Here is a 70,750-nt window from a genome sequence, read left to right on the forward strand (position 1 = left end):
GCCAGCCTTGGAAGGCAGGAGGAAGTCACCCGATGCTTCGTGACAGCTCAGCGCAAACAAGAGGATGCCCGGCCGCTTCTCCTTCCCTGGGGGGCTCCTGGTGTTGGGGCGGCGGGGTTGGGCAAGGAGGGGTGGGTTTATGGGGGCAATGCCCGTGGCAGGGTGGGCAGCCGCCTCTCCCTACACCCATCTGTGTCCCAGCTGCGCCCTGCCTCTGGAGCTCACACTACATCTGTCCTAACCTGCTCTAGCAAGCCTCCGGTGCAAATGTTTCATTTCCCATGGCAGTGAGCACCTTCATAGCCTCTCAAGTAACACAGAGCTTGCTGGCCACGGGATGAGGAGCTCTGCACAGTAGGACGCTGGGCTTTGCACCAGTCCTGGGCACCCAGGGTGATGCAGGTGCTGTGGCACGTGCGCCAGCTCGAGTCTGCAAGTGCCACAAGTACAGTTGCACAGCACCAGACCCTGCTGAATTCGCCTTGTCTCCTTGCACAGAGCCAGCACAGGTGTGCCTGCACCAATGCATGGAGAAATCCTTTCTGCTCTCCGGTATGATGACAAAAATACCGTGTTTGTGTGGCAAGTGGCCCCTGCTGTTACCTCAACCGTGCGCAGGGCGTTTCAGGAGGGCAATGCTCCATCTCCTCCACACCCAGATGGCTGGAAATAGCTGCTGTGAGTGGAGGACTGCAAAGATGTGATGTGAGACTTGGGGTAAACTCTGAGGAAACGTGCAGAGATTTGCAAAGGCAAATAATTTCTGATTTAGCAAAAGAGAGTTGGTCAAGGCGCTGCTGCCAGTAGCTGGCTTCTCTGCTGTTTTGTCTGGTTTGGTGGTCGACGAGGCAGCCAACAGATGAAGTGGGGCCCTTCTTTTCCATCTGCAGCTCTGCTGGCAGCACAGCTAGCCGGGATGGAAGATGCATCGTCGAGCTGTGCTTTGGGAAATCACAAATTTTGTGTTCAAGCCAAAAGAGCGGGGCACTCAAAGCCAGCGCTGCAGCAGCGGGCACTGCCATCCAAGCCGTGCACCTCACGTGCTGCCTTGGCCCTACACTTACACCCCAGCTGCAGGGGGCTAGAGAACTGTCCCAGAGGAAACGTGCCCCCACGCCTGGTTTGGGACCGGGGCAGACATCTGGTGAGCAGCGCAGGCTCAGGAAGGATTACTCAGCGCTTCCACCCTGACTCAGCCAGGGTTTTCCTGTAGGGCTCCTCTCGTTAAAGCAACAGAGCATTCTAGCAAAAACTGGCAGCTCCTCTCCTACTCCCAGGCCCTCTCACATGACTTGCTGCTGGCCTGCTTATTTTCCTATAAAATAAACGTATCGGGATGTCCGAAGCTTCGAAGCAAGTGTGACAAAGCCCCAGAGGTCTGCTGGCAGAGCGGGGAGCACAGGGCAGCATGGCCAGTACTGCCTGAAGATGTTGATGCTTTTTTTGTCACTGGACTGGCCCCAAAATGAGATTTTTTCCACTGACATCACTCTCTAGAAGCTCATGTGCTGTTTTCAGTGAGTCCTGTTTTGACACAAAACAGCTCCTGAGCTGGAGCGCAGACTGAGCCTGCAGTTCTGGTGGAGGGAAGAAGGAAATATGTGAAAATGAACAATAATATTAATTTTATGAATAAGAAATAATATAGGGAAGAAAAAAATAGAAACAAACAAAGCAAAACACCTCCAAGCCCTATTCCTCCTTACACCTCTGTCCTGCAGCTCTGGTAGTGTACCCTATTCCTCCCCAAGGGCTTTCCAGTTGCATTTAAGGGAGTGCTTTTGTCCCCTGCCCCTGCCTCCTCTCCAAAAGTTGTGTGCTTAGAAGCACTTAAGGGACGCATCCAAGAGGTCCTCCTCCTTCCCTGTCTTCCAGAGTTGATGTAGCTGTGCATGTGAGACACTGGGGGGAAGAGAGAGGGTACCCAGCCATGTCACTGCCATTCCAGGTAGGGTACTTCTTCCCAGGAAGAAGTCCTGGTTCACAGTCACGCAGTCCCAGGACATGGGGCCTCAGCTTTTTGCTCTGAGTTGCCCCAAGTGTATCTCCCGAATCTGGGGGCTTCACCTTCTCCTGGGCTGGTCACAGGAGACAAGGTCCCTCCTGCAGCTCACCTCTGCTGTGAGCTTTTCCAGAGGTGCAGGGCAGCAAGCTGCGCCCCAGAATCAGGGGTTATTTGGGATCAGGGTTATTCGGGATGAAGGGGCTGTGAAACTGGGCCCCGCTCTCCGGAAAGGCCCAGAGGCCCTGGAGCAGGATGGAAGGAGAACTGAAAGTGGGCTGTCATCAATTTGCAGCCACTCGCCTCGGGCTTTTCTGGCCCCATCCAGTGCTCTGCAGCGCAGACTTGTGTTGCTTCCCCTCTGCTGTTGCTGTGCAGCGTAGGGAAGCTTAAGGGCACTGTGTGTGCCCGTGTGCTGGCAGAGGTTTGCTCTTCCTAGAAGAAAACCTCAGAAATGGACACTTAAGAATGATGGATGAGGAAGAAGCTGCATGCTTTTCGTGGAAAAGAGCAAACCAGCCCCTGGAGCAGCTCACCTGGGGTACAGTGAGCCACTGGAAAGCAGAAGCCAGTCCTCATCCAGGGCACTAGTGCATTTTTCTTGTACATAGTGGCAGTGCCTGACCTGTGGTGTCCCCCACGGCTGCCAGAAGTCCCATCCATCATCTCCTACCCTGCCACCGAGCAGTGGTTGGGTGGTGCCAGGGCTGCCTGCCGTGGAGGTGATGTGCCTGGGCACCGCTGAGATTGCCCTGGAGGTTTGTGGCAAAGATGAATCGAGTAGCCCAAGGCAGGTATTTGTAATAGCTCCTGCTGGGCTTTAAAGCCTCCGTCTGCCTGTCCCAGCCTCTGAGAAAATATTTAAGTCAGGAGATCAGTTAGATGAATAGTTAACAACAACAAGTCGTTGAGGAATCAGTGTTTTCTTCAGGGGTAGGGAAGTGGGGGAGATTTTCCTTGTGGATTTTGCAGTCAGAAACTTCACTTGCACTATCAGTCACAGAGAGCAGAGCTCTCCCAGCCCTGCGTGGGAAGCCCTGAGCCGCGCTTGGCTCTGGCCCCTGGTCCCCAGGGGGACGAGGAGGCACCGGCTGGTGACAGCCAGGCTCGGCTGGCGAAGGGGGGGCCGTGAGCACCCTGAGACCGTGACACAGCAAAAGGCTGCAGCAATGCCTGGCTAGGAAGGGGAGGCTGACTCAGCAACCACGACTTGCTGTGCAATGGGGAAAGGAACGACAAAAAAACACAACACGTGAAGTTGCAATATCCGCTTAAAGTGGCTTCCTGAAGCGGGGAGTCGCTGCTGGAGAGTATGGGACGTGCTGTGGGTTAGTTTGTGTTTACTAAAGGGAGGCTGCCCAGCCCTGGCAGAACTGATTGTGCTCGCTGCCGTCAGCACAGAACAATCCGAGCCGAGATCAAAGATACAGGTGGAAACACGGAGGTTGTGAGCCCAAGGCACTGAAAATCCCCAGGGGCTCCCGCGGGCTGTGGTGGTGAGGGTGCCTTGGGGAGGGTCCTGCAGACGGACAGTGCGGTTCTGCACCGACCCCTCAGGGGAACCCCAGAGACAGACGTGGAGGGAGACGGATGTGCACGTGCATGTCTCAGGCATAAATGAACCAGCTTGGTGGAAACAGGAAGCACAGATTACAATACATATTTTTTCTAGATGCACAGATGCGCGCATGCCACAGCACACGGATAAAGAGCCGCCTCCATCGTGTCCGTGCTACAGCCCTGCATAAAGCAAAGCACGCCCTGATTGGGACGGGACAAACGGTGAGGAGCTGGGTTTGAAAAAACCGCACGTAGGCACCAGGCAGGACTTTGCACCGCAGCTCGCACGCCTTTCTCAGGGGAGGGGAGGAGGTGAACCAGAACCCAAGTCCTGCAAAGGCAGTGGGAACCCCCCTTGCCCCATGGGCTTCCATCCCCCTGCCCCGGGGTACGGGAGCTGCACGTCCTCCGCCGTGGCCAGCCGGGGGTTTCTTTCTGGAGACTTCTCCAGGCGTCCCGAGGAACGGGCGCGGGGCCAGGAACAGCAGCTGCAACCTCAGCACGTCGGCCTGAAGCTGCCCTCCCGACATCCGGCCTCACGTGGCCCCCGCTGCGCCGTGACTCAGCAAAAACAGCCCCTCCGCCGCAGCCCGAAAGCATTACTCAGCGATAGAGTGGCCTGGTGTGACCCTGACTCAGCAGAACACCCATACCAGGGAAAGGGCGAGTCGGCATTTGTGGGGGCCCCCACCCTGGCTGCCCGGGGGTTTGGAGGCTGACCCAGGGCAAGGGGGATGCTGCAGCCCCTGGGACCAGGACAGATCCTGCTCCTTACGGGGGAAATCGAGGCACGGGTGGGGTGCGGGATGAGCGCCCCGCTTCACCTTTGCTGGTGTTTTTTTTTTAGAAAATACTGGGGGTAGGAAGGAGCTTATTGTAGAGGCTAGCCAAGGCACAGCCTGTGTCCTTGCTTCCTCCTCCCTTTTTCTTCATTCCGTACAAAAAAATCACCCCAGGGCAGGCAGGCAAGGCTGTTTACCAGCCCAAGCTGCTGTTTGCGAGAGATTTGGTTTATGAGCAGGAGGCTAGATGCTAATGGGGAGGAATGAGCCCCAGAGGGGTTGCCCAGGCGAGAAGGCAGCTGGTGCATATGCCTGTAATTATGGAGCAGGGAAGGCACCGAGCACACATTTGAGTCCCAGTTTCCTTCAAAGCCCTTTATTTAGGGGCAGGGTGTGTTCAGCTTCAGAGAGCCCCGTGCACTGCGGTGCTTAGGGAGCACGAGTACAAAGGAGCAAGAACATCCCTGTTTTGGGGAAAAGGGGGAATTTCCCATGGCCTTCCCAGTCACCAGAGGCAGAGAGCATCCTTGCCCTTGTGCACACAGTGTTTGGCGTGGCGAGCCCTCAGGACTATGGCCATGGCTCTTGAGCTAAATAATAATTAACAGCAACACCTGGGCAACGTGAGTGTGCTGCGGGATTCAAATTAAAGACTGAGCTGCCAGGTGTGGTCTGGCAGAGGTGAGAGGGACCAGAGGTGCTCAGCCTGGGGTGGGCTCCCCTGGTGCAGCTGGTGGTTGATGGGGAGAGCGATTGCACAAAAAGTGTCCTTGTGGGAGCCACAGGAAATCCGTATCCTTGCCTCACCCCTCCATCAAATCCACCTTGTGCCTCAGCAATGATTTTCTTTCTGCAGACTACAGCCCAAAATCAAGCACCTGGAGACTGGCACATGTGGCTTTTTGTTGGTTCAGGGAGTTACTCGTCCCCCCCAAGAAACTTCTGCTCCTGGGGCCGGATCCCTGCAGCAGGCAGCTGGAGTAGGGAGGGATGGTGAAACACTGCTGGAACCCACACTGCCGAAAACTTCCCTTACCCATAGTGCCAGATCCTGCCCCTCTCCCTGTTCCCAGCTCCGTGACCTCTCCCAACCCTGCCAGGAGGGGGAAGCGAGCCCACTGCTGCCACAGGCTGAGTCAGCTGCGGTTCCTGCACACACAAGGTTTTGCAAGGATGATGGCAGAGAGAAAAAGGAAGCTGTTTGCCTGCAAATGCATGCTCCTAAATCCCTTCTCCCTCACTCAGGTTTCACTGCCACTGCCACACCCCTCCTCTTTGTGACCACTGCCTTGCTCCCGAGTGTTGGGGCACCAATTTTTCCTCCTCTATTTTTGCACATTTTCCCATCCTTCTTCCCTTTTTGCATCTTTCCTCACTTCTTGCGCTTCCACTTGCTCGTACCCCTCTCCAGGTAAAAAGGAGCTCCCTACAGAGATGTTTTCCTTCCTCATAACCCCCCCTCTTTGCTGCCCACAGGGTCCCCACCACACATCGTCCCAGCATCTCCACCTGCCCTGAGCAGCAAGGGTGGATGAAATACAACCCATGAAGCAGCATCACGCTCGTCTGGGGGGCTGGTCCAGCCCAGCAGCATGCCCGGCACCCCTTCGGCTCACCTGGGGGGTTTGCTCCAGCTGAAAGCAGGGAGCATGGAGAGTCTGAGGTAGGATTTTCCCCTGTTGGGATGATCTAAAGATGCCCCATGCCTGTCAGTGTTCAAGAGGCATTTGGGTAATGCCCTCGAAAATATGCTTGAACTTTTGGTTACCTGAAGAGGTCAGGCTGTTGGACTTGACGGTCTTTGTACATCCCTTCCAACTGAACTATCTATCTTCTATCCTGTTCTGAAGAGAAATGGAAGTGGCCTTATTCTCATTTTGAAGGGAAAGGGGAATCTTTTTATCCCAAATAAGCTTTGAGGAAGTTTTGGCATGGTAGAGCAACATGAAAGTCCTGTGGGATGGCGAACAGCTTTCCCAGCGTACCAGCACGGAGAACTTCTGCTCCGTTGTGCGATGATGTTGTGGGAAATCAGGAGACTTATTTGTTAGCTGTTCTTTAAAAATAAATTTCATATACTATTTGGAGGTCCGTACTAGATGAAAGGGAAGCCTGTGGTTTTTTGCTGCTAGGAATGTGATGCTGGTATGCCAAGAACTGCACGGCCCTAACATCACGGACATTCTCATGAACTTTTAATACGTGCTTAACTTTCAGTGATATGGAGCAGATCTGATCCGGAGCAAGGAAGTTATGCCTTCCTTCCTTCAGCTTACACAGAAACAACCACCCAGGGTCATGCAAAAGACCCGTGCAGGCCAGGATCCCGTTCCCAGCATGGTTATTAACGGATGCTTCAGCACGGTGCAAGCGTCCGTGTTCCTGTTCGGGGCTGCCACCGGTGCGTCCGTGCCAGAAGGGCTGCAGTATAATACCTAGAATAAGGCAAAACTTGGGCTTGTTTGGTTTCCTGTGTGCACAGCCTGCTGAGCAGGTCACTGCAAAGCCATAGGGTTTCCTCTGCAGTTTGCAGAGCTCAGGCTGAGAGCGGGCAGGGGACGACAGCCATCTGGTGGGCAGGAACGAGCATTATTTTTGAGAACAGCAACGCTAGGAAAGAGTTTAGAAAAGGGGAAACATATTTCAAAGAATTCTTTATGATGCTGTCATTTTCGTTTTGCATAAAGCAGTCTTTGCCAATGCAAAACGCGTGATCTGTACTTGCACCTGACAGGTGTTTCTTCAAGTTTCTCCTCAAAAGGAACCTTGCAGAATTATTTAAGGTACTACTGGTATAATCTGTAACAAGTATGGAAATATTAATGTGGGCACGGAAAGATTTCCCTCCTTTCACCCCCGTTTTCTCTTGTTATTCAGTTGAAGAAAAGCCACAGATACCCTCCGGGACAAGTCTTTGCCTCAGTGGTGAGGAGGTGGGGAGGAGACACACTGGCCACAAGCGACACTCCGAATTTTCACCTGTTGGCCACCATCACGTCAAACCCAGTCAGCTTGGCAGCCACCAAGCCGCACTCCCACCTGTCCGCCCCCCGACAGAAATAGCAGTAAGCCAATTCCCCCGCGCTCCGGAGGGAGAAAACAGGGTGAGGGTGAAGGGTCCTCGCCCTGGGGTGGGCTCGGGGCATGCCAGGGGCAGCGAGGTGGATCCCGTGGATCATGAGGTGATCTTCCCCGTGCAGCTGAGCTCGGCTCTGGGCTTGCTGCAAGGACGACGGCAAAGGCCAGAAGCAGAGCTGTGCGGGTGAGGTCAACGTGGGAGTGCGCGGGAGCTGGAAGTGGTGATTTGTTTTTCCAAGCTCCCACCCAGTCGGACACTGGGAGGTGGCACAGGGACAGCTGAGGACACCAGGGAGCCCTTTCACAGCAACTGTTTCTTGCACGTCTTTAAGTGATTTATGGACTGTGAGGTGTATTTGGGTCTGGTCACGAGGCAGAGGGGGAAAGCAGAGGAGGTAGCTCGCCCTCTTGCTATTTTGAGATGGGCTGGAGCCACCTCCCCAGGAGACCATGCTAAAGCAGATAGCACCTGCCTTCGCTTGGCCCCCACGCCTTGCCTCCTCCCAGCACCACCCTGCCCTCATCTTCCTGCAGAGAGCAAATGTGGCCGCATGGTCGCACCCCTCTTCTCCCCCCCCAGGGTCTTCCCCTCCCCACGCTGGCAAAGACAGTACAGGCATTTCTTCAGTGGAGGCTCAAGAGTTTGCTCCTTTAATGTGCAATAAAAAAGGCAACTCTCCCACATTCAACAAGAAATCCCACGAGCAGGAGCCCCAGGCTCGGCACCCTCCTCCCTGGCCGCCCCGTAGGATTAGGCAGCGTGTGCGGTTTGCTCGGGAGGGTTTTGCTCCCCATGTGCAAAGGAGCTCCCGGCTGCTGCAAAGCTGCTTTTTGGTGTCGGATGAGTCTTGCTTCGCCTCTGCGCTCACCGGCTGAACAAGCTACCCCAGCAACGGCACATTCTCAGTGGTGTAACAGTGCCTAAAGCCTCCAGCTTTAGGGAGAACAGCTCTCTGCCCCCAGCACACGGGGAGTCGCTAGCACTGTCTGCTCAGAGGCTCCGAGATCCTCCCCACACCACAGCAGGACACGGTGGAAGGCATCAGCGGAAGCAGCAAGAGGGAGGCGGGATCGTATCAGGGAAAGAGGGGAGGAAAGGATAATAAGGGGAGAATTAAATTAACTGCAGAGAGTTTGCTGAAGGCACACCCCACCCCAGGGCAGACAGCCCCTTTGGCCCGCAGACTGGGTACCACTCGCAGCTTGAGCCCTGCGTGCAGCCAAGGGCTTTGGCAGCTGGCTGCCGTGCAACGGAAACGTGGGGGCTTGGGTAGGGCTCTGGATAAACTGATGGGGGAGAAGAGGAAGGGTTGTGAGTGGGAAGGTGTTGCATACCACAAGCACTTGTGCAAGAGACGCTAGAGCAAGAGGGCCCCGCTACCATTAGTGTTTTTGCTCTGCCACCTGTAATGTCACATACCCTTGCTGCTTTCCAGTCTAACAGTGGCAGGCAGCAGGCCGGGGACCCACTCTGTTGCGAGGGCTAGGAAAGAAGCAGGCAGGCACGATTTCAGCAGCAGGCTGCAGCCTCTCGTGTTTCCTGGGCAAGATCTCTGACTGCCTCCCTGGAGAGGAGGATGGGGAACTGCTTCTGCTTTGCCCACCTCGTACCAAAACCAAAAGCCCACACCTTCCACGTTCTCAAGCAGCTTTGAAAACCCCCTTCACAAGCCTATAGTGCGACATCCCTAAACACAACAATGGTTATCTGGAATCTGAAAGCAGCTTTAAAATAAAAACAACTCAAAGAGAAAACAGGAAGAGTGGAGGAAGGGGACAGAGTCCTTCCCCTGCTGGCCCCTGGTCAGAGGCGAGCGAAACAGCACACACAGCCTCTTGCTCCACAGCACACCAGTCAGTAGCATTCACAAGGCAAACATAGCATCATCTTCCTTCGCTTGCTTCCGATGATGGCTGGCAGCAGGAGGGGAGACAGACGTGCCTGCTGAAGAGCTGGACAAATTGGGGAGTCGGTCCGCAACTTTTGCTCGCTCTTCCAGAAACTTGTCAAACTCTGGGACAAGAGCAGAGCGTCAGCAAGGAGAGAGGTTTGTGGAAAAGCCAACGTGCTGCCAGCTGCAGAAGGGGGTTGGCTGGTGACTCTTACCTTCACTGGTGACACCTTTTGCATCCTCGGACTCCCCCTAGGGAAGAAGAAGGGCAAGGTTAGAGGTGAGGTAGGCAAAAGTACCTCCACAGGTGTGATTCTCTGTCTGCATGGAGGGAAATAAGATAGTGCTTCCCCTCTTCAGCAGTACAGACATGTTTAAGTGGTCCTGAGCCCCAGCTCATTAGCTGTGCCTCCCAGAAGGCTTTTTATACTGATAAGTATCCCAGGCCCTGTGCCCTTGACTTTTCCTCCCCTGCTCCCTCCAAGCAGCCTGTGCCACACATTAGCAGTGCCGGTGCTGTTGTGACTGCCTAAGATCCAACCCCACAGACAGCTCTGACAGGACTGCTGCCTCCACGAAAGCAGCCCCTCACTTACCACGTCAGTGGAGAGCCACTTTTCGATGTCTTCCATGAAATTGGCTGGGGGAATCGGCACCTGGGACAGAAGGAAAAAGAGGAATGAGGCCAAGAGAAGCGAGGATGTTCTTAAAACCCACTCTGCAAAAGGAAAGCCCAACTCAAAATCTAACCCTCTTGCCCCACCGTTCTGTCAGTTCAGGCCCTTCCAAAGGTGACTTGCAGCTGCAAAGCTCTCCCAGCTACCCATGGCTCACCTGCTTCCTCTGCCCCATACACACCCAGGCACGCATAGCTTCCAGGATGCATGCCATTAAAAGCATCTGGGGTTTGGTACTTGGCTTTGTGGTATTAGTACAGGATGAGGCTTTCCATTCCGGTAAGAACCCACTAGGTGGAAGCTGGTTGCTTGTGTTAGGCAGCCAGAGAACAAGAGACTTGCTTTTCTCCACACCGCCTCCCTTCCACGAAACAGTGATGGTCTGATATCAGCTTTGATATCAGTGATTTGATATCAGCACTGTGGTGCTGAAGATAATGAATGTGCCAGGACTGGTACCACACTGAGGGGAAAAGGCACCTGGCAAGAACTGATTCCCTGGTAAGATCACGAAGCACAGCAGAATCTGGCATCACACCAAACTATAGAAATGGATCCATCAAAGACAAAGTCCTCCGCAGTTAAATTAAGTTTGACTTCCAGTAGGGAAGAAGCTAGCACAGAAGACTTTACATCCCTGGATAATTTAAGCAGCAGAGACAACTTTCTAATGGACAGAGATATCCTTGAAGGAAGCCAAGACCAATTCAAAACCCCGGATCCTTTTCTCCAGTCACAAGCTCCTGAACAAAGCTAAGCAAAGCTGAGCCCTTGCTAGAGGCTTCACAAGCAGCAGTGCCAGAGGGTATCTGTAGGAACTTTTTAATAGTCTCCTGGTACCTATAGCTCTCAGAAAACAGTGAGACCAAGAAGAAGAGCAACCCCTTCTCACCAAGGACAGGCAGACTTCCCCAAACCAGGTAGTATGTTCAGAGAGTTACCACAGCTGGCAGAGGGGTGAGCAGGGATGGAAGAGGATGCGTAATATTGAGGAAGTTTCAAAGCAACGTGGCTTTGTCTACCCAGAGAGGAACTCTTTGGAGTAGAAGTGCGTTCAAGCCAGCTGGACAGCTTGTGGGGAAACTTCCGAGAGCAGACATCAGCCTGGGCAGTGTCCAGTTTAGGAAGGCAGGCTAGCAAACTTCAGACCTGGCTGTGTCAAAACCTCAGCATGCCTGAAGTGGTGCAATGCAGGAATTCCTGCTGCCGAAAGACAAAATTCAACAGCTCGGAGGCTTGAACTCTTTAGCTACAAGAGAAGTCCTCCAACAGGATAAAAGCCAAAATAAGTTTTATTCCAAATGGGGCAGCTCATGCTGGGCAGGAGAGGCTGCAGAGGGAATGAATGGCGGCAGACTTCCCTTTATTACCCTCGTTAGTGCCCTTGCTCCTGGGACACCCAGCCCGTAACAGGGCATCCCTCAGCTCAAAGAGCAGCACATGCTCTTTTGGCCTCCAAGCTCCTGGGATTTTTCCCTACAATTATGTATGCTTGAGGGAAGACTGACACTCCGCCTGCTTCCTTCCCAACCCTGGTCTCCAGGGCAGGGCTGTGCCATGTCAGTTTGCAGTCTCCTGATGTCTGCTGTGCATCCTCATGTGCCGTGCCAGTGGCACCTCTAGTTCAGCAGCCCCAGCCTCCTTTCTCCCTGCTGGCGCCCCACAGTCTCACCATTCCTTGCCGCACCATCCAGTTAGTCAGCTGGGCTCCATCACTGGAGGCACCAAACTCCCCCTGGTCGAGAGAGAGTCTGCACTGAACACTGCTCTTGCTGAGGGTGGGGGAGAGGGGAGGCAGTGGGTTTAGGGTGGCGGAAAGAACACGCTGTTACTGGTGGCCCACGTCTCTGATTGCAGAGAGGAGGCAAACGGACTTGGAGACCTGCTGAAGTGGAATAAAACATATATTTCCAAGTGGAAATTTCCTTGCAGATGTAAGGAGGCTATCCTGTTACCGACTGAGTCAAGTCCGGACTTTCCACAGTTCCCCACCTCCGGGGTTTAAAACATGAGGTAGAGAGCCCAGGGGGTGAATGCAGGTTGGTGGAGGTGAGGAGTTATCATCAGTCATGTTAAATGCTTGACTTTTTTCCAAACAGACTGCACATTTATTGCGTTGCTGAGCAAGGAGGACACAACCACTCCTGGGGATGTACTAAAGGCTCTGCGGCCACTTACTGCTCCCGTGTTCTGCTGTCGGGCGTCCAGGGCACCAGCGAGTCCTTTGGAGGCTTGGGGATCTTCGTACTTTACCCTGAAAGCACAAAGTTAGATGATAGACAGGTTGATAAAAAGCCTGAGAGTGGAGAGCAGGAACTCCTAAATATATACTCAGGGTTGCTGACTACATAACATTTCATCTCTTGTCACTCTGCTACCAAGAGCTTCTAGAAAGGTATGCAAAAAAACCCTACTAAAGACGAATGTGGCCCACACAAAACAAAACAAACTGCTCACTGCAACATCACTGTGGGATACCAGAGGATAGCCCAGGCATACAACAAGAAGATGACAAGGCTTCGTCTGAAAACAACCATCCAACAGACTAAAACACAGTCTTACAGAGCTAGGTGCATTGAACATGCCACTCATCTTCTCTGGGGTTAACTATGGAACAGAGGTGACTAACACAGACTGACCAGCAGGTTACAGTTGCTACAGAAAAGATTTGAGCAAGGAAGCCCCTGTGTACCCATATACCTTCACAGGCACAGCTCAAAACCACATCTTTAACCAAGACCACTCAAGAACTGATGGTGGCAAAGACTCACAGACTTATGCCACGTAGGAGGTTAGGCTGGATGATCAGAATATCCTGGTGTTGCTTCAGGGTCTCCAAATGCCTCGTTACAGCAACTTCTTTCCACACACAGACATGTCCCACCCCGCATCTCCCTTATTCCATTCATTTCTGTGTCCCCGCTAAGCAGCTACCACACACACTAATGCCACACGTCACCATCTGATCCATGCAGGCTGGAACAAAAAGTCCATCCAAGCCGGGAGAACGAAGCCTATCCCAGAAGCTCTCTGCAGGTCTGCCCTCCAGCTGCTCCCAGGCCCCTCCTTGCAGCTGTAGCAGACCATCACGTGGATCCGTTCTTGTTGAGGGCCAGGGGCTTGGGCCAGCGACGCTCAAACTTCTCGAAAAAGTGCTCATCAGTGAAGGGGCCGCTGTGGACGATGGCATCAAGGATGAAGTACAACGCTGCTATCATGCCACTGATGAGGAAGAACGGCAGAAAAGGCTTGAGGTGTTTCAAGCACTGCTTCGCAGAGATGCTCATGAAGCACGGGGAGTCAGGAACAGACCCCAGCTGCAAGAACGTCTTGTCCGGGAGCAGCAGGGAAATGGCTCGGTTCGGAGGGAGGGAGACGCTGACAGCAGAGGCTGGTGAGTGAAATGGGAAACCTGAGCCAGTGAGAGAAGAGGCTACCTGGCACGGGTGCAAATGTGGGCAGATGGAAGGCAGAGAGGAATAAATAGAAGACGCCTCATTACAGCAAAGATCACAAGTCTCAGTGTGTTAAGGATTGCACCATGCCGGGGAGGATACGATTCCACCCCTGCCCAGCTCTCCCTCTGCCACCAGCACCGAGCACATACCAGAAGCTCAGATTTCAGCCCCAAACTGGAGGCTGTTGGCACCAGTGTTTCTGCCCTGGAATGCCTCTACCCTGAGGCAGCACACTCCACCGTGTGCTGCGAGCACCCTGCACGCAATCCTCTACCCAGGGGTTCCCAGCCCTGAGTGAAGTGGTTCAGAGCTGCAAGTGGTGGGAGTCACGTTCAGCAAACAGGCTGAGCCCAAAAGAGCTGCCTGTGTGTATAAGCACGGCTTCCCAACACGCTGACGTGCTCCTAGCCCAGCAGTGTGGTGAGGGAGGTGCAAGGCCAGCCAGGCTTGTGGAGACAGAGCAGGGTAATCGGCTTGAGGAGCTCAGTGTTTGGACATGATGACCAGGAATAAATCAAGCTGTGTGCTGCCCATGGATTGCTAGAAGCAGCCTGAGACAAGGGAATAAAAGGAGACATCCTGATGAGGTCTTAATTTGCCACTGTACAACTGCAGAGGAAGGCACTCCAGGAGTGGAAATAAAGAGCACAAGTCTTGGAGGGCTGGAGGGAGCCCTGTGCCTGTGGACGCTACTGCTTGGTAACCTGTGGAGAACAGCGGGTGATTCTGACAGGCGAAACAGATCCAGTGAGCCAGAAGGATCCTGTCTTGTTGGCTCCTCCCAGAACAAGGACTCAGGAATCCACTCTTTGCAGAAGAGCAAAGACCTCTTCAGTCCAGACGGGACAAGACCCAACTCTTACTGCTTTCCATAAGGAGGTCTCAAACATCAGTCCCATTTACCAACAGGGAAACTGAGGCACAGAGCAGTGCCTTGTCTTGCAAGCCACAGTGGATCGTGTTTTTCCTGCACTCCAGTTAAATAGTCTGTCCCCTAGGCTCCACCGATATTCAGTGATAACCAAGTTCAACACCTCCCCAGTCAGGGCACAGAGCAACTCCTGAGTTCACAGAGAGACAAGAAAACTCAGCCAGTCCCACTCCACACCTTCGTCTCCTGACACTGAGCATCCCAGCACACGCAGCCCCCCATGCAGCGGTCAGGGACATGTACACACAGAGACCACTTCCTTTTCCATGTGCCCAGGACACTGTGAAGGGGAGAGTGCATTTCTGTCACATCCGACTGCCTCCCAGGAACTGCTGCTAGCTGAATTCACAGCCCCCGTTCCCCTGCACGCTCCCCACTTACAAGAAGGCAAGAACAGAAGGGGTGCTACACTCACTCTCTGCGCTGCTCAGCCAGCGAGCTGCCCCGGGTCATGGCAAACATGTCGAACTCTTCTTCCAGCTTGCCGGAGGTGTTGAGGGAGTGCAGCCCTGCACTCACGCTGCTTGAGCCCAGGTCTGTGGGAGACAGAGGAGGGTGAGCAGGCAGGACGCAGCAGTGAATGGCGGGCCATGTGCTTGGAGTACTAAGTGGAACGCCAGCATCTGAGCAGGCTGAACTGCTCTAGGCCCACTCATCAATCCTGCCCCTCGGCAGCAGAACAGCGTATGCATGCGTTCAGTGTTGTGAGTGAAGTGACAGACTCAGTTTCTTCTTCACCTGCTCAGCAGGATATTTTTAGCTCAGTCTGGCAACAGCGGCATCGATTTACTGCGCTGATTCTGAAGGCCAGATGTTCCTTACCATTTAAGACAACACAGGGAATTGCTCCATAACCTGTGGAAGAGAATAACCTGTGCTTCTGGGCAAGCACCTCTGAGACAGACAAGTGGATTTTCATCACTTCAGTGTCACCTGAAAAACCCTGGCTTGAGAAATATCTCCACTGGCTTGTTTGTAAATACAGTCTTCCTGATTTTCTGTAGCTGCACCCAAGCTCTACTGAATGTGCTCAGAGCCAGTGAGAGAGCTTCAGGCACCACTGTGTAGGCTGTTGGTACGTCCTGAAGGCCATCAGGACATACCAGGCTTTTTGACAACCTGTCAAGACTTGGGTCCTGAGCCCAAGATGCTCATGGCTGCCTTTGCAGTACAGCTCAGCAGCTTTTTTCCTCCCGGACACCACAAAGCAAGAGGCAACTGCACTGCTGCTAGGGATAGGAGCGGGAGCATCCTTCTCCCTTTCCCTGCTGGAAAGCCCAGTCCTTAGCCACAGCCTAATGCTGAGGTCCTCCTTAAGTCATGTCCATCTCCTGCACAACCTGAGGTGTGGATGCTGAGACATATGCTTGTGTCCCTTGGCACATACATAGGTTTCTTCATGAGTTTATTAGTTGATGATATACCCTGTTTCTCTAGGTTACTTTATAAACATAGCTAATTCATTTTAGAAGGTGATTCAAGGGTATTAAAGGATTCTCAGAGCAGCACGGGAGAGGGACTGAGGGGAGTACTACATGGCAACATACTCATTCCAGCCAGCTGGGAGGAGAGGTTGTTGGTGACTTCAGGTTGTCTCGCTGCAGAGGGAGTACTGGGTCCCAGGTCAATCAAGCTGTTCTGTGCCTCAGTTGGTGCCTTTGGAGAAAAAATGGAAGATGGTGAAGAGTTTGTTATGTTTGGATACCTTGACCCCCTAGTTCTAGCTCATTAACACTGGAGAGGAAAGCCCTTCTGTACCCATCAAAAGATATCATCTTGGGAGAACGGGGGCAGTGATGGGAGAACTGGCTGGGAATAGTGTCCCAGGGCAGAACGCGCCTTGGCAGTCAGCCTCCCAGCTCTGCTGGATGTCCGTAGGTTGGGTGCTGCTCAGACAACAGGGCAGTGATGACACAGGGAGGTTCCTTTGGAAACTGGTCCCCTCAATGCTCAGCACCCAGAAAACACGTCTATTACTGGTCTGTCCTTATTCTTTGGGTGAGGGGAAGGGGCCCACTGCCAGGGAGGGAGAGGCTAGCACTGGGAACTGGACTGTCCTGCACACCAGTGTGGTCTGGTGCAGCTGAGCAGGAAGAACAAAGCCTACAGCTTTCACGTGGGGCAGACTGGATCCCTTTCCAACTCAGCAGGACACAGCAGGTGCTGCAGGATGCAAACTGAGCTGTACAGAAGGCAATAGCTCTGAGTTACCTTAACAGGCTGTCCTGTCCGAAGACGCTCAAACCTGCAAGAAAGATGACAGGACGTGACAGGATGAATTACAGTAGTGTGTGCTTGTTCACCCTCAACCCAACAGATTTCTCAGTAAGGCCTGGCATAGTTTGCCTCTTCCTACATACTTGGAAAGGGGGAGCATGGTTCAGGGCCCAATTCTCCCCCCTAGACAGAAGACACCACAATGGAGCCCACAGAGTTCATGTCTCCAAAGGTGTGGTTTGAGGAAGCTTCTTGTGATACTCCAAAGCTAATTCTAATCAAAATTGTTCAAACCTAGCTCTCCTTCAGACAGACTCAAGGGACCAAATTTTCCAGACTTCACTCTAGCAAAAGAGATGAGTTTGGTGAAATGGAGGACAAAAGAAGATGCAAATTCCACCTGGTTAAGTCCTTTCTGTGCCTGTCTGCCTCAGAGCTAGAAAACCGTCTCTTTCCACGCAGTTCCTTCCTTCTTCTGGTTTGGGTTTACATCCCACCAACAATACGGTATCTTAGAAGGGGCAGGAATAAGTCAGAAAGAGGTAAGAATTGGCTCTTTTTTCAAAGATGGGTGGTACAGGCTGACACCTTAAGCATTACATTCATGGGCAGATCAAAAGGGTGGAATAGAAGGCAACCAAAGGGCAGTCAACTCTCGGGGAAGAGCAGGGCAGAGAAGGGAGACAGGTACCTTTCATGGCGTAGAAACACGTTGTTGAGGTTGTCATTGATGAGGAGTAGCTCCTCGGTGAGCTGCTCATGGAGGACACGGGGAATCAGTTCCAACACACGCTGTTGCATGGCTCTGCATGTACGATTCAGCTCCTGCTCACAGCAAGGGAAAGTTACCACAAAGGTCAAACTAAGGCTGAGCACTCGCAGATTTGGAAGTGTGACTGGGACAGACAGACCCGAGAGCCTATGGGAGCCTATCAGCAAGTGTAGAGAGGGAACAGACACTGATATGAGATTTAAACTGAATATGAGCTTTACGGTTTTTGGTTTGCTCTCTCCTCACAACAATTGCATGCCCCTAGTTTAACATATCATTCAGAAATAAAGGCCCTCAGGGATTACAGGTCCTTATGTGAGACAACTCCAACCTCAACAGTGCAACTTCCCTTGGCCATTTAAACTCCACCTCCCCTGTGTCTCCCTTATCCCTTCACACCCCGATAAGTCCCACACTAAACTGTCCACTTCAGTTGTTCCCCATGCCTGTCATGTGTATGAAGTCATTCCTAAATTGAGCTCCATGTGCCAGCCCTCTGCCCACCAGCACTGCCTTCTGTTCCTTACTTGCAGCAGCTCCAGGTCGGAAGTCTCAGCCTGGGACGGCACCAACTCTGTCAGCATCTCCGACATGACCTTCACGTTCCCGTTCACCACTTCCAGCTCGCTGCGCAGCTTCCCGATCTGCAGAAGGGAGGGGAAGCGTAACAGCTCAGCCTAAAAGGCTAGGGGGATAGATAAGGTAGCTCTGAATGGCAGCACACAGCATGTGCGTGTTCACAGAGCCAGAGGGAACGGCCACTGGAGAACTCATTTGTCACTGCTTAGTTTGGCTCCTGGGAGCTCCCAGCAGAAGGAAGCCCCATTACTCACCATCAAATTCATTTGCTGGTAAAAGATGCCAGGCTCTCACCGGGGACCTCTGCCACTATGCCTAACCTCGAATTTCAACAGCCATCACAGGATGCTGTTAATTCAATCTTTCCCCAGCTAGCGGCTCCTGTGTGGCAGCCACTCAAATCGTTTCATTTCTGAAGCAGCAGAAGAGGGGAAAAAATGAATTTCCATTCAAAAGGTGAGGCTGGGCTAAGTGTGCAGTTGAAGCTTTTTCTCTCTGGTTTCAGAGGCTACTAATGAGCCCCTTGACAGCAGCTTCTAGCCTCTGTTCTGTGAGGGGACGCAACCTACCAACAGCTGGAGGATTAGTGCTGAAACTGCTGTCATATGAAGTCAGGGTGAGGAAGGAGAAAACAGGATGGGGAAACAACTGAGAAAGCCCTGGCCTTTGCAAGCCGCATAACTAGATAGGGTTGATTTACATAAAGTCAGCAGTGAGGCAAGATAAACAAAGACGATAAGGAGGCACGCACTGAGCAAGCTTACACTGCACTGCACTGCTCTGCAAAGACCTCGCTCAAAGCCTGTGTGTCTCAGTTCCCCTCTTCCCTGCAGCCAGAAGATCCTCCCTACACCTGCTGGCAGCCCTGTCTTAGGAAAGTAAAACCACTCTGTGTGGTATCCCAGCTCATCACTATGACCACAAAGGAGCTCTGGTGAGCCCTGGAGGGATGACGTTTTAGAACAACTCCTTAAGGACAGAGGCTGGGGAAGGACCAGGGCAGCAGTCCCAGGAGAGCATTTGTGAAACAGCCCCGAGGTGGAGGCACGGTCAGCAGCACCACAGGATCTGTGTCCAACTCACCTGCTCTGGTGTGGGTGTGATGGGCGCCTCGCTGGATGTCTCTCTCCCAGCGGGCAGGGTGACAGGTTGGAGGATGGACTCTATCTGCTGCGGGGAGTTGACCACAGGTGAGTTCTGTCCGGACTGAGAGTTGGAGTTGTACACAGTCTGTGGACAGAGGTGGGAAAAGTGGCAGAAAGAAGATGTTAGACACTCCCAGCTGACAGGGTAGTGCAATTATGAAAGAAACATTGACGTCAACTCCCCATCTGCTTTCAACAGCTCTTCCAGCTTCTCTGCCTTACCTCCCCCACATATCTTGCCCTGTAGCTGTAGCCACCATAGCCTTGCAAAGAGGCTTTTCTGCAGCTTCTCCCTCCTCATTTCCTCTAAATGCGCCCTAAAGCTGCTGCAGTGCCCTCAGAGCTCCAGAACAGTAGCAGCCCAGCTTCCTTCTCCTCAGCAATGCTCCCATACCCTCCGTGGTGTGTGGATGGGTGACAGCATGTCCAGATCGGTCATGGGGAACTCCAGGCCTTTCCGTCTAAGGTCTTCATAGACAGCCACGACACCAGTCAAGTCCGGTGAGCTGCGGAAAGCATCCGCCCAGGACTGGGGAAAAGGAGACAGTGCAGCCCATCGTCATTTGACAGTGCACAAACGCCTAAAGGCAAACACTCTCTGAACTGGTGCAGATGCTCGCTCTTCTTGGCTCACCTGGATGAGGGTCAGCACCTTGTCGTGCACTATGGCAGGTGGATTGTTCTTCGGCAGGATTGTTCTCACCAGGACGCTTTCCACAAAGTCCTGGCTGGCCACAAGGACATGGAAGCGATGGCCACAGTTTTTGACGCATGTCTCCAAGACCTTTGAAGGCAAAGAAGCATTAGCTACAGCCTTCCCTGCCTGCATGTGTTACCTTTGTTGCCTTTGGGTACCCATGTCTTTGCAGTCAAGGACTCAGCTTTACAGCAGGATATCACAGAGCTGAGAAAGAGACCTGATCACTCACCGTCAAAGCCAGCATAACTTCATGGAAATTCTTATTCCCTACAATTCTCTTCTTTATGGCTCGGAAGGCATCTTTGGGTCTGCAGGAGAAATCAGATGGAGAAAGATCATCAGAAGGTTGAGACTCACCTAGGGAGAAAGAGGCAAAGTAAAACAGCCACTGGCATCTAGAATCTCATACTCAGTGGTGACCATTCCCCCACCACGTTTTCAGTGTGGCCTGAAGCAATGACTGGTAAAGCAGCTTCTGCCTGTGGTACTACAACAGGAGCGGGGTCCTGCTGGTGAGTGCTGTTGCTGAAACTGGAGGCTTTTGTGTTATTGTCTGCAACAATCCAAGGTATATAGACAAAACAGAGGGGAGAGTAAATACAAAAATAGAAATGTGCTGTTTGGGGATAGAGCAAAATCCCTTAGCAGAGATGCCAAGAAAGGAACACAAAAAACTTGGCATGGGTTAGAAACAGGAAGAAGAGAGAGAGAGAGAGAGAGATGAAACAACTCCTGTTATGTTTAGAGAGAAGCTTGTTAAACAAAATCTCCCTGGAGGAAAGGGAAAGGAAGCTAAAAAGAAGCAGGGGAGATGCAGTGGCAAAATCTTGCATATACTGCAGGTAGACAAGAGAGAAGCAGCATAGCAGGGCCTCCTTAACCCCTCTCAGAGGGGAGAAATACTGTGGTCTAAGCCCACTGTGGTTCTGAGAGAGGGCATGAATGGACTAACATGCTCCAGCAGATCACGGGAAAAGAGACTGGGCTGGAAGAGCAGCAGTGCTGCAGAGCAAGAGTGAGATGGAAACACTGAGGTAATGAGGAGGGCAGGAATGGATCGGACCAGGGGGCAGCAAGGCTGCAATGGATGGGTATTAGCAGGAGAATGGGAGAGACCTCCACGCCAGGAGGGTACAGCTGTGTTAGCAGCAACCCAGAACTGAAATACTAAGTGGTGACAGCTCAGGACTGAGAACTGTTAGCAGAGACAGGCATATCTGCACCATGGGGATAGCAGGACTGGAAAACAAGGGGTGACAGATCTGTAACTAGAGACATTTGACTTTGTTAACATACAACTATGAAGCAGAAAATTGGGCTAGCTACTCCTCTATCAGCTTCACTGCGAGGTGGGACATGAGTGAAACCTACATCTTCTACTCTATGTATCACCTTCTTTTTTCTACATGCTGTTCTTGACATCTCCACTGTGAGAGGGAGCAGTCCCTCTTGAATTCACTGGCAAATCCCCAGGTACAGAGTTAACATGGCTGGCAGATTTCTGAACATCCCACCCCAGGGAGAGGGAGACAAGGGCTCTCCTACCCACTTTGCGCATTTCTTAGTGACTGTATATGGAAATAGCTGAGAACATAACCCCAGCAGGACTCGCACTGTCAGGGGACTGAATAGCAGCCTGAGATTTTCCTCTCTCCACAGTCACTGCTCTGGAGATTTCTACATTCCCAGAGGACAGAGGGGGATGTGAAGGAGGAATAAACCAAAGTAAAAGTATTGCAAATGTGCCTTTGGGAGATGGGAGACAGCCTGGCTTGGATCTAGGTTTCTCTGGGGATGCTGAAGGCCTGTTTGAATGGCTCCCTGTGCTCACAAAGATTACAGGGAGCCCTCTAACAGCTGCTCTTGACAGCTTTGCTGTGTCCCTAGATCTCCCAGCAGAGTCTCGTCTAAGGGACTGCTGGGCAGCCTCGCTTATTACCTCCACCACTGCATGCTACCACTGTAGCCTATAGTGTTACAGGGAGTGTGCTGGGACCTGCTGCTGGAGGAGAACCCTTGCCAGCTCCCTTACCCTTCTTCAGTCTCGTTAATGATGTCACAGATCTCCATGTTGAGAGCCCAGTCCTCGTTCCGCAGGGATCCATCGGTAGCTCTCTCTGGAAAACAGAAACCAAGACAGGACAATGCTAAGAGTGACCCTGGGACTCTCACGGCTGCTGTTCAGCAGTCACTGCACCCCAGAGCCCAGCCTCCTTCTCCCTGGCTTCCACCATCAAATGTAATCAGGTGAATCAGGCTGCAAAGTCTGAGCCACCAAGTGCTTCCCACTAGGTGTCACCACCACAAAGCACATCGCTGGCTGGTGTTGGGACAGGCAGTCGCTCAGCTTTGCCCACACCACGCATGCTACGAACTCACAGACATGCACTGCATGATCCCTTGTGTGTACACACAAAGTGGGAGGGCCTCAGCAGAAAATGCATGACTTCAGCTCCACAACTGGAGAAATGGAGGCTTATTTGCTTTGCTGCTGCACGGCCAGCAAAGGAAACCACGAGTTTGGCCTGCTCACACTGCCATGGATCGAATGTCAGCGGCGTTGCTTTTAGTTGCATCAGGTTAATGAAACAAATGAATCAGTCCCTTTGCGTACATACATAAAGTGCCTATCACCACATTGATATGGTGTTTCACATGGGTCACCTTGCTTTCACATGGGTTCTACAAAAATAAACAAGCAAACATAAACAACCGAAATGGGACCTTCTCTTGTTTAACATTTGCTTCTTTCCCCTGAACTTCTGGCCTCTAGGGAATATGAGCAGAAGAGGACTGCAGGCTGAAGTCGAAGCAATATTGTTTCAGCTTTGACTGTGTCCTCTTTAATTAGGAATTCCTCAGTCAGCCTTGATGTTATTCAAGGCAGAGACTTGGGCAACAAGCAGCTATTAGTAGAGAACACCAGTGCCTCCACCCTGTAATCAGCTGTCTCTTGGCCCCAGCCACATGGGCTGACTGATGCCTTTAGGGACACCACCGGCAGCTGGGGGGAAAGAGAACTCGCCAGTGGGGTGGGCAGGACCAGGCACTCTCCAGACCGCAGGGAAACACTGAGATATAGCAGAAGGCAAGCAGCGGGGAAAAGCCATCTTTCCAAGCTCTCCCATCCTATAAAATTCCTGACAGCAGTGGAACAAGACAAACAAAAGAAGCCAGACCAGTTCAGCACCTACCAGGTGCTCTTCTGGAGACCCAATGCCTCCATTTTCAAAACTGCTGTTCCCGCACAATCTGGAGCTGACCCTTGCTGCTGTGTGTCCTCTAGCCCTTCAGAGGGAACCTCCTCTGCAGAGCTGCCTCTTCCTGCTTCTGACCCAAATAGCCAACGATCCCTCTGTGGGACTGAAACGAAGTGCCCACTCATGCAGTGGTAATGGGATGGGGGCCAAAACATGGCAAAAAGATTTCTAACTCCCGCCTAGGTAAGCACATCCATCATGTTTTGTGATGTTATGTTTCTGAGGATCAGTCAGAAAGCTGTTCACAGCTCTCTGCAACACAGCCTCTCTTGTACACTTGTCCTTCCCACAGATTGCACACCACAGCATGAAGCGCCCTGTATGAATCTTATCATAATGCAGACGCCACCTTTTCTGTTGACTGCAAAACCTACTGATTACACTGTGATTAGGTTGATTACATTGTGGCCACAACCAGATGGAAGAGGGCAAACAAGGCAAGGAGAGTGGCAAGGAGAGTCTTCCACCTTTCTGTAGGTCTGGCTACCACTGTAATATCCTGAAGGCCTCTTGATTCAGGTGAACTTCTCTCACTTTGGTCATTCAGATGAACTTTCTGTCACTCACGCCACAGAGGAATCCTGGCCTCTGCAGATATAAGCTTCCTCATTGAAGCACATGAGGTAGCATCACATTGAGTGATGTGGTGAAGAATGTATTCAGGGTGGTCTACATGGACTACAGGGGTGACTGTCTGGTGTACCATACAATACACAGGGGAAATGTTTTCTGTCAGGGCAAACCTGGGATCAGAACTCTGATGGATTTGGTGCATGTGGTCACAAAGCCACACTTCGCTATCGCTCTCCTCTGGCATGCTGAGGGGCACCTCCTGCTCAGGATGCACCTCAGTTTAAACTCCAGCCTCCCCAAAAGTTCCTGTGTACTGTTTGTTGCCTCTGGCAACGAAACTCACAAATCAATTGCATGGTCTTTGCTCTACCGAAAGGAATTCCACATCCATCCTTCACACTCCTGAAGAAAAACACTGCACGTGGAAGGAAAAAACACAGCTTGGGAACACGGTTGAGCCTGCTGGGAAGCTCCAAGCTACAAAAGAAACCAGGGACGAAATTAAAACAGAATTTAACCTTCAAATCTTTACTGTTCAAAAACCTCCCCAACCCCTCTCATCCTCCTTTTTGCCCTATATGAGTGTGAACAGACTGCAAACACACTTCCCTGTGCTCGGTGCTACTCTGCAACCTGCTCCCCTGCCCTCTTTTTCCTTCCAAATGCGCTCCTCCTGCCAAGGCTGGGGAGCAGGTTTGCTTTCCAGAAAGGAATGCAAACAAACCGTGTGTGCTCCCTCACCTGGCCGGCCCGTACGGGAAAGTGGGGATTCCTCAGAGGTGACACACAGCCCCACAGCCACCCCACAGCGGTGCTGTGATCCCGCGACCGTCACCTCCCTTCTGACAGCGGTCGGTGAAAAGCTGCAGGAGAGCAGCTGCCGTAAATGCGACATGCAATCAGAAAATATGGAGGCAGAAGAGCAGAATTAGGGCATATGGAAAACAGGAACGTGACCACACGACATTTCCAAGGACAAAGCACTTGAATTTACCAGCAGAGATTAAGGCCTGGCCTATCTGGCCTTGGGAGGGCTGGAGTTAATGCCCTCTAAATCCTCCTTGCTTCTAAGCACTAAGGGACTGCCCAAGCCTAGTATATGTTGGAGTTTTCTCTGAAAATCCTGAACTTTACCCTTTTGCTAAAGCCTGCAGAAGGGAAGGAAACAAAGTCTACTCATTAGCAATGTGAAGGATCAGGACAGCGGGCCCTGTTTCACGAGCTGTAATTCACACACGAGCCGTCTGCTCCTCACGAAATCTGAGCCTGGGGACGCTGACAAGTCCCTAAAAACAGCGAGGACTGGAAGCAGGGAATGGCTGCCCGCCCAGCACTGCCTGGCAAGGCTTATCAGGCAGCTTCTGCGTGTGGCGAGCTTATCCCGACCTGCTGCAGGTTATGCCTGGCGGGGAGGTTATCGGCGGTGTATCAATGCTGTCTTCTTAAAAGCCTGACACCAGCTGGCTGTGGACCACGCAGAGTGCAAGAGGCCCTCCACGGGCCCGCCTCAAAGCCATGTTGTTTTGGCAGCCAGGCTGGCTTCCCGGGTGTGACAGCACCGGGGTTCATCTGCTTCCAGCGTGCTGCCTCGCTAATTGCTCACCTCAACCCAGAGCCGCTGAGGGCTGTGGTACAGGGTCAAAGCGAAGCAAAGCGATGGCTCTTTCTTCCCGGCATCTGATGCACTCCTGCTGACTGTAACTAAGTCATAAAAGCTATCTGTAGCCGTGAGATAAGAAACTATTCTGAACTCGGCATAACTGGTACACCGGAGCTGTACCTTGCTTTGTGTCATGGATGAAGTTCGTGGCGTTGTTCCTTTACAAGCCTCCTGCCTCTTCCCTCGTGGCAGGGAGAGCCCACTGCCGGGCTGGCAATCCCACCCAGCCATTACTGGGGGCGATACTAAGCAGGCTCCAGCTCCCTTTGTTCTCCTTCAAAGGTCTGAAGCATCCATAGCCAGCCAAGCAGTGTTCAGAAACCCTTCGCAGAATCATTCAGGTTGGAAAAGTCCTCTAAGATCCATGCTTTAACCTAGCACTGGCAAGTCCACCATTAAACCATGTCCTTAAGGTGTACAACTACACGATTTTTGAAGACCTCCAGGGATGGTGACTCAACCACTTCCCTTGGCAGCCTGCTCCAATACTTCTCAACCCGTTTGATGAAGAAATTTTTCCTTATGTCCAACCTAAACTTCCCCTGGTGCAACTTAAGGCCATATCCTCTGGCATGCTCCACTGCAGCTCGTCAGAGACCAGTGCCCTGCTCCAAGTCAGGCCCTTAACCAGGATGCCTTCAGCACTCCATCCCGCTGGCTTTAAATTCCTTGGCAAAGCATCAGGCACTTTCTCACCAATTTCAATAGGTGTTTGAGGGCACCTGCATTTTGTTGCACAAGACAGCAGAAAGTAATGCAACAGTCCTTTCTCCCAACCTCCCTTCAATTTGTAACAACGGATAGGCCCAATTCAGCATCCTGGCCCAAATCAGCATCTGGCACAGTTGCCTTGCTAAGCCTCATGCTTTCACTTTCCACAATGAAACTTTAGCTCCAGCTCAGGTGGGATTCCACCAGTCAGCCCTGCTGTACTTCTCCAAAGATGGAGGAGACAACTTGCTCACAGAAGGGTGCAGGGACATCCACAAGGTGGGACCCGAATGGCTGTGGGGATTTTTCTGGCAGACTGTGTTTTATCTGCTCCTCTCCCTCACCCATGAGCACAGGCATGTGCTTTCACCTGCTCCCTCTTTCCAGTCTCAGCTTTCCCTGGTTCTCATGCTTAGCTCACCCCCCAACAGCAAAATCTCCTCTCCATCTCTGTATTATACCTTCACTTCTCTCCCTTGCCGGCCTTCACTCACTGAAATAATCTCTCTCTGTCCCTTTCAGTACTGCTATAATTACTAGCTATTCTAGGCTTCAGGGTTCAGGAGAGAGCACTGGTGGTTTCCTCTCCATTCTCTCACTCCGCCTTGTTACTACTAGAGCACCTCCTTGAAGTTAGATTTTCCATTCTTTATTTAGCTCCATTTACCTAATTTCCGTTTTTCTTTTAGCTCCTAGATATAGGCCAAGTGGGTTACCCTTTCAAGGGTAAAATCCAAACTACAATGCTTCAGCACTCTGAAACTTTCTCCATTGGTCAGAAATACTTTATTTCAATTAAATAAGTCTGTATTCATCTTACTTAGGAAGAGACGTTATGGTCTGAAAATAAGGCAAAGGCAAATTCCATGACTATATGTCAAGATTGGGAGTAAGAAGGTGTAAACTTACTCCTCTGCAACTGACTCATAATCACTGAGATTATCTGAGTATCCATTTCCCTGACAGCAAAATACATGGGATTTACTACATTCTCATTAATGAAGGAATTTGAAAACATCACTGCAATGTGCCACAGAAGTCTTTTTTTATTTTTATTTTTTTATTCCATAGCCTTGATCTAAACCTGTTTTAGACTTTATAAGCTGTATCAGACACATATGACTTTGTCCAAGTAATTTACAATGATGTCATATCAGCTTTCTGCAGACAGCCTGCAGCAGCAGCACTGTGTAGGTTTGGTGACCAGACTCACAGGTTCACTATGCAGCTGCCACAGACCTACTAAACAACTTTAGTAAGTCATGTTCGCGTCTCAAATTAAATAGAGAAGATAGCATTTAACTGTATCCCCGGCATGTTAGGCAATGTTCAAAAGGAGAAAACATTCATATTTACAGCCACCAGCCCTTTTAAGTCCTCCACACCTCAGTTCCTTTCTCGTACGCTGGAAGTCCTCCACCCCATTGGACTCCAATGACCCCAATCAACGCCAATCATTAAGATTTCTCTACTATCACACCTCTGATACAGAGGACTCTAAACTCCTGTTTGACAACACTCTTGAAATACTTTCCTCCTCTTCTTTGCTGTTGGTTTGTTGCTTGAAAATCCCTTAAGAGAAGTAAAACCTAGCGAGGAAACCACTCACAATCTGACTACTATACCGATCAGAAGATCTGCAGGGCATGTAGTAACCCGCAACACCAAAAGATGACTTCAGTTTGCCTGTACCCAAACATAACAACGTATCTGATACGCTGGCTGGAGGAATCAAAGAGAGTCATTCTGGAAAGGGCCGGCGAATGCTTCTGCTGGAAAGTGTGATGAAACATGTGACTGTCATCTGGGGAGGCATTACAGATAGTTTAGAGCTTTTTCTTACTGCAAACCTTCCCTGGTATCGCTTTGGTCAGTGAGAGCCTCTGAAATAGGCAGCACTTAAAAAAAAGCATTTCCTAAAGCGGCTGCTGGCTGCTCCCTTCCCGCCCCATCTACAGCATGTTGTTCACCCATGCGAGCGCGATGAATCAGGGGCTTCATGGAGGAACAGAACAAAGGTCTACACAAGTGACGGAAAGCAAGAGCGGGCATTTGCATAAACGTACAAACGGCCATTATATGGGACGGAGACATTGAACAGGCAGCATCAAAAATATTACTGCAAGCGCAACCTGAAGGCATTTAAGATGATACAACATGGGAAGAGAAGATTCTTTATTGTAAGCATTTTAAGAACCGCATCTCTGTTTTGAGACCAGTGTAGCTGTTTGTGGTCTTATTCTTTCTCTCAGACCTCCGTGGTGGGAAGCTCAGGGCTGGCGGCCTCCCCTGGGGGTCACCGTGGGAGTAGGCACACAGCGCCCACCAGCCGTGCCACAAGATGGCCGCGCCAAGCCCTCCCAAGCCCCCTCCTCGGGTAGCCCCCAGGCCTGTAATGGCCGCCGCCCCGTCCCCCCGGGCAGGGCACGGGGTCTTCCCGCCCAGGTGCTGATAGGTCGTTGCGGCTGGAGCCCAGCCAATCAGCAGCCCCCCTCCCAGCGAAGACCCCCGGCGAGGTGCAGGCGGGAATGGCCCCGAGCCAATCAGGGAGCTCGGCGCCGCGGGGAGGGGGGCGTGGCTCGGACCCCCGCTCCCCGTCCCCTTTAAGCGAGGAAACTTCGCCTCGCCACCTCGAGACCCCTGCGCGCCGCGATTGGCCGCCGGCGGCGCCTCCTCGCGATGCGCGCTCTCTATTGGCCCAGAGCACCTGCCAGTCAGAGCGGAGCTCCCCTCTCATAGGCCGACACCCCGCGGGGGGGCGGGGGCGGCCGCTTCCCGGAGGAGAGGGGTCCTGCCGCGGGCGAGCGGGCTGCACACCCGGGGTGGGGTTGAGCGGGGGGGGGGAGGGCGCGCGGGCGCGGGAGCGCGCGCGGGGAGGCGCGGGGGCGCGCGCGCGCGGGTCTCACCGATGCGCTGCCCGACGGGGGAGCTGAAGGGGTTCCCCAGCAGAAAGTCCATCGCCGCCGCGGTCAGCTGACTGCGCCCGTCACGTGACCGCCGGGCCCCGCCGTGACGCCAGCGGCCGCCGCCCGGCCCGGCCCCGCCGAGCTCCCCCCCCCCCCCCCTCCCGTGTGCCCGGGGCGGTGCGAGATAAAAAGGGACGGCAGCGCTGCGGGTGTGTAACAAAAATATATTGTCGGAACGGTACAAAAAGGGGCCGTTGGGAACGGGAGCACAAAAGTATAAAAGCGGCGAGGCGCGGGCAAACCTTCCCGCTGGTACTGAACAGCACGAGATACAAAGTGTACAAATCTCACGTACAAACACGGGACGGGGGGGGGGGTGTGGGTTAGGTTTTCAAGCTCTTCGAGGAAAGGTTTTCCACTGTAGAGATGACAAAGCTGAAGCCGATCCCCCTCCGGTCCTCGTAGAGCAGATTTTTACCGTGTACCCAAAGCTCTCAGCTGCCGAGGGCTGGGAAGAGCCGGTTGCCTTGCAGCAGAATCCTTCGGTAGGGGCCGGGATGAGAAGCAGCAGCAGACCGCCTCCCTCCTGGGCCCTCTCCAACTCCAGGCTCGCTGGGATTAGTCACATACTGTGAAAACACGGATGCTCTGGTCTGAGGCTTGGGTTGAGAACGTGGATGGTGGTGTGAGAAGCTTCTGCCTCTTCCGCTAACTGATTGAGAAAGCCTAACACTGAAATGAGAAAAGCTCTGTAAGAGACAGAGTACCTTGTACGAGCACAGCTGGGGAAAATACGGTAAAGAGGAATGGGGAGAAACATCCTCCCACACACCTGAGGATTTAATTTTTTAAGACTAGGGCTCAGCCATAAAAAGGGTCAGTTCAATCTCAACTGCCCTGAAAAAGGCAATCTAGACTTCGAAGTGGAAGGAAAAATGAATGCTCTTCTGTCATTCTAAATTTGTTATGCTATAAGGCTGAATATCCTGAAGTCAAATTATATTTCATCTGTTCTACCTAGCTTCTCAAGATAACCAGTTTCTACAGCCAAAATCTTTCTGGTATTTCCCCCATACAATGCCACTGCTTACTACTGTACACACATCTGATTCCTGCAGGAAGTGGTGAGGCAGACTTGGTATCTTCCACACACCGTTGGTAGAGGGAGGGATTTTTGCTTTTAAATTACGTGTATATATATATATATATATGTACACAGTAATATACAGGATAAATTAAAATCTGTTACAGATATCGGTAAAAGTTAAATACATATGATATGCACACCACATACACATACATACAGACACAGAAATGCCTATATGAAAATCAAATGCTCTCCTGCAGCTCCTCTTCTAGAGGAACGGAAAACCAAACACCAAGTATGTGGCTAGAAAGAAGGGGGATCAGTCCTATCCACTCACAGGTACCTTGGTCGGCTGCAACTGCTTCAAATTGGTCATTAGTCAATGTCTCACAGCAGCACCATGGCTCTTTCAATACTGCTGGTGAAAGGGATGGGGGATCAGCAAACTCAGAAACCAAGGTTGTCTGTTCACAAACCAGGGGCAAGATGGGCAGAAGCGATCCAAGTTTTTCCCATCTGCTATCGCTCTCTTCTCCATCAAAACAGGCTGACCATGCCCTGGAAAAATCAGCAGGAGGTGCATCCTCTCAAGCCAATGAAGTCTGTTGATAAATCGGTGCTAATGATGATTTGGATGCAAGTCGACAAGAAAAGATTAAATTCTCTGTCATCTTCAACTTCATGACAAACGCCAGCTACCAGACCAGTAAGCTGACACTGACAACTTTTAGTTATTACTGACCAAAGAGGGGGGGGTTAAGAAGATGTGACCAAGAGGGAGAGCTCTCTGCATCTTTGATCAACTCTCCAGCTTTCCCCTCAAGCGGATTTTAAATTAAAAAAAAAAAAAAAAGGGCAGGTGAAGAGTTCAATTCTATTTCTTGGTCCAACCTACATTACCTTCTCTACGTGCCCATAGAATATAAAGAATACTTTACACTGGAAAGGGTATCAGGAGGTCGTCTTGTCCAACCCCTGCTTCTAAAGAAAGTCCAACTACAGAAGGCCGCTCACTCAGTATTTGAATATCATCAAGGATGGAGATTCAACAACCTCTCTGGGTTGTTTCTATGACTACTCTCATGGTGATGTGTCCCTCCTTATATTGAGAAGTCCATTCTCTGGCTGCTTCCCCCACTAAAGGATCTGAATTTAAGGCTAGTATCTCAAAACCTTTCTGAATTCTTCATACAGATACTTTTAGGATGACATTTCATCCACCGGCGAAGATCTGTTCTCTCACCTTAACTTCACAACTTTTCAAAAAAATAAGACAGTTACAATCCTATGTGTATACTGTACAGTTAAAAAAATTTAAAACCCTACACACAGAGTCCTTTGGGAGTGCCGGTGTAGTGCATATGTACACAGGTCAGTTACACAGAAGTTGAGTAAATCCCAGGATCTTTTCCCATCAAAGTCCAGGCATGATGTAGGCGATGTTGTCTAGTGTGTTTGACTGGGAAAAGAAATTCAATGTTTTAATGTCAGGTAATGACTCAAAATCCTTAAAAAAATGACATAGATCAGTGTACTACACACACATACATTTGTCTTACAAGTTACTGTATTGTGAGACAACAAAACTGTCTAGTCACCACTAGCCCCCCGGCGGCTAGACTTATTTTCACGTTTTTGGAAACTTAACTAAACATAAAGGTAGCCTCCGTATTTGGAAGCACCTAGAAATAAAGAAAATGCTCAAGGCTTTCCTCAAGTGACTTCCTCCTAATGAACCCTACTCTCTGTCTTTGGATTTGAAAGAAGCCACATGGACTATATCTCATCAACCACTGGGAAGATGTGGTAAAGGACTTACGTAAAGCAATCAATGTTGTAGAATGTAAAAACAACAACAACAAAACTGACTTTAAACCTGACTTTACACTCACAAGTCCTTTAAGAAATTCTGCAGTATATCAGAGAAAAACCCTCAAAAACACCAACTTGTAGGGTGTCAGAGAAAAAGAATTGCTTTCCAGTTTTCACTACTACTTGTAACAAACTTCTGAGACTAGGAGTCCTTTTTTGCGTATCAGAAAACAAAAGGCAGCAGTTTACTATCTGTATGTTCTTCAAATGCAGCATTTCAGTAACTTCACATCTGTGGCTGGATGGCTGAAGACCTTAGGAATACCTTTTAACTGCTGAAAACAAAGGAGCTGGATCTGTTAATGATGGTGATTTTAAAATTTAACAATGCCACCTACTGACTGAAAATATAAATTGCATACTATATGCAACACGACCCCTGGCAACTTTATCTCATCTTAGAATACCAGTTTTTACATGTCTGACTGTAAAAATCAGAGTAGTTTCTTTATTATCAAGCCTGGATACCAGTTTTCAGAAGTGAATGGTAAGTGCCTTAATCCACCTGAAGCTTCATTGCTCCTTGTAACAAACAATAAGTTGATCAAGTTTCCAAGATAAGCACCATTAGTCATGTGGAAAAGGGGTGTCACTTGCTTTGAATGCACTTGGCAAGCAAAGAGAAAAGCATAGGATGTTTTTCCATGGCTTATGATGGGAACACCCCACTGACTCAGCTTCTGTGTAGACAGCCAGTTTGCTGGAGCTCACAGCCTAAGCTGCCAAATTTGCTGCTGTTGTTAACAGTCATTTCTCAGAATAAATCAATATTTGGGATGTCCTATAAAAACATGCCAATTCATACCCCATTTTTGTTGTTCTCTCGTTCAGATAGGTTTGCAATCTCTTGATGTTTGCAGACCATATACTTATTCATTTTTGCTCCTCTTCTCCTCTGCCTATTTGCGCCCCCTGTTGGAGGTACGACTTCAGACTCCTTTTCTACTGCTGCCATATTAATCTATGTCCACATCATGCCACATTGAGGTCACAAGCTCTTACTAAATCAGGGCTCAATAACAAGTATAATTTAAAGTGGAAAAGAACCTGTAGTTATCTAGTTCCTTAAAACACGGACTATTTTCCTTTCCTTGGATGAGGTTACACATGTGAAAGGCCCTACTCAGTCACATTAGGAATCCTAACTGAGATCACAAGTTATTTTTTATGTTGCAAAAGAAAACAATGTGTGAACACAGAGCATCTGGAAGTTGCTTCTTTTTTTTAATGGAAAATCAGAACTTTCAAAAATTGTATATGTACAGGTGCTTGTATTTGATTCAGATGGGTCAATTCAGTCCCTAAAACAGGACCTACACACGCTGCAACCAATGGAACAAATATTAAGTCAGTTTCTACTGGGAAAAAAACAATCAAACAAACAAACCACAACATTGTACAATACCCTACAGCATTAACATCTTAAGGAATTTCAAGAAATATCCCTCTGTAAAAATGTATGACCAAGACAATTTTCTTATTGCACTGGAATTGTAATTGCATCGTAAAATTGATTCATCAGAAAACTATCTGGACTCTGCTGAAATTAACAAGGCTACAATGAAAATAGCCACAAGGAACTCACCAAAACTTGCTTAGGGCAGCCATTCAACTCAGGTAGTTGTGTGGTCAGACATGTTAATGGGCCCAAAGCACAGATGATAGAATCCAGAAGTACTGACAAACTTCCTGAAACAGCCACCATTCCCTGGAAGTAAGGAAAGAAAAAATTGATGGGGACAATTACTGGAAAATACAGTTCCTTCACAACTATATTGATTCTTACTCAGATGCTGTATCCTCACGCCTGAGCGACCACTTCCATTACTTACACAGTAACAAAACTATGTCAGAGTTCACAGAAAGACTGATGGCTCAAAAAAAAAAAAAAGAATTAAACAGGTAACATAGTGATGTAGGAAAAACAAAGGGAGCAAAATAAAAGGTCAGAAAGTTGTTGGGTTTATATATGACTTAATTCCACAATTTTTGCAATATGTTTTTCTTGCCCCATTTGATACCATCTACTATGATAATTACCTGAGTCCTAAAGACAATAGTTGTTTTATTATTGAAGCCTAAGGAAATACTAAGTCTGTAAAAATACTTTAGTTATCAATATACCTTCAAAAATGGAATGTATTTGTGTGTCGTTCTGTAAAGGGAGAGATTTTTACTCCAAATTTTTTTCCTCTGAAGAATGACCTCAATGAGGTCATACCAGAAACTGCAGAAATGCAGTAAGATTCATTTTCTTGCTGATAAAACAAGCAAGCATAGTGGGATGGGCTGACCATGTTAGCCATAAAACTCACTGACATTTGATATTTGAGCCAAATATGTGTTCTGCTTACAGGCTAAGCTGAGTTCTAAACTCTGTGTGTGTGTGTACAATTACTACTGCGTAACACTAGAAAAACACTGGAAAATACTACATCTTCTACATTACCATGTAAGTTGAAACAACAGTAGCCACTACTTAAAGCACTGGGAACATGACACCACCAGAAAACAACAGGACATGCAAAAACATCTTGGTAATGGCCTTCTCTGATGGTTTTCTTAGAAGGCTTGAGAGTGTAAATGGGCCAGAGATCATAAAAAACAGCAAGAAAATACCAGATGCAAGGTGAACATATAGTAAGAAAAGATTGGTTTGTAGAGACAAGGACAATTGCCTTCAAGGACACAGAGCTGCAAGTGAAGGACCTGTCTTTCTTTGCTGCCTACTGTTTACTGAGAAACAACGCTTTTTATTTCGCTGAAAATAAACAACAATGCATCAAAGAAGCATGACACACCACCTGTAATTTCTCTTCCTAGTAGAAAAGCATTGTCTAACTGTTTAAGTAAAACAAAATAGTAACCCCCTGATCCTATGTGTAAATTATATGACATCACTGAGATGTTGCTGGTTACAGACTCACCTCTGTTTCCTGCAGTCTGTGTCCAATGAGGCTCAGAGATTCGCCCAGCAATTGTAAATGTGCAGCTACATCTATAGGATCTGTCTCAGGGACTTTGGCTGGTGAGGAAGGCAACACCACAGTGCTGGTGGGGGATTTCTTTTGAGGGGAAATCACTCCTGGTGGAGAAGCTGTAAATACATGAATTAAAATTCCGTATTACCCACTTTCATTCTTTTACTTTCAAGTCTATTTACTTTCTGAAGTTCAAATCTCAAAGATGTGAGATGCTTAAATAGCTCTGTGGATCTTCTGTTGTCTTTACAGAAAGAACTTGCCTTCAAAGCACGTACCTCAGCTGTCTGCGATCTGGTAGCTTTGGAAGATTTGGTAAACAGAGATGCCAAGCCATGAACAACCCTTTTTCCTCTTGCACCTAGCTACTCTCACTAGAACTTCTGTGTTGCCTCTTCTTGCTTTATGTTTCAAACCCTGAAGTGCTAAAACCAATACCATCTTACTAATTAGACAAGGAAATCTTTTAGAAGAGTGCTGACGTCATTCTCGCTCCTGAAGAAACACTGTTGTTGAGTAACGATGAGTTAAATGTCAAGACTTGTGAAAAAGCAGGTAAGAATGAGGAACAAGAAGTTCATTATTTTACAGTCTACACCATCTTCCCCACTCCAAAAAAAACCAAGTAGAGCATATAAAGTGCAACAATTACCTTTTATTTTTGGAGCACCATCTGAAGATGATGCCTTTCGCTTCACAGTGGTGGCTTCTGCTTTATTCTGCTTGTGCTGCAGATACTGAGCTTTCTGTTTCCAGACCTGCAGTTACCACGGTACGAAAAGAGAGATTTACAGCATTAGGTAATTTTCATACCTGACGCCAAGACCTGGAGGCAAAATGATGTTACACAGTTAAGTGGTGAAGCAATGCCACGAGAAGAAAATGGATGTTTTTATGACCACAAGGGCAAGATAACACACTTTTCCATACTTTGGGGACAGAGGTAATATTTTTTAAGGTATGGTGGAATTACTGTCAGCATGTTCTGACCTAAGGACACAGTTTACAAAAATCATTAAAAAAAAAAATATCTCACACATGCTTACCAGTTTATCCTTCTCAGGGAGCTGCTTCCACACTTCTGCCAGCTTTTTACTTAGGTCTCCAAAATCTGATAGGAGGAGAAATAAAAATATTTCAAATAAATTAAATAATAAAGTTGTGGTGAGAACATAGGAAATTTATGTGAATGTCAACAGTGTGAAAAACTGGCCTACACATACACATTTAGGAAGCAACCACCACTGGAACTCTCCACACTGTCCAGAAAATGATTTTTTCCTTACTGTCTAAAATGAAAAAAAAAAAAACCACAAACAAAACCCCACAGCCTGATACAGGGAATGTAAGACCGTAAGACCACACATGCTGAAAAATGACACAACAAAGACAACTCTTTAAGTAAAAGAAAGGAAGAGTAGGCAGTTCCTTAACGCAGATTCACAGCTTGGTTAATATCCAATGAAAGCAAATCATGAAATCCATTTCTGTCCTTTTGCTACCTCAAAAATTAAGAGGTTGATATCATACAGAGAAGGTATGTCCTGTTAATTAATCAGACTGATTTATAATCAAGAATAGAGAAGGCTAGATTATTTTCTCACCTATCCTAGGGTGCTCAGACACAATATTCGTACGATACTCCTTACAGAACACTTGATAGGCAGACATGTTTTTCTTCTTTGGCTAGTCAGAAGAAGAAAAGGAAACAAACATTTTTAGTTATAAAGGGACCTACTCAATTTCATTAGTAATTCTGCATTTATCAGACTTAACGAAAGATACTGTACTTAGATCAAGAAGGTAAAATGGCAGTTTTACATGTGTTACATACGTTTACTGGCTGAATTTAGTGGGTATGAAAGCACAAGAACCAGCCAGAATCAGTTTTAGCATAAAGCTTATCTTGCAACAAGTCTATCAATACAATTCATTCATAAACCACCACCTTTGCTATTCTAAATCCACGATCAACATTTAATGCTGTTCATATATCTCAGTTTTAGAACTTAAAATTGATTAAAATAACAAAAAACCCCTGTCATACTATTCACAGTACCTACGATGGATCTGTCAAAACAGTTCAGTTTTCGTTCTCTTGTATCTACATTTTGTTCTATTCCTTGCATCACTTCATATTTGCAGGAAAACAAACCGTTTAAGATAGCAGAGGCACAATCAACTTCCAGACTGTGATCAGAGAAAACTTACCACACAGGACACAGTGAGAGCTGACCAAATCTGGGCTATGGCCACCCATTTCCTGTTACAAAGCAACTCTTGTCTATCTGGCAGAAACCGCTTTACCCTATTATACACTTACATAGCTATAATTACGTTATCTGGAAATCTCAGACACACTCCAGCTACAATTTTTCCTACTTGCACTTCAGAGCATTAACCATGGAAACCCAAATTTCTGAGTACAGGATGAAAGTGCGAATGTGGTAGTCTACAAGAATTAGATCTTTATCTTAATACAGGAATAAATGGGTGAATAACTTCATTCTTCCAAGTTAAAGAGTTCAACTCCTATTTTACAGGAACTGTGATGATGGACTAGATGACTCCCAGACAAGACTAAAATTCTACCTGGTAATAGTTAGAACCAGTTACCTTAGAAAACAATGTAGTTGTGGCATGGTCTGTACCAAGCAGATTAAGTATAACCTTTTCAAAGGACCTTTACTGGCTAAAGACTGCCTGTGTCACAAAAAAAAACCCAATGGTTTATATTTCTTTTACTACGAACAGAAATCATGGTAGCTGAAATACTTTTGCCAAACATGCTGCAATGAAACCATCAATGCTACTACTAATTATGCTTCAATTTAAGAAGTTTTTGGAATGAAGTGTGTAATTCACTATTACCCATCACCCAATTTCAATTTTCCCTTCAATTTTTCCTTACTTTTTCCCTTTCTCTTTCCCTTTCTCGTTCCTTTTCTCTTTCCTTTTCCTTTTCCCGTTCCTTTTCTCTTTCCTTTTCCCGTTCCTTTTCTCTTTCCTTTTCCCGTTCCTTTTCTCTTTCCTTTTCCTTTTCCCGTTCCTTTTCTCTTTCCTTTTCCCGTTCCTTTTCTCTTTCTCTTTCCTTTTCTTGTTCCTTTTCCTTTTCTCTTTCTCTTTCCTTTTCCTTTTCTCGTTCCTTTTCCTTTTCTCGTTCCTTTTCCTTTTCTTTTTCCCATTTTTCAGCTTTTTCCTTCTCCTTTTCTTCCTTCTTCCTCCTCCTCTCACTTTGTCCATCTGAGTGATAAATAGTAGGATGAGGTGGAGTAAGAACATAGGGAGTACTGGAAGGAGGTGGTGGTGACACTGTTACTTCTGCTACTGCCACAGAAGAGTGCCCAGAACTCTTTTTAGATTTAGAATGTTTCTTCTCTCTGTGTTTCTCCTTGTCTTTTTTTTCTTACTTTTTTTTGACTTCTTCTTCTTCTTGATCTCCCGGTAGGAATCATCTATCACTAGCTCTCCAGCCTCCAACTCCCCACCAGAAGAGGAACCAGATTCTGGTGGTGCCTCCACACCCGAAGTCTCATACTCACTCCCATGGCCTTCCGAAAACACGGATGTGTCGGCACCAAAACTCTCAGAAGGGGGACGTGAGTCTGGAGGAGGTTTGTGCTTCTTCCGGGATGACTTCTGGAAGCTCTGCACTTCATGACCCAGATGGAATGAGCCCTGCTCATCTCGAGATGATTTTTTGGAAGATTTCTTTGCAGCTGCTGGTGCTGAAGAGTAGGAGAAAGAATCATCATCTGCAGCACTACTTTTCTCTTTTGGTGAAAGGATAAGCTTCATCTTCAAGCCATCAGGTTCACGAAGAGTAAGGGTCTCTGTGTTCACATATAGAGGTTTCATTTTTTTAGTTTTGTGGTAGCTGCCATCATCCACTGAGTGCTCCCCGCTGCTTCCACTCAATTTCTTCTTGTGGTGCTCCTTTTTGCTTTCAGAATGGCCAGAGGAAGAATAAGATGATTTTTCGGATGTCTTCTTTGAAGACTTGGAGCTTGTGGCCAAAGGTGAGGTGATAGCCTTGAGTACATCCATGTTTTTATCAGCTGAGGATGGGCTTGAAACTGCTTTTTTCTTCTTCTTTGATGGTGGATCCAAAGATGAAAGATCTGGAAAAAGTCAAGAGAAATGTTCATCAAGATGATTCCCTTAAAGACATTACTACGCTAGTCAAAAGAAACAAAGTGGGAACCTTGCAAAACTTGTTATTACAGCTAACTGATCTGCATCCTGTCTCAAGAAGAAAGTCTCTGAAATTTGTAGGCAGCTCACCGTGTCCTCATGGATATGAATCGGGAGTTGTAACACCAGAGCTGATCAAAATATTTAATGCAGAAAGACAGAGTGGGAAAGTTCCTGAAGTTTCATCAAACTTTGTATTCTATCATAAACCAGCATATTTTGATGAAAATACATCTTACTGAACCTGAAATATTACATCTCAAGTGCAAGGTTGTCACATCACTTTTAGCCGAGACCAATGAATTGAGAACATGAGCTTTTTCATTCTAAAAACAGACTTATGACAAAATTTCAGTTTATAAAGATATTCCAAAGATGTGGCTTCTTTTGGAATCGGGACAAAAATAAATCTTAAACCTGCTGTTAAGCTTTTATGAGCTGAATTGTCATTTCCTGGCCAGGTTTTTCATTGTGAGAACAATATTTCTGTATTTAAACTGAACCCAAAAGCATTCAGTGTGTAACCTGACACATTCTGCTTTTATAAATTTACAGAAATTAATTAGTATTATCTGCAAATAAAATTACAGCTCATAATATAATAAGCAAAAAAAGAATGCAAACGCAAAAAGGGAAGGCATGGGTTAGAAAACTTGTCCATGAGAAGGGACATGGAAGATCCCTGCCTTAACAACAGTAACTTTTATGCTAGTCTTTGAAAACGTCATTCCCTAATCTTTTGCTGCCTGGTGCAGCAGAAACCTGATCAGAACCAGGTTTCTGACTACATCAATCTGTCTTAGGACAAGGAATTCTCTCCCATAAAGTGCTAACCACAAAGTTCGATGACATTGGTTTAACAGCATCTTTTCCTCAAAGTCATGATCTGCCAGCCCCTTCCGCTGCCTGACTGCCGTCTTACCTCTGGAGCCGTACTCATCGGAGGAGTGCTTCTTCTTCTTTTTGTGAGGTTCTGTGCCTGGAAAGAGCTCACTGTCCTAGAATAAGAACAAAAAAAGTTGCTGATAAACAACAGGGAAATAATTTGAGGTTCACATGGACTGGTCACATAGATTATAATTTCTGGGAGATATCAAGAGACATTTGTACTACTGCGATGCCAAGGAACCCTAGGTGTGAACCAGGATTCTCATTCTAGGAGCTAAACCAGCAAAGGAAACATAGTCTGTTCCCAAAGTCCACAGTGTAGATTTAAGGTAAGAGACAAAAAGCAGGTTATGGATAGGTGGGAGAATACAAAAAACAGTCAGAATTGGTTTCAGCACATCAGACAACTAACTGGCATCAAGCTTCCTGTGGACGCTGCAGCATAACAGGACTATAAGGAAATTCAAAGACAAATCTCTACAAGGAGTTCCCCTCCAGTGAGAGGAGCACTACACAAGAAAACTTGAAAAAGCACTCTTGAAAGTGTTAAGAAATGGCCAATGAAAGCCAGTACTCGGACATCAGCCGATAGGTTGATAAAAGATCGACAACTACCTCTTAATAAAGCTAAGAAATAACTAAGCATGCATAGGCTGTCAAGCCTTGAAGCAATTCATATTTAATGTGCTGAAGAAGATAAAAGAAGTGAAAGAAGGGACAGAGAAGTGACAATTAAAACGATGGGCCAGAAAGCTGACCAAAATAACCCATGACACCCCATTATTATTATTTGTTTCTTGACTGCTTTATGGTCTAAAAATGAAGCTCCTCTATAGAATTCCATCTACATGGCAGAAGATTTCCATTTTAAACTTGAACTTCTTCTGCAGATTTTAAAAAACTAAAACCAATCACAAGATGGTCACCTTTGAGCTAACAGCAGAAATTTTAGCTCAAAGAAGAAAGTTATGAAGTTGTTGCAACATGATTTCAGAGTTAAGGCCCCAAGGAGACAAACAGGGCAAGTTCACACCTCTCAAGAGCTATTGTTTCAGGCTGTATGCAGAATCAGGAAGACAACAGTGCATCAGTTAACGTTTTATTCATTCCTTGCTGGCTATTAATGCAACTATAAATTCTAAAAATCCCATTTCTTTGTGTAAAAAGTCAGTTATGCTATCTCAGCACTTACACCGTTGCATATTAAGGCTAAGATGAGATTCTACTACCCTATTTTCAGAGGCCAGAAAAATCAGAATTGTTTGAAATTGGGACTAACACCCTCCATTTCCCCAAAAAAGCTACTGAACAATTCAGGACGTGATTACCTGTACTTGCTGTTTTCTACAGGCATTTTTATATACCAAAGAACATTGAAACATTCCATCCCATTTTATCTTAAGCTTTACACACTTTCTTACACCTTATACTTTTTCTCTGAAGGCTTCCTGACCTGTGTTGCTATTCTCTCCTCCTCTTGCAGCTGATCCCTGTAAGACCGTTTTTTCTCTCGCTGTGTCCTGACCGTAGCCAGCTCCACATCACTTCGGTCACTCTCTAGGAACTCTAAAATTTATGTGAAAGAGGAAAAAAATGAAGAAATGAAATACCACATTAAGGAACAATAGGCACATTGACTATGCACAAAATAAGACAGGAGTGGACATTGGCATGGATTGACGCACAAAACCCAAAAAGCACTGGGGACTGAAAGATAACATTCTGTAATCTCTGACCGCAGGGACAGGGCTCAGTGCTCTAATGCTATAACATGAATTCTCAAGATATCGTTTCTAATCCTTGTTGATTTCTTCCTAAAGTCCTAACTGGACTTAGAAATGTTATCATCACTTACTGTATAGAATCTTAGAATTGCTTAGGTTGGAAAAGGCCTCTAAGATCTTCAAGTCCCCCTGGTCTCCCATTTCACACTGACCTACCAGGGAGAAGAAAGGCTGCAGTGGCAGAGTTCCCAGTCATGGTGGTTGCATTAGGAAATACCACCTGCTTCTCTAATCCCAGTACTGTGCATCTGGAAGTCAAGGGCTTGGGAACCTGCAAAATCTTGAACAGATTAAATTTAAGGTCCAATACCCTTCAATGGTCCATGGGAGACTAGCTTCCTTTCCCACTCTCTGACACCGTGGCCTGACAAGGGCTGCAGAGGGCACCCTTTTTTGGCTACTCCCTCCGAGATTATGAAGCAGTCATACCTTCTTTCTTCTTGGAGTCATCATAAGCCATGGCGGTCCTGCAGGAGCCTGAGAATGTGTTGCCACGTCTGGGCTCCTTCCCCCGTTCCCATCTAAAGGAAAAGGTCTGAGAAACAGAGAATGAAAATAACCCTCCCATAAAGAAGAACCACAATGTAAAATGGGAAACTTCCTCTGAAACAAAAGAAGATTCTCTGGAAGACAGTGGGAAAAGAAAGAAGTCTATCTCCTCTTCAGCTCCTACTCACCCTTTGGGTTTGACAGGTGTTTGTTTTTTTTATTAAGTTGGAGATTTTTTTTGTTTGTTGTTTTTAAAGATATAACAATATAACAAGACCACCTATTCACTGTAAAATCTCCGTATCATTAGAATAATTTATTCACAAAAACGGAAAGAGGGTGAGAATATAGCTGTTTGATTTTCATGACAAACAAAACTTCATCTGAACTTGTGTCCAAGACACGTTTCATCAGAAACCACTGTAGCAAACAGTGGGATACTTAAAAAGAAGTACCAAACCCTTGAATCTCAGATGAAGTGAACGAAAAAGATGAAAGCAGGCAGGAATCATTGTGCTATATAAGAATTATTTCAAATCTTTTGAACTAAAGGGTTGCACATCTTGTAATGAAGGCATACACCGTTCTGATGTGTTTCCTGACACTACCGCTGCAGCCATTCTGAATGTCAGCCTGGGAAAGGAAACGGAGTAAAGCGCTCCTTTCTCCTAGGACTTCTGCATCATCCAAGCTCCTGCAAGCTCCCAAATTTCAGGTCTCGTTTGAGTCAGTCTATTCCACAGTTGCTAGCATGCAGGAATAGGTATGGAATTGCTGCACTCCTCTGAGTAAACTGCTTTTGTTTTTCAGGCAGTGAACTGGTTAGCATGAAAAAGATGACCTCCTCTCATAAGTGATTAAAGCAACTGCACCCGACTGATTTTGTGTGGTTGTTGTGTATGTGTGCACATGCACACGTGAAGGTTCAACCACGAAGATCATGAAGTTTGTTCTTTCTAGCTCTCACAGTAATCCCGCCACATTTAAGTTACATTTGAATACCTAGAGAGCAGGAAACTTATGCTATGTCTCTGCATTTACACCAGTTTAATAAATAATTGGTTGAGAAAGTACAACACATTCATCTTATGGTGGTTACTTAAGTGAAAGCACAAACTCACGACTAATTCAAGCTGACAAATACAGAGATGTTTCTGTTGAAATTCATAAGAATACAAGTGAATTCTTCAGGTTTTGGGAAGCCATCCACCGCAAAATGTTTTAAGTCAGTATTCTGACTACTATACGTTGTGTGTGGCAAGCACATTGATTTGTAGGCAGAATTTATGTACGTGTGCAACAGCACTGCTCTTTACTGTAAAAAAATCGAAAAGCAACTATCTTGCCACTTGTGGGCTTACAATCCTGAGTGAGATCCCGCAAACACCTCATGATATTCAGCTCCCTGTTGCCTGGTGGAGTTCAGCGGGAACACAGTCGATGCTACCGCATGGTGCTCAGGTCTGGGGCCTGCTGTAGGCACTGCTCAGCGCCACAAAGCCGCTGACAGTCCCTCACGAACGGATGATTTGAGGAAAATAAGATTTATTTATAAACGTGTGCCCCCTCCTCACCGCCCACGGCTGCGGGACCAAGCCCCCCCGCGCCCCCCACGGCACTCCCAGGTTCCTCCACAGCCCTGTCGCGACTCTCTCCTCATCGCGATGCCCTCACGACCCGCAGGAGACACACGGGCGGCCGGAGGGGGGGGGGGCAGACCCCACCATCGACCCCTCCGCCGCCCCACCGTGCAGCCGGGCCGCTCCCCGGGGCCTCCCCGCCACCTTCGGCCGCCCCGCTCCCCCTCCCGTCCCCCCCTCTCACCCGAGCGGGCCCCGGCTTGACGCGGCCCCGGGGGCAGGGGACGGGGGGGGAGGCGCCGCGGCCGCCTCACTCCGCGCCGCCGCTTCCCGCCTCGCCTCCCTCCGCCGCCGCCATCTTGGGGAAGGAGACAAGGGCCGAGCGCCTCCGACGGGGAGGAGAGGGCGGAGGGAGGGGGGAGCGCCGAGAGTGTCGATGGGCGGGGAGGATGGGGAGCCATGTTGTGCTCAGGGGTTGCCTGCAATGTTCCCTTCAGGCACACGCAGCCTGACTGCCACAGCCACTGGCACCCGGTGGGTGCTTGGTGAGGAGCAGGTGCCCGTCTTACCCCTGCCTTCGAGGCAGCTTCCTCACTGTGCATGTGGTTGTGCTGTCACGACGCAACAGCCCCTCTCTCATCACCACGTCCTTACAGAGTCTGGGAGCTGGCTGTGCTTCCAGCAGGGGTTCGGTTTTTGGGTGGCTGTGCCTGCTACTGTGGGATCAATAGTAAAGAGTGAAATGCTGTTATTGAGAGAGCTTCTGTGTGATTAGTCATGCACGCACGTGAACGGGCACATCTCCTCCAAGCCTATCTGATTGCCTGAGGAATTGGCTCGATGTGCTTCAGAGGTGCAGATGGAGTCGGGACCACCAGCTGCGCTGAGATAAGCGTGTCTGAGCAGCATGCTCAGGGCTCCTGCAGGAGCGGGCATCATGCTGCTGTCACACCCTCCTAATCAGTTGACCAAGGGTGGCAGGCAGGCAGGGCCAAAGCAAGCTACCCTCAGCTTCTTCTAAAGAGCTCATTCCTTGTTCACCCCTGGAAGGGATTCAAGAGAGAGGTAAAAATGCTCGAGAAATAACCTTTCTGCTCTCTGACCACTGCAGAGGTCCCCGTTCAACAAACCTCGACTGACTCTTAAAGACCATCATCTCTACCGATGCAGGAGTCTTCTTTTTATTTAGATGCCAGCAGGCACTCACATAACTCTGTCAGAGGCTGCTCTCCTTCATATGCTGCCTGCAGACTACAATTCCCAGCCATGCCTGAGGTTAAACCTGCCCCATCACAGGTATGCCAGTTCCCCAGCTCTTGCACATTCACCCTCTGGTCTTGCCAGTGACTTTGTGTCCTAACAAGTGCATAATGATGACAATTATTATTTGCATTATAGTAGGACATAAAGGAATTAGAAGAGGAGAGAAGCTTATGACTGTTACACTGCATGAATATATAGTGTGATCCAAAGTGAGGGGTACAGCCCCTCAGTTACCCAACTGCAGTGCACACAGATCAATGCTGCAAGTGCAGCAGCTGTAACACAACAGAGTAAAACTCACCAGCTCTTAGGATAAGTATTAAGACCTGTTCAGATGTTGTCATACATGTACGTGCATGCCTGCTGCTGGTCAAACTCTCTGAAATCACTCCTTGCCCTCCAGCCCGTAACCCAAGGAGGAGCTACACTCTTCACCAGTGGACAAGTGCCTCTCAAATTTATGACCTGACAGCCTACAGGTTAGGTGGACACAGAATGACAGCAAATCAAAATGGCATTAGTATGGCTGGGAGAGGCTAGGTGAAGCCTGGAGGAGCAGAGATAGAGATCGCTTTGAAAATCAAAAGCCTAAATTACCCTGGTGTTTGATGATGGCAAGTATTTGATAATGATAGCTAGTAAATGTGTAGGGAAGGTATGTTTAATATTCTGCACCGTAGAATGAGAAAGGATTCAAGCTCCCCTGCAGCTTAATGTTTTCAGCGCTGGATGTTTCAGGGATATTAGAATGTGGTAGTGACTGCATGTAGAGCAGAGAGAATGAATTTGCAGGCGAATTTGCAAAAATAAGCATATAGCAGGATGCTTGCATATAAAGCCACTGAAGCACCAGTCATTCAGATTTCCCTCAGTGAAATCTATCCATGCACCTTTCCTCCCACATAATAATAATAATAATAATAATAGGAATTGCAATAGTAATAACAATGAAAACATGTAGTCCTTCCTACTGCACTTTTCATCAGTGCAAAAATGTTCAGAATAACTCATTTCAATCATTCCCATTTTTCAGAGCTAATAAAGGGAACCAACCAGCACAAGCCACTGGCATTTACTAACTGCTTTCAAACAATTTAGCCTTTCCCTTTTCTAGAAAATCCAGAGACCCTGGATTTTCAGAGTGTATAACTAGACTATGCAGGTCAGGTGGGAAAATGTCAGGATGCTGATAGGATATTTAAGACAGTTGCAACCCCTTCACACCTGGCGGAATTCGTTCTTTGTACTCTTGAATCGGAAAGGTGCATGGTGAGGAAATTGGAAAAGCAAACAGCCCTCACAGTTTTTAAGACCTGAAGTGCAGCATTAGTCAGTCTCAAACTGTTGTGAGAATATTGCTTATTCCTTTTGCTCAGAGCATCTTGCATTCTTTTGTCTACATGCCAGGGAGAGAAACTGCTGAAAGAGTCAGGTGTCTCCTTGGCAGTGAGATACATATTGTATTGAAGGGCACTTGCCGGTGCAGAACATTTTGGGACGTGCATATATTTTCTTATGCTTGATGCGAGATGAGTTGTGTGCTAGGGGCTACTGCCCATTAAGCCATTCAGTATGGTCATGCTTTTCCCACAGTATATTCACCATCTGTTCCTGTCTGCCTGTTTTCTCCTGCCTCCACTGAGGTGCAAGTTTCTAGATTCAGTAGCCCTCTTTTTGTTTCGTGCCTTTTTAGTACTTAGCCCAGTGAATCTCAGGTGCAACGAGTATAAAAGGAACAAACAGTAAAGTGAATACAAGTTATGCACAAAATTAGATACAGCACTCAGAGCTCTATGAACAATTAACATTTCTCCCTGTCATAGTTTGCAACTCAGAAACCTTTTTTTCATTCTTGCCTTGTTTTTCTGTATTTTTTTTCCTAGATTCCAATACAATTTGGCATTAACTTGAATGGTACCTGGATTAAAACCTTCAATCCCTACTTCTCCATGAAAAATCTGGTTTGTACAACCACCGCTACTCTTCTCTGTGTACACTGCAACACTTGTATGTCACCAGCTATCAAACCTCCCTTGAGGAAGCATGGCTTGTTACATTTGGATAGGTTCTATGAGAAATAAATGCATTTTAAAAGGTTATGAATATTCTTATGGAGGAAGTGACTACAATGTTACAACAGACTTCAGGTAAAATAGACATTTGGTGCCAATTACCTCAGCTGTATAATTTCCTTAGTCTGATTTATAAACAAGGCTAGCGAGTACTGTTTGTACTCTACTTCCCTGGAGAAGCCAAACTTCAAAAGATTTGTCATCCGCATTGTTTCAGTGTTGCCGATTGACTTAAAGTACTTCCCATTTGTCTTCAGTTTCCACAGGAAGCATTCATTTTCTTGCCTCTTCAGCTGGGAATATAGTCGTTAACAAAGCCACAAGGGCGCGTGCTGTCATTTGTAACATCAGTACAACAGCCTGAATATTCCCTGGAGCCACAGCATCTGTCACAGTGGACACACACCCTCTTCTGCTGCTCCCAGTGCTGCACCCTCTGTATTCACATGCTGCCGGAGAGGTGGAAAGGCAGTGTCCTCCTACATCTGGTGGGGAAACAACACTGTGTGTTACAGCAGGAGTAGTGGAGGCCAGAGAGGAAGAGCGTGCCCCACGGTGCGGTTAGCCGAAGGGAAGGGGTCAATACTTGAGCAATATGCATAGAGAAAAGGTTAAATGCAGAGAATCAGCCAGATTTAAGAATGGAAGCTTAAACAGAGATGCCAGAATCTGCAGTTAAGGGAGACCGGACTGGCATGTCAATAGTAAGTGCTGCCACCTGCACGTTAGCTACTGGGGACTGCTGCAACTCCAAGGCTACGCAGCTAGCTCTGGCAAGTAGTTGCGAATGGGATGCTAGTGTGTGTGAGAGTGATCTCTGCTGCCAGCTCTCTTGTGGCTGGTGGGTGTAGTTGTGAAATTGTGGTTGGCTTTGAGAAAAGCCAACCACAATTTTTTTTTTTGAGGGCTTTCTGAACTGTGCTGGCATTGTCATTGGTGTGCAGGTATTTAACCTCAATTGCATTCCTGCCTGGAGTCCCCAAATCACATCAAGTCACAAAGATGTAACTCAAATGTCCTACCAGCCCCGCCTTAACGTAAGAACAACCTCAGTGACACTAAAGCAGAAATACCTCTTAATGGCCAAAGGCAACATGCTGAGGGGACCTGCATTTGATGCCTACTGGAAGGAGTGACACCCCTATTGTCTTCCAGTAATGTAGATGGGTTGTGGCTATTTCTGTGAACCTAGCATGTATATAGCTTCTGCTTCTGGCTATGGATGTCTCAGCTGGAGATGAGAACTTTTGGGAAGAGCAGAAGACCTGGCTGTGCCCTGAAAATCTACCAAGTGGCAGTGGAGGGTGCGGAGAGAGACTGGCAACAGGACAGTGCTGGCTGCAAAACTCGGGATGCCCGCTGGGCCAGCGTCAACCTCATGGCTGCAGTGTGCTGTTGGCATCTGCGGAGCTGCTGCAAAGATACTATGGCAAGAGGTGACACATGGAAAGAGCTCCAGACTTCCAAAGTCTGGAGGCATGGCAAAGGCAATAAGAAGACAAACTGGTGCTGGGACCAGGTGAGTAAGAAAGGTGCCCTGTCCTCTCATTTGCATTGCAGAGTGCTATGCGCAAGGAGTAGTGCTGCAGAGCATTTTATGTGTTGCAGCCCTTCACACAGCAGGTAATTTGCAATGCTTTCAGGGTCACTGGACTAGACAAGATGCTCTGGGTCATCCAGGGCCGTTTCCTGCTACTGTGGGCATGCTGTCATTCAATCCTATTGTAAACTGATCGATCTTTATCTTAAAAGCAATCGAGTCTCTTCCCCCCACAACTCCCACTGGGAGGCTGCTCCAGAATTTCACTGCCTGAGAGTTGGAAGGCGTCTTCTGATTACCAGGCTAAATATATTCATGGTTAGCTTGCATCCATTAGTTTCTGTGCCAACATTTTCTTTTAGCTAATATAATTATTGTCTCCTGTTGCTGTTTTTGCTCTGATGTATTTATAGAGAGCCGTCATACCTCCTCTCAGTTCTCATTTTGCTAGGCTAAACAAGGCATGCTCTCTTAGTTTCCTCGTAGCTGGCGGGCTGCTCGCTCCTCTCCCCAGGCCAGCAGCCTTGTGCTGTGCTTGCTCCACCTCAGATTCCTCCCTGAAGCTGGGTGACAGGTTGTGGACACAGTTTGCTCAGAGGTCTCATCAAGGTCTTATGCAGTACCTCTAATACTTCCCATTCTCTAGTGGAAATGCTTCCCCCCCCCTTTTTTTTTGTGAGGGTAGGAAGGTGAAATACTTTCTTAAAAACTTTCAATGCTACTTTCTGATTCTTCCTCTCCCTTCACACCCTATCCTCACAGGTTAATGAATTTTACAGGTTAATGAATTTTACAATGGCATTAATGTATTAAGAGATAAAATATGCATAAAGGCGACCATGTTGAAAACAATTGTGGGTTTCTGGTTGCCTGTAAAGCTTAACATACTACTAAAAGAGCAGCAACAGGCAGTTTAATTATACTTTCCCCTGTAGTTACAAGGGGATACAGCAACAAGGAACATTACAGCAACAAGGAACATGGCTTATTCCTGGCCTTTCAGAGACCAGGTTGGAGTCCATTCAGCCCTAGGGTTACCCAGTGACTGCAGCATATGTAATGTGGAGGGGGGACTGTCATCTCAGGTAGGTAGCACTATCTGGTGTCACATTGCAGGGTGAGCCACCACCATCATGCTGGTGGCTTTGGGTTGATGATCATGGGAGAGCTGGAGCTGGCATTCCTCCTGCTTCATTTCTCCAGTGTGCCCTAGATACTGCTGGGCTGTACCTCCTTCCTTTCTTCTTTCTCTCTTTTCCTCCCTGCGCCACTGTTTCTGCTGAGGAAAAGAGAGAAAGAGTCAAGGTGCCTGTCAGACATGAATCTGTGTTCACTTGTAAAGAATTGCCCCTAAACCTTTTCCCCTCCTGACTCATTTTCTTCAAGTGACAGTACAGCACTATCTACCTGCCCCTTCTGGGTGTAAAGCAATTAGGCCAGTAATTCTGCTAAAAAAAATAGAAAAAAAAACAATCAATCACACCCTTCATTCTCATATTATTGCTTGGAGTACAGCTTCAGTTATTTGTGATGAAAAAAAGACTGGTAGAGGCAAGGGAAGCCATTGTAACAGCACGTCTTGTTTCATACTTGGAGTGTAGTCCTTCACCTTTGCTGCCTCTGTTATCTTCACCATTGCCTTTCCTGTCCTCTCTCTGTTCTCAAATACCTCAAAATCTTGTGTCTCAAAAATGCCTTATGAAGTCTGATAGTCTGCATACTCTGCGTGGCAGTGTGTATTCTCTCAGTCACCTCTGTATCAGAAAAAGCGCCTAGGTGAATACTGAACACATAGTTATGACTTTTTACTGCTCTCCATGAACTGGACAGCAGCCTGTTTCACCCATGTCTGACTGGGATGATTGGATTTCTGCTCAGGTACCAGTTTAAGCTGTCTTAAATAAAAATTAACTTTGTTATATTGTGCCAGAGGGTCAGATCACAAGACTTGTTGCATTCACAAATGGAACACAGGATGAAATGACAGCTGTAAGAAAAATGGGAGGTGGTTATAACATTTATTACAGGGAGGATCTTTCTCCTTGTCATTTGGTTTATCTGTGCAAGGGTACATATGACAATGGAAAGACCTTGAAGTGCTGACACTGTCTGGAATTGTTGTGGAAAGGAAAGAGAAACTCTGCTTCATGGAGTTATCAACACACCTTTCCCCAGCTACCTAAAAGCAATTAGTCCTTGGCCTTGGGTTAAGTATAGCTTAAGTATAAGTCAGGGACACTGTGACTTTTTTTGTGGGGTTGTACTAGTGTCTGCTAATAAACTTGCTCACCTCTCATTGTGCCACAAGCTGAAATAAATACTACCTCAAGCTCACTTTGCTGGGTTACTGCAGAACCTAGAAATACGGACCTGTGGCACTGCAAGGTGGCACAAGAGAGCTATCTAAGTTGGAAGTCTGCAGTCTGAGCCATCACTGAGTTAATGCTGGGAAAGATGTAGGAGTGCAAGGCCTTTATGAAATGAGTTTTAACTATACTTTCCACCTAGCAGACAAAGCTGTATAGGGAGGATAAATAGCTCTCCCAAGAGGTGCTGGTCTCAAATTTTCCACACAGGCCTGTCTAGCACACATTTACATTGGTGAGAAACCTGCAGAAGGATCTGGTGTTTCATAATTTCAGCTGCAGACTGAGGGAGTCCCCAGCAAGAAAAATCACTGTTGTTCGTTTCTCTGAAGGACACAACACTCAGTGTACATAGGAAGAGATGTAGAAAGATCGTATCAATGTACACCCCTGTCATTACTCATTCTCTTTTTAACACTACCAGCCTGGTAAGGATATTGAGTATTGGTGCGGCACTTGGAGCGCAAAAAGAAAGGGTTGTTCTATGGTGCTAAATTCAATTCACGGTTAAATGTCTCAGGTAATGGAAGCTTTTACCACATCACTTGAGAGACCATTCTATTGTCTGCTAGATTTCATAAGCAGGGAGTTTTCTTTTTTATTTAGTTGAGCTGCTTTCTTTTTCTGAAGAAATAAATGACCAAATAAAAAGCAAATCTGAAAACCTCCCCCACTGAGTCTATTTCAATTGTTGCTGTTCTCCTTCACATTTTCCTCCTTGAAATGCATTAGTTTCCAGGTGAAGAAACCTGAAGAAAAGATGATTATTACCAAGAAATTTGCAAATTAGCACAGCTCAAAACACCCCCACTGCAGTGTTCTAGTAAAATGAGTAAGGCTGGGCTAAAACCTCTATATATTTATTTGGATCATTCTATATTTGGATTTAGCAATCCTATTACTGAGATGAAATTTAAGACACGTTAGATACATTTATCCTGGAAATAGGACTGGTAAATTGTAAGCTGTGATAGGTAGGAGGATGAGGACAGCATCTAAGATCAAACAAGGAGAAGAGCAAAAAACATCCTTCCTTTCCTATTAAGGGCATTTGCATATATTCAGCACATTCAGCAAGCAAATAGTTTCCGTAGATGGACAAAATTAGTGGTTAAAGAAAAGCAAAACGCACAAAGTGTGGGATGTGGGATATTGCAGTGCCATTACACAAATTGATGCTGTGCCTTCAGCAGAAGTTTCAGTTCGATTTAGATCACCTCAGGAGGAGGAGGAGGGGAGGGAGGTTGAGTCACCACAATGAGCCTACACATGGAAAAAACTGTAGAGAGAAAGATTGAAACATTAGCAAAGAAGTGAAGAAGAAAAGGGTTTGGAAATGTAGACCATACAAGGTGCTGAGCAGGAGATGTGACCACTAGTCACAGATTTTTTGTGAACACCTCTCTTTCTTGAAGGCCAAGATCTGGGCACAGCTCTAAACAAGGGTGGAAATTTCTATGCTAACTCTAGTGCAGTTACTGTAGTTTCAAGCACATTTTTATTTAAATACTGCCATTCTGGAAAGCAGGAACCTACCGTGTATGAGAACAGAAGTCAAATTTGGATTTTGAGAACTTGTCAAGAAATGCTTTCTGGGAGACAAATGATCACATAAATGTCAACTGCAGCGTTTCTTAAATCTTCCTCTGAAACAGCTGCTCCAGTCATTGCCAGCAACAATGCCTCAGCGATATCTGCTGGCATGGCTGGATCTATACATGGATCTATACAACATCCCGACGACATCTAGCACTGATTTTTTTCACCGTATTCCTCTCTTTACCGCAGCTAAGTTCACAGTTTATGTACATGTTACCTTGTGCTGCTAGCGAGTGCTACCTGCCAAGATTTACAGCATCTTTCCTTAACCTCAAACGCTTACAAAAATCACCAGATGGCAGCAGAGTCATTTCTCGTCTCCTTCTGTCCTGGTCACAGCTGCATGCTCTGGGGTGCTCTTTGTAGCCACCGTAACAAGGTTTCCAGGGTATACAAAGGCAGCTATCCCTACTGAGAAAATACCCACCTCTTTCTCAGCAAGAGATTTATGGTCTCCATTTGGTGCCTTCATGAAGGCTGAGTTTTAAGAGATGGTTCCCTATTTTTCTCCAGAGTTGTTGCTATTTATAGCTTGCAAACACCTATATATGTACATGCTAATGGCTGTGTTCTTATCGTATGTTGTAAACTGTCAGGGTAATGCAAAGTAACTAACCTAGCTTTGGCTAAGAGCAGAGACAGTCTCCAGAACCAGCAGAGGTTGAATCAATGGCTCAGGGATGAAGTTGGCTAATAAGAATCTTGTTAAAATCTCTGTTTTCTATTGTTCCACCATTGTGGTGGTTTTTACTCAATAAAATGCTAAAAGGATAATGCTGAAAGGAGAGAATTACCCCGAAGGATTACAAAATTCAGAATAGTTTTGGTATGGAACAATCCTCAAGTTTCCAAAGTCTGAAATTTCCAATAAAAATGAATAATCCCCCAGCAGTTTTTTCCCATCTACAGCCATTAGACACTGAGGCTCCGTACCAGCCTGGTGGATGGGCTGCTAGGGAAGGAGATAGGTGCACGGACTAGAAAGCAGCCCGGCTGGCGATGCCAGTGTCCTTTTGCCTGCCTTCCCAAGATAACTCGTTGAAATTGAGCAGTCTCCAGGAACTGTCTAGATGCTAATGCCAGAACCAGGAGAAAGTTTCCTCTGGCAGCCAGGGACCAATCTCTCTGGGTCCAATAGCTCTTCCCATGCCTTCCTCGAGAGCTCAATTCTTATTCCCACGGGTGTCCTCATTACAATTTGGCAGTGGAAAGAAGCCCCCAAACCAGTGCTATTGCACTCATTTTAAAGCCCTCTTTACATTGCCAGAGATGTGTAAAAATAGTAAACGGAAAAGAAAAGCAAAGCATTATATATATATATTTACACACACAGACTCACACACATTCAGGGCTGCAAACATTCACTTCCTCATTCTCCTTCCTACTTAACTTTAGCCAGGCTGTCCTCCAGCAGAGGCTGGAAGTTTGAAATGGACTTAAGACAGAAATACATGCTCTGGTTTATTATGAGCATATTTCAAGGGAAAAGTGGATTATGCTTTTATTGGACTGAATGCATTCAATTGCAGCAACATTTATTTTTTTTTCCAACAAAGTTTTGTTGTTCAGACAAAAGGGTAAGTGTTATCCACTATGCCAACTGTAAGCATTTTCCTGTAGCTCACTTTTAGAATAGCCTTTAGGATTTACATGACTAAATCAAACCTCAGGAAGGAGAAGCTTACAGGGGAAAAAAAAAAGCTGCATTAGAGGCGATAAAATGAGAAATGAGAGACATGAACATCAGTGCAAACTCATCAGCATCAGAATAAACTCAGAAATAGACATTCTACATTTCCATAATGCTGTCAGCTGCCACTACAGGGACAGGGATCTATTACCTCTGTTTATACTGCTGCTAACTTAATTTATAGCAATTTATTCCATAAAAGTAGACGGCAACTCAACTGGCTGGGAAAAAAAAAACCACCCCTTTGTGCTGAAAATAAAAATGATAATGCACATAATAGATTTCTGAAAGTAATTTGAATGGCCAGTTAAAACACAAGGTGAGTTATATATATTTTTACTGAATCTCAGCACAAACTATCTACTCTCATGTGCACATTTGTAGATGGATCGAGAAAAGAGGGACATGGGACAGTCACAGGGTGACAGTCCCCCCCACCATTTGCGGACTTCTTTATTTTGCTGGGGTTGCATGGGAGGTGGAAGCAGGAGCAGATGTGGGTACAATGCCCTCAGGGCTGAAATCAGGCACCTTTTCATGATCAGCATAGTGAGAAAACAATCTAATACAGCTTTGTCCAGGCAAAAATGAGCAGCTCATGACATTTGTGTCCAGGTGGCAGAGAAGATGAGAATCAGCAGGCTTTCCATGGCATTCAAAGTAGGAGTGCAGGTGCTACTTTGCAGGCAGACATAAACATCTTCTGCTTTTGCTCCAAACCAGTGGACACAAGCCCCAACCTAGAAGCTTGCTGTCATGTTAATGCCCATCTCTCAGCATGGTGTATTAGCTTGGACTCAGCCACTGCTGCTCTGTGTTCAGTGGGGAGCTGGCTGCATCCTCCCAGATTCGCTCCTAAACAAGTTCAGGTTGGTTTGCTAGGTACAACGAAGATGTACCTGGAGGTGTTGGGATCTCAGCCCTCTTAAGTGAGAATGTGTCCCAGCCTGTTAGAGCCTATGGGCTGGCTTCGTCAGACCTAGTCTTCTCTCAGGCAGCGCTCCTCAGTTTCTTCATTCCTTCAGCAGGAGTCTGGACCTTCTTTGTAGCAAACAAGCCTCGTGGTGAGAAGCTTGCTTTTCTTAAGTGCCTTTCAGCCCCCCTTAGAAGTAGTTCATGAGCCTCTATGGGTCCATAAACCAGCGGCGGAAAAGCATGGCTGTGGAAAGGCTAAGGGATATAATTATCAGCCCACAGGTGAACATGTGCTTAAATGCTTTGCTGATCAGAGATGGACTGCTGAACCGGGGCCTTGGGAGCTGCCTTGTGACCATGGTTATTCCCTTTATGACAAGAAGCTGATCTTCAAACTGAGGTGGAACATTTTCCTGTTGCAACATAACCTGTTTTTGCAGGGGGAAGGAGAGAAAGCAACACACTGTTAACACTCTGTGGCAAACTCTGCTCAGGATGAAAATAGCTGGGAGCATGGCAAAACTGAGAGTTTTGTCACTGTAGAGCAGGGGTGGCCAGATTGGAATAGACAAGATGTCTGAGGACTGAGCTGCACAAACCAAGCCACAGAAGGAGAAGTGAAACACAGGAAGAGTGAGGTCTGTCACGCCTGACAGTGAGCCTGGGTAAAGAGAGGCATGAGAAGTTTGCATGATACCCATCTGCCAGCTTTCTGGCTCCAAAGAGTGCTGGTTGAGAAAAATCCCACATCTCACGGCATTACCATGAACAAATAGAAGCCCCTGTCACCTGCACCATAGTCACGACCCTGCTGGCTCAGTGGTGTCCCCAGTGTTTCCAGGGTTAACAGGGGAGGGTGCCCTCATGTGGACCATCACTTTGGGACTGTGAGGACCCCCATGAGAAACGATGTTTCTCAGCACAGCTTTGCTCATGCCTCCCACCACCTGGAAGCCTCCAACACAGTTTGCCCAAACAGCTGCTGGTGGGCACCACGTCCTCACCTCCCATGGCTGTAGGTCCTTGCTGCAGTGTGGGAGCAGCTTGGGGGAGGACTGGCAGCACCCTGCACCCCACAGACAGCCAGTGCCTGTTCCCCCCACCGCCTGGTAACCCACCTGGAGTACATGGGGCACCTGTGTGAGTCCCATCTGATGGCTCACAATGGGGACGGTGGAAAGACCAGTCCTGAGAGTAAGCTCAGAACTTTTCCTGGGTCAACACCTTGGGATCAAACCAGTGGTTTTGACCAACTACTTTGTCAATGCCTGCAATGCTTCAGATGTGAGCTTAGCAAAATCATTGATAAAACACAGATGGACTGTGTTCAAAAGTCAAACTGATTGTCTCTGCTTCAGGGCTTAACTTGCTGCGACTGGAGGCTCATCCAGCTGCTGGGCACCAAGTCCTCCTCCTACAGGGCTTTGCTGTATTACATTCCAGCTCAGCCTGAAGGGAAAATAGGGGACAAGAAAAGTGTTGACTTTAGAAAGACTTTTTACTTAATATTTCAAAGCGTTACAATAGATGCAGGCAGGGGTCTGTGTAGACTCCTTGTTCTACTAGAGAGTTCAGATTAAGAAGAAAAAAATCAAATTGTTTGATTCACTGTCTCAGTTCTTTGGTTGTGCAAACCGGCGGGCTATTGATTTATAACAGGTGAGAGTCCAGGACAGAGTCTGATAGCCTGCATCATGAGTAAGCATACAAAAAGCTTTATAAATGTGCAAAAAGATAGTGTTTCTGGCCCTTATTGTTATTTAGCTGCTTAAATACTGCCAGGTTCAGAGGGAGTCAGAGGATTAATAACTTTGAGGATCTGCCATCTTGCACATCAGTTGAAACCTAATGGGGTGAGAGAGCAAAGACAAATTTTCTGAGGTTCTGCGTACCTCAGCTCCCTTGACAGTCTTTCCAAATTCACACAGGTAAGCAGACAACATTGGCATGTGCAACAGCATTTCGGAAAGGAAGGGAAATCTTGTGGTGCAGTCTTATGAAACGGGATGCCAAGTTGGCTGTGGGAAACAAGAAGCAAGATTGGAAGGGGGTGAGGGAGCGACACTGGACAAGAGAGTGTTGAAATGCAGAGGAACAACATGCATGGCAAACTGAAGCCTTCTCAGTGTACAATATGCACCAAGAAGGAAAAAAAACAAAACACTGGCTGTGATTTCAAATCTAATTGCTGCTCCTTCAGGGCCCCAGCATAACAGTTTATTATGGATGTGGAAGCAAGAGCCTGCTTGGAAACATGGTTAAATAAAGTTTTAAAGTCTGAAAGCTTTGATCATAGCACTGATTTGTGTCCACTTCAACTGAACTTACTTAATGTATAGAAAAATAGCTCATGACAGCATTTTTGATAGTAACCATACATAAAGCTGGATTTTACCTTGTTTGACCACCCATCAGAGAGCTAGAAATCCAGAGCCAATTAGCAATGCGATTTAATGCATTGAAACACAACACATACTGCAAAAACCAGCCATGCTGCACGTTACAGACAACATCACACACTGCATTAAAACAGCTGCATTGTCAGGTCTGTGAAACTCCATGAGGTTTGCCTTAAATTGCCGTTCTGCTCTGAAAAGCAGGCTTTGAAGAGCTCACTGCGTGGCTCCATGTTTATTGCATCGCTTCAGTCCTTATCAGATCATATAGCTACAAAGAAGACGGTTTCTTCTATTTGCCAGGTGGAATCAGAGAGGAAGGATGGATTGCTTTTCCATGTCAACTCAGAGGAGATAAGTGATGCAGCAATGATTTCATCCTGCTATGTTTCCCACTGTGCTTGGACAGCCTTCCTTGTTTCGCCCAGTAGCACTGCTGCTGAAGCTTTCACCACAGAGTTTGCCTTTTACAGAAGCCAACTTTGCCTTCCCTGCTTGGTGTCATTTTAACTTGACACAATTAGTCCTGGCATGAATGGCTGCGGTGCTCTGAGCTGTGTTTCAAGGTAAGGCAGCTCGCCTTACTCGGTTGGTGAGCTGAGAAGCTGTGGCGTGGCCTCCCTCTTTTGATGTCTCTTATCAAACATCTGTCCAGCCTCAGACTTCCAAGGGCCAGGTGAAAAACACCTTCAGACACCAAAGGCTCTCATCTGCTAGTGTTTACATGCATCAAAATCCCTTGCCAACAGATGAGAGGGCAGCCAAATTAAGTGAGACATGGGGTATTGAGCTCATCTGTCAGAAACATCTGTGAGAAAAGCATTCATAAAGTTCCACTGCAGTGCAATGCAGTGCTTTTTTGTTTTTGTTTTGTTTTGTTTTTCCTTTTTGGTGGCGGCTGACTGGACCTTCAGGGTGCTGAGGCTCTGGCCCTGGCCTGTGCTGGAAAGAGAGGTCCCCAGGAGGCAGGAGCAGAAGGGACTGGGCTGGAGGAAAAGCACCCCAGGGAGAAGGAGGACTCTGCAAGCACCAGCACAGTGTCCCAGGGCTCTGTGCTTTGTGTGGTGGTAAGTTCCACTTCCACATAGGTCTTCTTATGGTTGGGCTATTCTCAGGTGTCTCTCCCTTATGGATCCTCTCTTTTGTGTTGGGACTTGTTGGGACATAACAGCTTGGGGCCCTCTCTGTCCAGCCTGGCTGACAGCGGTCAATAGGTTCAGAACTTACTCACAGAGGGCAGGGGTATTGAAAAATGATGGTTTTATTAGCCTTGTTTCTATTGGAAATCAAGGTAATAAGTACAGATTCATGGAGTTTTCCACCAGTGAAGGAGAAATGGCTTATAATACTGATGCATCTGGTTTCTTCTCATGTGCCTGTGGGTCTCAATCTACTGTTTAGACACTCTGCTAGGCAATGGTGTTAGCAAGCAAGCTTTGCTTTTCCCAAGTGGCCTTCCCAACATGCTTGTTTGTTTACTTCCTAAACCGCCTTGCAACGAGGCTATGATCTCATGTGGGGTCCTATGTACACTATCTCAACAGAACCAATTACACTTCTTGTTTTAATTAACAGCAAGTTCAACCCTCCCTTTGAAAACCAGAGGATGAATTTCCCTTAGCTGTAGCAGCACAGGTCTTGCTAACTAAAGCTCAGTCAAGTGCATGGATGGAAGCACCCAGCCTCCTTCAGGGCATCCCACGTATAATGCTGTGGGGAGAGAATCCCCCTTACTTCCTCCTGGGACTAAACTGCTCAAATTCCTCCATAACCTCTAAGGGAGAAGAATTAACTCAAAAATAAACACTGCCTTCAGATACAGGCTGCTTATCTGAGTGCTGAGCAGGGGCTTTGTACAGGAACCCCTTAGGAGGCACTCCATCACAAGCTTCCCCTCCAAAGCAAGCAGTCAAGCGTGAAGTCCCCAGCAACAGACAGCAATACAGCTTGAACTAACCTACTTAGGTGCCTCAGCAGCTTTAAGCAGGATTCCCTGGCTGTTGGCACTGCTTTGATGCAGGCAGTCCCTCCCTTTGCTGTGTTGCCTTACTTCTACAACTGTGATTGTCAGGTGTGGTTCCAGGACAGCTGCCTTCGCCAGCATCCCCAGTTGTATACGCTTGTGTTTTGGCTGGCTGTGCAGAACATAAATGGCCCATGATGCTCTCTGTTGCAAAAGGGCTCTCTACCTAACACACTGTTCTGGAAACCTAGGGGTTTTAATGCTTGTAGGATAGCAAAGTTGTTTCACCTCTTTTTGTACAACCCTTACATTAAAGCCCATTTTCTCAAGCTGAAAAGGTAATGCAGTTAATCTCTGCTTGCCATCCATTTTGAGGCTTTCTGTCAGCCTCCCTCTTGCAGGTCCCACAGTGAGGTTTGGTTGGTGCAGGATGGCTGGTCTGCTGGCCCTAGCGTTGGCTGCAGCTCAGCAGTGACAGAAGAGGGACCTAACGTGGTTGCCCTGGTGTTTGGGCTGCTTTCCTCAGCCAGCTTACAAAAAGGAGTTGTGCATCGGGAACTGAGATGCCCATGCTGCACATTTCACCAGGTTCGGGGATGGACCTGGTAGGAGGGAAATCACCTTTGGGGTAGCAGTCACAAAGCAAATAGTTATCCTCTCCCTTAATGGCAGTTTAGGGGAAGGTGGGAGCAAAAGATAGTCTCCTCCTTTTGTATAATTACACAAGAAACAGGGAAAACACAGCCTTTGCTCTGCCTAGGCAGCCAGAGGGGCAAGTAGACATGGTCTGGGCAGAAGGGACAATTCTCTTCCCCATCCCCATTAAGGAGAGAAGAGATGGGGAGGAGCTGATGCCCGGAGAGGACATGGCTGATAGACCCAGAAGGTGGTGAAAATCTACTGGGAGCCTGTAAGGGACACAAGAAGAAAGAAGTAAATAGTCTGTGAAGAGTGGAACTAATGAGGCCTGGTTTGAATACAGTTTTGTCTCCCAGTCAGTTGTCAGACCAATTGAAACTTTTCCTGTGGTTGGGACATTTATAAGGCTCTTCATTGGTGTGGGCTCTCTTGTGCCTAATAACCTGAATAACCTGTGAGTTCAGCCTTCAGATTTTCCACCATTTAGACCACAGAGACTCTGTCCTCTACCTGGACATTTTTTTTTTTTTTTCATTTAAGTTAAGCTTGTCATGCCAGTGAAATTCAGCTGAAATTGTACAGTGGGTTCAGGGGAGTGAAGGAAAGGAAAGGTAGACAACTGAATGGACAGACACACATGCATTAACTCCTTTGCACAAAGAACATAGTTGTGTGAATACCGTTTCCTTAGAAAATCTGGATCAAAACCTCTAATTTTTCAGCAAGTGTTAGATGGACTGAAGCCTCCTGAGGGCCTTGAGGATGTAAAGGACCATGCAGATGGGATGCCTCGTTTTCCTTGTCCAACTTCCATCATTGTTCAGGAGGAGGAATGCCACACACAATGCCTGAAATCTCCTGCCAGCATCTACCTCTAGCTTCTCCCCTGCAATAATTTTTTAAATGGAAGAGAATTGTTTTCTGCTCTCGATTTCTCACTGCTGCTTTCTTCTTCATCCTCTCTTTCTTTTTTTTTTTTTTTTCCATAAACATCATAAAATCATCAGTCAAAAAGAGGGAAAGAGGGAGAGATTAATTAAGAAGCTTGTATTCCAGTCTGAGGCTTTCACTGATAATCAGAAACTGCTTGAGCTGCGCTTTCAGGGGTTTGTGATATGAACAGAATTTCTGGATAGGGAGACAGGCTGTAATTAATTTCTCTCTCCAGGACGATTACAGATATAAATAGTAAAACAAAGACAGCAAATATCAGCAGAGGTGCTCACGCTGCATGTGCTCCATCGTAACATTGCTCAATAGCAGATTATTTTCTGTTCAAGGTCAGTGGTTCACAGAATGAAAGGGATATGGCTCCAGATTTCCAGGAGGTTCCTGGGTAATCATCACTTCATCATCCCCGTGATAATCATCACTTTCATCCACTTCCAACTGCTAGGCATAGCAAAGAGACTTTCTTCTCATCCCAGTGCTATCAGAGACCTGTCCTGTGGAGGGCTGGCAGCAGAAACTAGTTAAGCTGGGTTAGTTTGGTCCAAAGATAAGGAAAAGCCACTGAGATAACAGCCAGTTCTCATTTAGTGCTCCTCATTAGCAGCCATCAATTTTGTTCAAAGCAGGTCAACAGCATCATTCATTATTTTATACAGGGGGACAATGAAGCATGAGAATATGCAGAGCAATGCGCTCACAGTCTCCACTAAAAACAGATACCACGTTTTCTATGTGTTTCTATTTTATAACGTGCTTTACCCAAAAACAACAGTCTCCTTTAAGGGCAAATAACCTCAGAAGAGCTAAACTGCGATCAGCTTCCAGAGATGCCATTGCAATGAAAACTCCACTGTTCCCTTCAGGCTTGTCAACAGAAATACCAGGTTCCAGCTCTGGATATACATTAGAAGTAGGAATGAGGGGATAACTAATTTTGAAAGCTTTCTTTTGAGGTTTACACAGAGGTTTTATCAACTTCTTCTCGTGCTGAATATCTGCCTAAAATGAAGGACATTGCTTTGAAAACTACTTTAAAGTAAGCAGTGAGGAAGCACTGGGCAGGGACTGGCTGAATACTGCAGCAGGCTCTGTTCCAGAGGAGAGCAGGAAGGACTGAGCCACCTGTGAGCTGTGGGTCAGAAATCATTGTTTGTCACGTGAGGAAAATATAGGAGATATTGAAAGGTCCAGAGAAGGTCAATGAAGATAGAAGTGCCATTGAATATACAGATGATGAGAGATCACAGGGTCTTTTTAGCCAGAAATGATGACTAGTTAGTGGGAGACTTGTCTGAGACATTCACAATGATTAAAGATGGAAAGTGAAATTGATTGCTCCTTCCTTTCATTTCTTTTTTTTTTTTTCCACCTCTGTCCTGCAACATGGGAACAAGAGGTCACTCGCTGAAATTAAAGGGCAGCAGCTTTAGAACTGATAAAAAGAAACCTTTTTTTCTTTTGAAAATACTGCATGTAGTTTATCCATGGAATTTATTGTCCCTCTCCCTGGGGTCATGGAGGCAAAGGCTGTGGCTAGATTTTAAAGAGGCTGGACTAATTTCACAACCCTTTACAACATTTGTGGCTACCTGGGGCAAGGCAAAAAAAAGCATGGGAATTGAATCACATGCTTTGGGGCAAAACCTCAGTGCTCCTGAGCCAGGACGGAAACCTCCCTTTCAGAGCTTGGCGAGTGGCTGGGGTAGGCTTATCCATGCCCACCCCTGTTTATCACTCCTCTGCCAGGAGCTTCTGCCTCACTGTGGAGGTAGATGAAGGGATGACGAGCCTCAGCCCAGCCTCTCTCATTCCTGGGATGGTGTCTTAACAAAAACTCACCTTCACAGCTGGCTTAAGTTGGAACTGACCAAGGGGCATTAATGATGCATGTGCTGGTTGGTGAAGTGCTCATGAGAATCAAGCACTATTGTCACACTGACAAGATGAGCTCTGTGTCAAAGAAATAAATACATGCCAAACCCAGCACGTGGCTCTTGAGAGCTCTCGAGAGTAACAGGGCTTAGAACTGAAGAATGGATTCAGCTCTCAGGTTTGTCTCGGCCTTGTCTTTTCTTTAGCAAGGTAGCAACCATCATGTTCTGTTCTTTAGAAAGGGATGGTTTCATTATTCATTGGCCATGAAACTCCATCTGTTTAGGAAAATAGTGAACAAAGGACAGGTAAGGCTGCAAATCTGCTATGACGTGAGTCCCAGGGAGAGTCTACTGAGGATGAAGATCTAGCCATTTCGACAGCTGGGCCCTAGGGATAAAATTACAGCCTTTTAATGTGCCACAGATACCTCACGCAGGAGTAAAATAATGTGTGCTGGGCTTTTACTTTTGGGGGCTGGGATTCAGTTTCATTTGCAATTCTGTTTTCAAAGGAAGGTGGTTGATAGGACATGTACAGTTGTTTGAAAGAGAGCTTGTCCTCCAGCAAAACATGGATTAGAAAAGTTTATTAGCACTGAAGTCTACACTGAAAACATCAGTGGTCACATTCTGGTGACCTGGAGAGCCATTTGCCATTTCCAGTGTTAGGAGAAACAGAGGACTCTTAACATGACGCTCTTTCCCAGGTATTTTTCTGGAGTAGGCATTAAGTGTCAGTGCCACCAATGTTTATTTTCATGCCAATGGTCTTCTGGCTAGTCTTCTCGATAGCAGACATCACTAATACCTGGGGCTCTTTATTGCTCTGCTCTGCCACTGGTTGTAAGCTTTCCCATCTCACCAGTCAGAAACCGTAGGATAGTGTCATCCCACTGACAATGCTGTCAGCTCACTAAAATGCTGCAGGATCTTGCATGGTGTCCTCCCAGTGACCACTATGACTGGGCAAACCTGTCATTTCTATGCTTTCCTGCAGTGTTTGGGAGTAAAATCACCATGTACAGCTGCACGCTCTTCACATACTGCTCTTATCAGGATCACTTCCAGCTTCTTGTTTCAAAGGACATTTCAATATATAAACCCTTTTTCTCTTCCCCATCACCCCATCCTTCACTTGCATTGTGCATGGCAAGCTGGAGGGGTCACTTTAACTAGAGTTGGACTGTTCCTCAAACTGACATGGTAAGGCATACTTGTCGTGAATTTTTCCCAAATCCCTAGATGTTGTCCTCCACTGAGATTGCTGTTGATCAGGTGGAGCCCTTTTCCATCTGGGCTACAAACATCCACATCCACACAGAGGAAGAGTTATTAATAATGCATTGGTGACTGTGATGAGCCATGATAGGCGGTGACAGAAAGTAGGAGATGAATACATTCAAATCAGTGTGCCTGGCAGGTACATGAAATATTATTGTGTTAGAAATGGGACCTTCAGCACCGTAACACCACTACCCCAGGAGAGAGATTCAGCACTGATGCTGTCAGTCAAATTTGATTTTCTCCAGGTTCCTCTCACCCACCACTACAGTGTAGGAGCACCTTTTATCAGGCAATATCACTGGTGTCTTTCCTCCTTTTCTGGCTGCAGGAGAAAGAGGGGAAAATTAGCAGAAAAAGAAAGCAGAGAGAGGGGAGGTGAGTGCGTGCATCTCTGGGAGCTGTATTACAGAGGTGGCTGCACCACACTGCAGGCCCATAATAGCTTTAGCCAGAGCCTTGGTGCTAAGGCAATTAGCAGATGTGAAAGGCGAGGAGAGAGAGATTCAACTGCAAAGAGCACGTATACAATTGCGATTGCTTTTTGAGATCCCGTGGAGAAAATGGGAGGCTATTTTCCAAACAGCTCATCAATCAGGCTTACGTCTTATTCTTCAGTTAGGGAGTGATGGAAATATTTCTAAATTCCCTTCCTTCACAGTCTGAGGGAATATTTTATCTCATGGAAAAGTGAAATGTCCCATGATCTTTTAGGCTTGTCTTCCCCTCCAGTTCCATCTTCCTGGGAACAGTTCCCCTTTTCAGCCTGAAGAAATCAAGGCTGCAAAGAGCAGCGTGGTTGGCAGGTCCCTTGGCAGTCTGCAAGTGTTGAGCTCTTGAGTGAAGGTCACACCAAATGATTTGTGGATGATCTGCATGCAGTTAAACATGTTTGCACAAAATGCTCATCAAATAATTCAGAATAATGAGTGCAGGTGCTAAAATCTTGATGTGTTTGCAGGCATTTCATGATCAGAAGTAAGAGCTTAAAATTTGCCAGCTTGAGTTGCTCCTGACAGAATAATCAGTATGCTCTGCCATGTCCCGTGGTGGCACCCTCCACTCCATGTCTGAATTACAGATACAGGAGATGCTCGTTGCAGCTAAACCTTCCTGTTTCTACTTTTCAGCAAGCTACTTTTCTCGTTCTGCCCAATCTCAAAAGCAGACTCACTGCAAGACAAGTTGGGTCTGGGGAACTGAGAATGAGAAATCAAAAAGCTCTCATGTCTCAGGCTCAGAGGAGACTGGAGGAGACCAAATGCCAGCAGCACTCATTGGTAAGTTTTCATGAAATGAGCCTGTTGCATCAGTAGTCAGCCCTTGGGTCCTTGTTTCCTCATTTTACACACAGCATCTGTGCTACACTTGGCTCTGTTCTGGGGTGAGATAAGTAGTTCCCTGGTTGGGAGACACTGGAGATGAGCTGATGTATGGTATCACTGAGGTGTGTTTGGTCAAATCCTAAAAGGCTGCATCCACATGTGCACGAAGGAGAGGAACCAGCCCTGAGTGACCCCAGCACCACTACTTGTCTGAGTGTTTGGGATCTGTGGTTTTAGCCTCTGTAGTCATGGAGAGGTGGTGTGGTTTCCTAAGTCATCATGGCTCTTTTACACAGGGCCTCTATGTTGGAAAGTCATTGATGTAGTGCTAGGCTGCACCATGGCTGGGAGGTGAAATAGTCCCAGCTGCCATCAGCTGGTGGGGGGACAGGGCTGGGCCACATCTGTGGCTTTGGCTTTTATTCAGAGAAGAAGCTACAGGGAGGTGTTCTGGATAGGAATGGTGCTCTTGCTGAAGGGCTGTAGAGATGTCTGTCTTCTCCACAGACCCTGAGACATCAGCAGTCCTCACCATTAAATAAGATGCATAGGATCTCTCCAGAAACCCTGTAAAAGCCAAGATAGACACAGTCTCTGTGGACAAATGAACGTCTCCAAGAAACACTAGCATCCCCCATATGAGCAGTTTGAACAATGTGTCTAACTCAGACATGAGGATAGGGCCGGGGTGGTTTGATTCACTTCCCATTGCAGCTGGGGACGTGGGTTACCCACATGCCTCTTTTTTGGGATAGGTCCTGCATTTGAGCTGCACTTAATTGCTCAGGAGTCTTGGCTCAAGAATCACAGGTTGGTTGCTCCTGATTAAAGCCAGATGTGGTAAAGAACAGGTATGGTGATAAACTTCTTTGTTCAAACTTCCCTAACACGTCCCAGTGCTGAGCAGCCGCTATACATTAACCTAAACTGGCTGCATCTCTGATGGACAGGATGAAATTACCTGAGAAGGCCATTTGGAGCATCTGCTCTTTGTATTGAATCTGTTTTGTTTAAAAACAGAGGACTGTGGTCTTTAGGGCTGTTGGCTTGGCATATTACAGGGGTTCTATATGGAAATGTAATTATACATATGAACCCCCCCGAGAAAATCCAAATAATTCTTAAGTTGGCACAAGACTATACTGCTATTGAGTTTGAGGTGGTCAGCCTGCTGGCCATTGCATTTCAATTACCTTTATCTTCATTCGCTACCAGTGAAGTGAAGTAATTTTTGTTGATTAATGCCAAAAACCCAACAGATATGTTCTTCCCTTTTGTTTTCTTCTTTTCAAAATTGAATTTAGTGCTGGTGAGTGGTGCCAAAATGACAGCTCTGCAGCCTGGAGTGCTTTATTCAGCCAGGGAACTAGTCCTAGCACACTATGAACAAGGGATGCTTTGCTCGGGATGGATGTACTGAGGAAGCAGGAATCAGACAGCTGCACCTCCTCCTTTAGTCCTGTCTGGTGCAGCACATGGTCCCAGCTGGGGACGGAGTGACAGCTGTGCAACTTTTCACATCCCTGTCTCAGCTACATGAGGCAATCTTTCAGCTGTCACGGTTGCAGCGGTCTCCAGACACCCATCATAGACTTTGGGCACATTGATGCACAGGACTAGGCTGTGGTCCCTGCTCTGTGCTCTTGGAGGCAGGTGAAAACTGGGAGCAAATGGGGACTTCAGACTTGGGCGGGGATTCTTGGCCCACTTCAGGGAAAACCAAACAATGTGCTGGATGCTTGTTGTGTGGGACAGGCCAAAAATTCCCACAGGTAAAAAGGAATTAACTCCCAATGCTTTTGTTTGACACCACTTCCCAGGAAGTCACCATGAAGCTGCTGAACACAAACTAATGACTGACAAGGCTCAGTTACCCCAGTCACCAGGGATGTCACCAACAGCCTCACTGCCTGAATTGCACTCCCTTCTCCTCACCCTGTTACCTCTCTGCCTGGAGCCCAAGGAAGGAAGAGGAGGAAGGTGGATATTTATGAGTGCATCAGGAAGATAAAAGAGAAGCTAGCAGCAAGAGCGCTAAAATGCCATTAGGAGGTATGCTTTTCTTGTGACATTTTGTTATCATAATTATTATTTCAGATGCCTCGGAGTATAATCAACAGTTGTCTCCCCATGAATGTGCTTAGTAAAAATGTCTCAAATGCATGAGAGAATCCATTTATTGCCTCTGAGTTGCAGGAAGCTGAAATTACTGCTTAAATAACCTCTTGGTTCAAGTGAGGGTAAATCAATGCTGACCGTGGAGAACAAACAGTACAGATTTTACACTCGTGACCCAAAGCTGCACACCATCACAATTAATCTGATCTTGTCAAATGAAAATGGAGGTGAATTATCTGTCATATTTCCAGCCGGTATTCCTATGATGTGGATGGGAGCTGCATTATTACAACAGTTTACAGATTTATTTTTCTCTTTAGTTGGTTGCTTCTACATTAAAAAGGGAATAGAAAAACCCACAATGCTGTCCTGTTTAATATGCTTGTGTATATTGTCTCTTGCATAAGGTTCCCTCCAACGGATAATTTAAAATCATGCTAAGCATTCACTCTGTTAGCTATCTCACATGATTACAGACCAAACATGACTTTCTGCTCAGCCTAAGCCACCTCCCTAAGTCTGAGGGGTTGTGTGGCAGTAAATGAGGTCATGCCCTTGTCTTCTCAGTTTTCTTCGTGGTACATTCAATGCATGCGAGGAGCTGGATTTCCCACCTACTTCTTCAGCTTGCTCTAACCCTTCTACAGAAGCGGTACAAATATATCATTGTTTGTGGTACAGCTTTATGGCCAACAGAGTGGTGGTGTCTACTGAGATTTGTTTTGACAGAAAGTGACAGAAATTGGTCTGGGAGGTTGCATTTGCTGGGTACCACTTTTCTACGGTCATGTTCAGCTCAGATTTACTGTCTCATGCTCTTTGTGGTCCCTGGATTTTACTTGCTTTTGGAACCACTTGTCCAGCCACACAGATTTCCCCCCCTTTTCTGAAAATATTTTGAGTGGTGTTAGATGATAGCTTTCCTGTACGTTGGAATTTCACCATAGGTCGTTGTTTTTTTTTTTTTTTTTACCAGTTTGACTCTTACAGCAGCTGCAGAAAGACGGTTAGGAGTACAATATAGAGGTCAAGACCTGTGAAGAAAAGGTGAGTACATCTTCCAAGGATATTCCAGCACTCTGGGGATTGTCTGTGAATAAATCAATCTAGTTTCCAGCTGTTTGCCTTAGCTTCATAAGGTTTCCACACCTTCATAAGATCCTTCAAAATGCTAAAGAGTCCTTGAAGTTGTTAATGGGATGATGAGCTGAGGAAGCTCATCATCTTCCAGACAAGAACCTTTTGTAGATGAAGCATTTTAATCCTACTGCATATTACTTGGTTCAAGAAGTGGAGGGTGAAATTTACGTTCTGTTGAGTGCAGGAGTGAGATTAACGGATCTTAATGGTCTTTTCTCTGGCTTTAAATTCAATTTTCCATTTATCTTTCATAAAAGTTGAATTGGAATGACATTGTTCCTTATCTAAGCAAGGGGTGGAAAATATGGGTTACAATTAGGTGGAGAGGGTCTTGTGAAAAGCCCTGGAAAAGCTATTCAAATCAGCCAGAGAGATCCTCAGTGCAATCCAGACACACTTGGAACTCACTTGTGTGTGATTAAGGAAGGAGTCACAGAGAGGGCTCCTACCAGTGGTCTGGAACATGGGGTCTTTGGTCACTACTGCTTTGGCAGCAGAACTACAGAGAAAGAAAATTCACAGGACAGAGGGAGCATTTAACCACTCTCAATTCAATCTAAAGAAAAAAAATGGTCTCTGTGGTTACCATCTATATACTTAGACCCCCACATGAATCTTGAATTAGTAAAACCTGTCTCCAGGCTGTTGGATGATCTTAATTAAACTAAATTAATTATTTATTCAAATAAAATAAGACATGCCAAGATTCTCCAGGGAGGCTGTAAGGATAATAATGTCTCTTATTAGAAAAAAGTGTCAACACCTCATACAGACCAGGGACATTTTGTTTGGGATACTGCTTTCTTAAACTCTTCAGGACTCAAAATGAGTCCTCTCCTATGGTGGGAGCCCTCCACCACTCTCTTATCATCACTCTCTTGCTGTTTTGCATTGCAGAACTACAAATACTAGGCAGATATTTCTTTTCCTAAGAAACTTCTGCCAGTCTTCACCTGAACATTTATACAGACTGAAAAACTAGTGATGCTGAAAAGATATTTCTTTTCCATGACACATCGTGAGTGATTCTTGCATAAAATTGCCAAGCACTTGACAAAGTCATAATCACTAACTAATGATCCATAATGCAATTGCTGTAATTAGTAACGTTATTGATATTACCTTACTAGAGTAATTGGACTCACTTAACCTTTGTTTGTAGCAAGAGAAATTGGGATATTGATGCTGACAAGGACTGGCATCAAGTGGACAATAAACAGTCTGTACAGCAGTTATTTGATAATATGCCTGCAGCTTGGTCTCTGCTACTTGTCACAGCTTTGTGGTTGGGTTGGAGCTGGGGGAATTTGTAGCAGTGGAGAGTACTTTTTACCATTCGAGTCTGCTCAGACTTGCCAAGGCAATGTTAAGGTTAAGTGTGCTCCAAGTCCTATGACCTGTGGATTAAGGCCAGTGTGTCCCCATTCTTCGTAGGAAGTCACCTGGAAGTATCTGCTGGTAAGAAGAGCTGGGGTGTGCTTGGCCCTTTCCCCTGTCATTCCCAACCTCCTGAATGAGAGTGTGGGTCTCATATGAGAGTGCCATATTTGTGGGCACTCTTCAAGTGAGCTCCTGGATATGGGATGTGATAGTGCTTAACGTTTAAGCCAGATGAGCTTGGGTTCAAGACTCATCATGGGTATGCGCTTCACTGAGAGTTATCTTATACTTAACCTTTTGATGGTGGCTGCAGGTCTCTACATCAGCTGCTTACTGAAGGTAGGTAGATGTGAACTTCCCAGCTTTCCGTCACTACACACAGGACTATGAAGAAAACTGATTATTAACAGAACTGGGATGGTGAGTGAGGCACTGACTCCCTGCAGTGTCCTGGACCTGG

The 70,750-nt window shown here is 47.0% G+C and overlaps 3 protein-coding genes across 5 annotated transcripts in view; all 3 read right to left on the reverse strand.

Moving 5' to 3' along the window:
• Window positions 1–44, reverse strand: part of HMOX1 (heme oxygenase 1) — a 6,561-nt gene extending 6,517 nt beyond the window's left edge. Inside the window, exon 1 of the mRNA XM_040544921.1 lies at window positions 1–44. This exon is cut by the window's left edge and continues 268 nt beyond it. The gene's annotated coding sequence lies outside the window, so the exon portion shown is untranslated.
• An 8,006-nt stretch (window positions 45–8,050) lies between these two features.
• Window positions 8,051–29,042, reverse strand: TOM1 (target of myb1 membrane trafficking protein). Of its 3 annotated transcripts, XM_040544922.1 has the most exons (16): window positions 28,904–29,026; window positions 21,826–21,910; window positions 20,023–20,101; window positions 19,728–19,877; window positions 19,488–19,622; window positions 19,032–19,178; window positions 17,897–18,013; window positions 17,289–17,422; window positions 16,592–16,625; window positions 15,928–16,036; window positions 14,796–14,916; window positions 12,170–12,245; window positions 11,664–11,726; window positions 9,911–9,970; window positions 9,530–9,566; window positions 8,051–9,436 (listed from the first exon to the last, which is right to left on the reverse strand). In XM_040544922.1, exons 1-16 carry the CDS (start codon window positions 28,953–28,955, stop codon window positions 9,288–9,290), a joined length of 1,548 nt encoding a protein of 515 aa, XP_040400856.1. In that variant the 5' UTR covers window positions 28,956–29,026; the 3' UTR covers window positions 8,051–9,287. The 3 variants fall into 3 exon arrangements, with proteins under 3 accessions (XP_040400856.1, XP_040400857.1, XP_040400858.1); XM_040544923.1 differs by lacking the exon at window positions 11,664–11,726 and having other exon boundaries at window positions 28,904–29,042; XM_040544924.1 differs by lacking the exons at window positions 11,664–11,726; window positions 12,170–12,245 and having other exon boundaries at window positions 28,904–28,984.
• Window positions 29,043–29,113: 71 nt separating this feature from the next.
• On the reverse strand, window positions 29,114–44,181 carry HMGXB4 (HMG-box containing 4). Its single transcript, XM_040544925.1, is given in 12 exon segments — window positions 29,114–31,449; window positions 33,448–33,570; window positions 34,790–34,959; window positions 35,496–35,601; window positions 35,890–35,954; window positions 36,448–36,531; window positions 38,021–38,248; window positions 38,251–38,964; window positions 39,960–40,035; window positions 41,379–41,491; window positions 42,139–42,244; window positions 44,023–44,181. Coding segments are annotated over 11 exon segments (1,755 nt in total). The 5' UTR covers window positions 42,170–42,244; window positions 44,023–44,181; the 3' UTR covers window positions 29,114–31,404.
• Between the last annotated feature and the right edge of the window lie 26,569 nt (window positions 44,182–70,750).

Source organism: Cygnus olor, chromosome 1 (genome assembly GCF_009769625.2).
Source record: "Cygnus olor isolate bCygOlo1 chromosome 1, bCygOlo1.pri.v2, whole genome shotgun sequence".
Taxonomy (NCBI): domain Eukaryota; kingdom Metazoa; phylum Chordata; class Aves; order Anseriformes; family Anatidae; genus Cygnus; species Cygnus olor.

What these genes read in the sequence shown, in the direction of transcription:
- TOM1 (XM_040544922.1), bottom strand. Translation starts at nt 28,955, where the DNA reads ATGGACTTTCTGCTGGGGAACCCCTTCAGCTCCCCCGTCGGGCAGCGC. An exon ending in GTGTTTCTACGCCATGAAAG is followed by an intron (nt 16,626 to 17,288) that starts GTACCTGTCTCC and finishes TCTTTCTTGCAG; the next exon opens with GTTTGAGCGTCTTCGGACAG. An exon ending in CTGGCTGAGCAGCGCAGAGA is followed by an intron (nt 12,246 to 14,795) that starts GTGAGTGTAGCA and finishes TTGTGCTTTCAG; the next exon opens with GGTAAAGTACGAAGATCCCC.